The 53,686-nt window shown below is 40.0% G+C and overlaps 2 protein-coding genes across 4 annotated transcripts; both read right to left on the reverse strand.

Moving 5' to 3' along the window:
* Positions 1-959: 959 nt before the first annotated feature.
* On the reverse strand, positions 960-6,349 carry USE1 (unconventional SNARE in the ER 1; the record flags this gene model as incomplete). 3 transcript variants are annotated; one of them, XM_082495214.1, is made up of 8 exons in its annotated part: positions 960-3,044; positions 3,277-3,439; positions 3,684-3,714; positions 4,451-4,469; positions 4,702-4,854; positions 5,362-5,440; positions 5,848-5,897; positions 6,248-6,349. In XM_082495214.1, the coding sequence occupies 8 exons, from the start codon at positions 6,347-6,349 to the stop codon at positions 2,862-2,864; spliced, it is 780 nt and encodes a 259-aa protein (XP_082351340.1). In that variant the 3' UTR covers positions 960-2,861. The 3 variants fall into 3 exon arrangements, with proteins under 3 accessions (XP_082351340.1, XP_082351341.1, XP_082351342.1); XM_082495215.1 differs by lacking the exons at positions 3,684-3,714; positions 4,451-4,469 and having other exon boundaries at positions 3,277-3,486; XM_082495216.1 differs by lacking the exons at positions 3,684-3,714; positions 4,451-4,469 and having other exon boundaries at positions 4,658-4,854.
* A 933-nt stretch (positions 6,350-7,282) lies between these two features.
* Positions 7,283-42,711, reverse strand: MYO9B (myosin IXB; the record flags this gene model as incomplete). Its single annotated transcript, XM_082495208.1, has 39 exons — positions 7,283-8,161; positions 8,312-8,439; positions 8,739-8,878; positions 9,907-10,030; positions 11,037-11,168; positions 11,959-12,064; positions 12,690-12,818; positions 13,149-13,341; positions 13,794-13,864; positions 14,048-14,159; positions 14,689-14,730; positions 15,191-15,367; positions 15,879-15,977; positions 16,467-16,657; positions 16,790-16,947; positions 17,617-17,747; positions 18,130-18,196; positions 18,746-19,705; positions 20,083-20,249; positions 20,358-20,507; positions 21,028-21,150; positions 21,688-21,798; positions 22,000-22,080; positions 22,538-22,660; positions 23,202-23,241; positions 24,335-24,445; positions 26,016-26,091; positions 26,653-26,848; positions 27,115-27,256; positions 27,857-27,978; positions 29,958-30,092; positions 30,378-30,494; positions 30,723-30,812; positions 31,291-31,420; positions 31,643-31,743; positions 31,880-31,979; positions 32,106-32,168; positions 33,866-33,960; positions 41,875-42,711. 39 exons carry the CDS (start codon positions 42,709-42,711, stop codon positions 7,722-7,724), a joined length of 6,510 nt encoding a protein of 2,169 aa, XP_082351334.1. The 3' UTR covers positions 7,283-7,721.
* Positions 42,712-53,686: the final 10,975 nt, after the last annotated feature.

Below are 53,686 nucleotides of genomic sequence, written 5' to 3' on the forward strand. Positions count from 1 at the left end.
GGAAATGGTGTATTCACCGGCCTGACATGACCCAAGTCTCTGAAAGATTATTTTTTATTTTATTTTTTACTTGCTGTCTGAAAGTAGGTAGTCTGCCAAGAAGCCAACCAAGGCCCAGCCCTGTGCCTGATAAACATCTCTCCATCTGGATTTCCCAAGCTTTTGGGAAAGTTAAGCAATTCTCACTTCACAATGTTTGCAATTCTCACAGAAAGCTATTTCTATATATAACATTACTCTGCAGAGAGAAGCACATCTGAGCCCCACACTGTGAAATGGAGCCGAGGGCTGAAGTAGCAGATCGTACAACCACCGCCACCCATACGCTAGTCAAAAATAAAAACTGCCACTCCATCCATAAAACATCACAAAGCCTTGAGTGACTGTTTATTCTAAACACTACTGGCACCCATCTTCAAAGTGTTTTTGAATGACTATAATTACTAAATGAACTCAAGAAAAACCAAAGACTGCAACTACCAATTGACAAAACAGCCATTGCGTGCAGGGAGATTGCCGGCCACTGAGGCAATTAATCCGCTTGGTTTGCCAGGGCAGAAGGTAACATTCTTCCACCGGGTCAGAGGTAACCAGAAGCTCAGTGCAGCGCTGGAGGCACTGTGCTCAACGGTCATGCGAGATATCACAAAAGGTGTTAGTAGTTACAGGATTCAATCTCAGTTCTGGCAGTTCATCCTTCAAAATAACAAACACCCATGAAATGTCAACGGTCAAAAGTTAAGCAGCATGTGTTTCTGAACTGACTTCCTAGCAGGCTGCTTTGTAAAGGAATTGCTGTTTTCTTGGGGGTGAGCTATCACTAGTAGTTCCCTTTCAGGTCTTTCCAATTGAACTTCTAATTTGTAAAACTGCCAAAAAGTTATAGCCAACACATGGCTGATGGCAAAATTCAGCTTTAAACTTGTCTGCAATGATGCACCAAGTCTTTTGCAAGCTGGAAAAAAAAATTTATTTCAAGTAACAAAGGGGAAAATGCCATAGCCGATGAAGCATTAATGCTGTATCATTCCAATATCTCACACACAAAAACCATTCCAGCACTATATTCAACCTCTACTCTAAAAGGAGAGCTCAGCACTGAAATGCCTGCAGGGAAAGCAGTAAACAATTAGAATTAAAAAATAATTAGTTGACACAGCATTTACTAATGAAGCACAATGAAATGTCAAACATTATAGTTGAAGAAAAACTTCTGGGAAAAGTAGAAATGTCCATAAATGGATTGCTACAACTATACATTTCTATATAGTCCAAGGTAACAAGTTTGCTCGAACAGAATGAGCATATCACACAGATGAGCAGCTAGAAGAAAAAGCTGTACTTCATAGTATAATCACTCATTTCATAATCCGTAAGTGAATGGCATACTAAACGGTAAACATCCTGTTAAGTGAACAAAAATACTTTATGTAAAAAATGTTAACTGTCTTCATTAACACAGCTGTTTTCATAAAGAACAATTCTGAACCAGAGCCTGCTACTTTGGGATGCGTTCAAAGCAGCAGTCGGATTTTCATAAGAACTCAATTGTTGTGACAAACAGCTCTTCCCCCCACCTTCCTCTGGCTTGGAGATGGCCAGACAGGCCTAAAACACCCCATCTAGTGGTTCAAAACAGCAATAGAAATGGCAAAAGAACACGTGGGGGTCATCTGCTGCTCCTCACTCCCTCAACGGGAAACAGTATACACCTAAACACCAACGCTTTCCAGAGTAAGGCTCCAGAAACGACAGCACAGATGCAGAATGGTTTACTTTTAGCTTATCACGAGCACTTAACAATGGCTCTTACGTTGTCACAACAAACCTTGCTTTACTGCAGCTTCTAATTTTTTCTAGCAGTAGCTGTGTTTTAAAAATATTCACTCCAGTTATTTCAGCACTGCATTATTGTAGTGACCTCTTAGGGACACCAGCTTGACACAAACGCTCTTGACCAGAATAAATTGTCTCAAAAGGTAAAGGCTGATTTTTTTATTATTATTATTTCTGTCTTGAAGACACCAGCTTCCTTCACCCTTATTTTACAGTGAAAAAATATTTGTATAGGTGAGGTCTATATCGTATGGAGAGTACTGTGTGTACAGTTCTGCGGTGCCGGGGTCACAGTGTTTTCTTGGTGCAACAGCATCAACATAACAGACAATGAGTAAGTGAGAACATTTGTGCATACAAAAGGGGAAGCAAACATTGCAACAACAAGCAACTTCAGCTCTTCTACAGTAAGTCTAAACTGCAGAAAATTGCTAAGTCCAAAGTCCCAAATACCCCTCTGGGAAAAAGGTAAGCTTGAGAATAGTTTTACCTGTCGATACTCTCTGAATCTGAGCCAGGCAAGCAATTCAATGGCAGCATTCTCTTCCTACACCCTACAGCTGTGTATGTACATAACTGTAATCAAATATCCTGTTGGCAGCAAGGTCCTACGTCAGTACAGTAAAACTGTAAAGACAGGAAAAATTGTAAGACTTCGACTGTTACTTATATTTGTATTGAATAAACGCCTTTTAGGACTCGGAACACTTGCCACAGCCACATTAAAAACAGGACTGTATCTATCCACTAAGGAACCTGTTAGCAGCTCAGCATAAATTGCCATCTTTATCCTGGTTCTCCGCTCAATAGACAACAATATTCATCAACTAAAACAATTATCCAAGTGTAGAAAGCGTTCTTCATGAAACCCTTCACTGGACCCACTGATTGCACAGGAAAGAGATGCAAGGGTAGGCCTTGGACAGCCTCTTTAAGGACATGATAGGTGGCAAAGAAGTCAATTGCTGCCAGTTATCATACCAGCTGAGCTTTCCAACTGTACTCAGGCAGTTAAAAAAAAATAATTATTTTAGTTTGGGGAAAATTCTGATAAAGAGAATCATGCTGATGAATATAAAACAAACTACAATTAACATTATCCATAATAACCAGTTGACCGATTTCTTTGCATGTTGTTCAAGGCGGTCAGATTCATCCTTGAGCTTCTCAAAGTTCTGGTCTGCCATCCTGAGAGAATGCGATAGCGTCTGGGGAGCAAAGAGAACAATCGGTTTCAAACTCAGATTTCAAAGTTCTGACCACCATTTCTTCCAACAGATAAAAGGTTCAATTGCACTACAGAAGCAGACAGGTACTGCTTCCAAGTCTCCCCATTCTCATGTCACCTCGAATCAAGTTATAGGTATAGTATTTAACATATTAGCACTTTATCCTTCTGGGTTGAAAAACCTGAGAGTTTAGCACTTTAACATGCACTACCTGGTTATCTTGTTTTATCACATTCTGCGCAGCCAGAGTGTTGTTTTTGAGACTGCGAGCCAAACTCAGCATTTCTTCAGCTAACTTCTCCTGCATATCCTGATGGTGCTGTAACACAGCATCCAGCTCCACTGCTGACTGCTTCTCATCAGATGCAAGGCCTCTGCAAGAGGATAAGGGAGGGGAAAAAAAAAAGGCATTTTTACTTCCCTGTGGGTTGATCTCCCAAGGTCTCCCCAGACTCTGCAAATCTGACAAGACAAGAACAGCTAAATCAGCTGAAGTCATTATATTTAGGTTTCAACCAGCAGGGACTTCACCCAAATGGAAGTACATCCATGATTTAAAGGTCATTGGGAAAGCAGTTCCCAAAACACTCAGCAGCAGAATGAGAAATTTTGACTTACTTCCGCTTCCTTATGTTTAACTCCTCAGAATCTGGAAAAAGAGTTAAATTCGTGTTTTAGCATATTATAAATTCCCAGTCAATCATAGGCTGAACAAACAAATTTTCTGTTAGGGATTTTCAGATGTCCAAATCCTACTTGGCCCTCTACCCCAATGAATATAGATTTCAAATGCCTACCTGCTTTCCACAGGGAAAAAGACAACACATACATCAAATGTATGGTGGAAAGAAAAAACAGATGAATCATATCCCCGAGGGCACAGTTTAAGCCCGTGTGTCTTGGTGTTCTCTTTCAGGACACGTTAGATTGGCCTAGCTCCAGCCACTGTAACAGTAGCTATGGAAACCGCAAATTAATTCTTACCAGTTCCCTACGTGAATAACATGTCTGTATATTTAAGAGGAACTGAACAACGCCCACTCTAAGCGCCTGTAATCACATGATTTACTCAGAGCAGAAGAGAACAGGAGCAACAATAAAGGTAAATTGTCTTTGCTAATTCTGTAATTGGAATGCCTGTTTCTGTATGAATTCTAGAAAAATAGGTTCCTGCAAGTCCCTGCTACCATACTGGTAACAACACCTAGGCTTTCAACAGTTAGGGGGTTTGGTTTTGTTTGTTTTTAAAACCTGCTATCTTGAGAAGAAGTGAGCCACTACATGAAAAGTACACTTTGGCCAATCTCTAATACCTGACCTTCCTCTTTCTCTCCCTGCAAGACTCAGATTAACTGAAGTTGGAGAAAATAATAGATTAAGCTTACCATCCATGGCCAAGCGGTCCTGGGAGGCAGAAAGAGAAACAAAATGGAAGATTACAAAGGGTCAGCGATAAAAGACAGTCCTCCAGGCCTCAGACAGTGCCTGTGCCCAATATTTAGAATATCCAAACCATAAAAAGGTGACTCCCCACCCAGCCTGGGACACATCTGAGGCACAGCCACCAAAGGCAGCTGAATGCAACAAGAGACGATCTATAAAGTAGCAGTAAAGAAGCAGCAGCACCAAAACATACTGTACCAAGCAGCTCACTCCTCATCTTGCCTGTGCAACGAGCCTTTGTCTGCAGATGAACTGTTTTAGTAGCTGGGGTTCTCTCTTTGGTTGTAGTGGGGGTACGCCCAGGGGCCAAGAACTGATTTGCCAGAGCCTTTTCAGTTGATGAAGACTGTAAGAAGAAGCAATGGAAAGTCACGAATATCGCATTCTGCAGTGTGAGGCCACCTTGGGGCGTGACCAACAAGAACGCAGGGAGCACTTCCAGAGCTGCTTCCCACCAAATGGCAAAGTCAGCTGAAGAGCAGCGCTGACTGCACCCACACTAATTGTGGTGCAGCTTATTGGCATTTCACAGCTCTCCAGATGGACGTGGTGCTGACCAAAAGAGGCCTTAGGCCTACGGGACAGTACCTGACCCTGTATCTCATGTCAAAGAAGCGAGAAGGATGTAGGCAAGATATACTTTGCTTTTGAAAAGGAAGAAAGCAGTTTCAGATCTTATAAAAATACCCCCTTTTACAAAATCCAAAAAATCCAATATGTTTATTAATGTTTTTACAAGGATTGCTGCCAAAGTGTTAATTTTGAGACTTAAGATAAAGGAAAACATAAGAACCAGGCAATGATATAAGCAGAGAACGCTTAAGTCTTTTCAAGCTGAACTAGTAGATCTTACCAGTTTTTCAGCTTCTAAAAGTCCCTTTAGGAAGTCCACTTTGCGAGAGTATTCATTCAGCAGTTCTGGGGCAGGCTTGCTATTGGAATTGAAAAATAATACAATGAAAACCAGAAGGTATCAGCGTTTTCTATTATAAACCAACACCTGGTTCTTCAAAGAAGCATGTTTTAACAGAATAGGGCTCAGGCTAGAAACACACTTGCAAATCTCCTTTTCCAGGGCATGGCGGGTGCTGTCGGCTCAGGGCACGGGCACTGCCCAGGCCAAGGCTGATGGACAGGCAGATGTACTTGAGCACACCACAGCATTGCACAGCTCCTCGCGGGGCTGCTCTGCGGGCACAGTTTCTCCATCACCAAAAGGTATTTTCACAGAGAAGCGTATGTGCTACCGTGTTGTTTGTGGATTACGTCCATCTTACAGGCAAGCAACTAACGACACCCAAGTGACACCCACCCAGCCCAGGGTCTCAGTGCCACTCACCCAGACTGCTTCTTCAGCTCTCGGAGCATGTCCTCAAGAGCAGCCACATACTAAGGAGAAAAAAAATTTTAAGTGACAGCTTTAAGAAGAAATATTCTGTCTAGCAGAGGCTGCTGCAGGGCTGAGAGCGAGGCTGGAGTTTTAACACTCCACAGCACTCACTGCCCCAGTTTATTTCGAGGAGCCAAAGCGCGCTGCTGCGGGAAGAGAAGTGTTCAAGGCCAGGCTGGACGGGGCTTGGAGCAACCTGGGCTGGTGGGAGGTGTCCCTACCCACGGAGGGGGGGTTTGAACTAGATGATCTTTAAGGTCCCTTCCAAGGCAAACCGTTCTATGAATCTATGACAGGGGCAGGAGTCTCCCGCGCCGCGCCGTCCCCGGAGGTCTGGACCGCGCCTCACCTTCTCCAGCCGCCACTCCTCGGGGTCCCGCCGCTCCGCCGCCAGCGCCTCGCACCGGCTCAAGAGCCGCATCAGGTTCAGCTCCAGCCGCGTCGCCGCCATGGCGGACTGTCACCACCGGAAGCTGCCTCAGGGCCACTTCCGGGCGGGTGCCGGAGTGGGGCGGCGCGTAGGGCGGGGCCTTTTACAGGGCGGCGCGTAGGGCGGGGCCTTTTACAGGGCGGGGCCTTTTACAGGGCGGGGCCTTTTACAGGGCGGGGCCTTTTACAGGGCGGGGCCTTTTACAGGGCGGGGCCTTTTACAGGGCGGGGCCTTTTACAGGGCGGGGCCTTTTACAGGGCGGCGCCTTTTACAGGGCGGCGCCTTTTACAGGGCGGCGCCTTTTACAGGGCGGCGCCTTTTACAGGGCGGCGCGTAGGGCGGGGCCTTTTACAGGGCGGCGCGTAGGGCGGGGCCTTTTACAGGGCGGCGCGTAGGGCGGGGCCTTTTACAGGGCGGCGCGTAGGGCGGGGCCTTTTACAGGGCGGCGCCGTTTTATTTAAAAACACCCCAAAACCAAAGCAGAAACCGTACACAGACGTCCAACACAGGTGGCTTCTGCAGCCACAGCCCCGAAGGCAGCGACGGAGAGCACCGGAGGCGTGCTCTTCTTTCCCTTCAAGGCGGAGCAGGGCCTGCAGCGCTGGGAGTTCAGCCCGGTTTTGGGCAGGGCTGGGGCAAAGCCTGCTGCTCCACAACACTTTAGGTAGGATGGCACCGGGCCCTCAGGGGTTTCACCTCACAGCTGTGGAGCCGGGGGAGGATGAGGCAGCTCCACATAGCACAAGCATCCACCACTATGGCTCCGTTTGCTCCAAGAGCACCAAAATGCTCCGAGGTGACACTGCGGCCTTGGCGTTAGCGCTTCCTCTGGGGAGCTTTTACCAGTGCTTTATGAAGTACTGACAAAGGTACGCGATTCCCATTAAAGACTTCCTTCGGAAGACGTTGTTCATTAGACTGGCAGACATTGATAAACTAACACATGTATTTTTAAAAAGTGCAATGTATTAATAAACATTTTTATATGTTTTGGTCTCAGTTAAGGCTATTACAACATTAACAGTTCTGTAAACCACACAGAAAGTTGTCATAAAAACATAAACAAAATAAGGCAACACACATTGTTGTTGTTGGTCCGGTTAGAGTCCATTGTAAGGCAAATGGAAAAAGGCATGGCAGGGGACTTATTTTCCCTGGACATTCAACCCATGTACATTACTCAACGCAAGTTGAGTTTACTTTCTTTGCAGGGTTTTAAATTAAAGTGAAGAATACTTGCTTTAAACAACCTTGCTTAACCCTTACAGTACTGTACATTTCCTGGCTGCCCTCCCAGCAGCCACTTAAAAAAACATGAAAAAGTTCACAGCCTTCAAAGGGTTAAAGCCAAAGCTGCAGTCAACTTCAAGGAAGTCCAGAGAGCTGAAGTATTTCACTTCTCTATAAAGGGAATGTGAGAGTAAGGGTCCGAAAACCTCCGTTTTACTTTTGCTGTGGGTCCGTATTCATCCAAGAGTTCCTGAGCGTGGGCCATTGCAGAGCCCTGTGCAATGTATACAGAGTGGATTTTATCCGTTCGTCTTGCTGGCTGCTCCCTTCGTCTCATCATTATCTGAGACTCTTTGTTAGCCGAAATCCTGCCCTGGGGTTCTGTACATTTGAAAATCCCAGGAGGAAGTTTTATATTTGCTGTTGGCATCACTGGAGTTCGACGGGGCACTTTAATCTTGGACAGTGTTAAAGATGATCTGTGTCTTGAAGCCAGGGATGCAGAGGAAGAATTTGAAGAGCTTTGCAAAAGGGAAGGCACTTTGCAAATGTCTTTGGCAGGCATACTGGAGCTCTGAGCATGGCAGTGTAGTCCAATAATTGCTTTAAAGAAACAAGATACTTAGATACTGAAAGCATGCATAAAAATGGAACTTGGTACAAGCAACTGTGACCAGATAACATCTGGTCACCTGGCTGTATGCAGTGAAAGATGTAGAATAAAAAAAAAACACACACTACCTTAATACTGACCTTCGGTATCCATCCGTCCTGTTCTATCTTCAAGCAGGCTCTCTGTGCTCGCTGAGGTCTCGGAGTCTACGTTTTCCTCATCAGAGCCTCGCTGATCAAGCTCCGGTAACCGGTAAGTTATATCTTCCCTACGTCAAAACCGAGATTTTAGCACTCCAGAAAGACAGTATCTCTGACATGAGCAACTTTATGCAGCATGTATTTCAGAGGTCAACCTTCCTGCATGTAGTTATTAAATACTAATTCTCATGGCATTGTCTCTCATCTAGTCCTTTGCCTTTTCTTTTTCACCCGCATAAAGGCCTACAGAACAGGATTAGCTAGATCATTTTGGACAAGAAGTATACTGCTTTACTTTCAGTACCACCTCCAACTGCAAAGGACATGACCTACAGAGAGATAAAGGGTCTTCAAAGCTGTGACTTACTTTTCTTCTTTTATTGACTGTATGCGATCAATGAGAATCTCCTTTTCCCGGTTATCGGCTTCAGAAACTTCCTCTTCTTCATGCAGTGAGTCCAGTTCTGAGTTGCCACTGTCATTTCCTTTGACCTGTGAGCTTTTACTCTGCAGGAAAAATTTACATGTAAAACTACTCAGTTATAAGAAGCTACACACAAGTCTTTACTGTCTACTAAGTTGTAAGGTGGAAGACAAATGAGTAGGCCAAACAAAGAGCTGATGGAATTGATGAAGAGCTGTTAGTTATCTGTACAAGTGTTTCAAAGAGTAATGGAATTTTTTCTATTCACCTGACTTCTTGGGTTTTGTTACCTTTTTCGAAGCATAGTAATTTAATTTGCTAGCCTCAGCTTAGCTTTAGTAGTCACTTATAAGTAATATTATTACATCCAATACAAGTTATATTTGGAATGTTTATAAAATACCAGAGTCAAGACAGAATAGGTCAGCAGCCCTGCATGCAGTCCAGGGAAAAAGTTGCACCAATACATGCAGTCTCAATGGTTCAAAGAGTATTTAAAACCAAGTTACAATACATGTAGTAAGTATTTTAGTCATGCAATAGTGCCATAAGAAAAAAACAACATGCACTCTTAACAGAGGCAGTGTACATACCCGCATCCCCTCATAAGGGGAAGAAAACCCAAGTTTTACAGGCCAGAGCTAGAGAGAGATGAAGACTAAATTCACTATACGTGGCTTCTGATCAGACAGAGTTTGGTTTGTTTTAATCAGTACAATAAAAACAAAAGAAAAAGTGTATTTGCCCTAATAGAAGGCAACATATTTTTGTCCACCATCCACCGCTGGAGTGAAGGAACTCCTTTGCCATGTAAGAGACTCAGCAAGCTCAGTTCTACTGATTGAATTATATGGGAATAGATTTTGACCACTACAAGAGCAGACCCCCACTCTGCGCCCTTCGTTTATCAGACAGACTCCAGTGCAGCTGTATATTTAACTCCTACTACAGCTTTGGGCAAGTCCAAATCCCTTTTCTTCTTATCTTGCAATTGATCTTTGACTTACTGAATGGGATGGATAGGATAAATAACTAGCACATCCCTTCCCAAGAAAGTGCTGGGATGCTTTCTGCTGGATGGTGCTGTTCTGTGGTTTATTTCAACACTTACCGTATTCTGCCGAAGCAATGAGAGTCGTCGAAAAGCGATGCTCTCAGCTGCTTCCAGCTGATTTATTTCATCCATTTTTATCTTGTACTTCCTTATCTGTTCCTTTATGAGCATCTCTACACACCTGGACAAAAGGGCAAGAGTTTATAGAGCAGCCTCACACTATAAAAGCTCTGGGGACAACCATGGTGGGATGAAATGCCTCTCCCAGCTTGGAGATGTTTGCCACACACACACACGTGGATGGCATGCGATCAAAGTGTCTCAGTGCATGCTTTACAGCAGGCAGCACTACATGGTAACAGGGTGAAGAGTCCAACATGGCAAGCAAAACAGGACAGACTGTTACAGGTAACGGCACATGTTCTTCCTGGGATAACCTGAGCCTCCCACGCTGACTGTACACAACAGTGGTAAGCAAACAGACATTACCATGGCTGCTAACTGCTTCTGCTGCTTCTACCTGTCTTCCCTGTGCTGGCACAGGCTGGTAGATACAGAATGAGCCTGCAACTGCCCTTTTCCACCTCTGTGGCCCCATGGGCGAGTACGAAGTTACAAAAAGCTGTCAGTTTTCAAACTCTGCTTTCATTGGAGGCAGATGGGAGGCCAGCCATGCAGTGAGGATGGCGAGGGGCATTCAGAGAGCCAGAGCTGCTGGAGGGCGAGGAGAACAAAGAGGATCAAGGACAGAACCTTCTTCAATTCAAGCAACAACGTAGAAGAAATTATCAGGGGTTTACAGGTATGCAGGAGACGGTTTAATCCTATATCCTACTGTTTATTATAGCTTGTATCTCAGCAAAATACATATGATTACCGTACAATACCCCCCAAAATATATACGATTAGTGTACAACTTCCCCCTCCCCAAAATATTATCTTGATGTAAAATACAAGCCTGATATTTAAGACTTAAAAGTCATCCTACTTTATGCTTTGTAAACTTGAGGCAGGTGGAACGAGTCAGAGAAGGGCATAAATTGGCAGCAATAGCAGAACCATAATTTAGCAACTCAACCTTCAGATTCTCAGCTTGATATGAATAAGGCTGTAACAAGTGCAGGCAGCAGTACTGGCCTTCCATCATATTTCAAAGTCCTACTTTGCAGCAGACTGCTAAAACTTACATGGTTGTTTTTGAAACATCCTTCATGCTGGTTAAAGGGTCAGAGGTATCAGGACAACGCAAGAGGCATGGAGCAAAAACAATGGCCAAGGCATTGGGTGACATACGGTTGACATCTTCTATCAAAGCCACTCTGAAATGCAATGGTCAGGAGAAAATAAAAAAAAAAAAACAAAAACAAAACCATAAGTGAACCTTGCTAGAATACAAGCAATCTGATCAAACTTGCCAGAGTTCCCAAATAATGTAAGGAGGCCTCTAGGGTACTAAGCACGTACAGCAGTTCAAAGAAGTTTTAAAATTATTTCACACCTACTAAGTGGACAAAGTTTCATGCATCAGAAAAAGGAACAGGGAGCCACCCAGGTTAGGCTAGTTTGGTAGCCTCTCAAAGTACGTCTGGTGATTCAGTACCTCCTCTTTAAAAATGCCTTTCCCCTATGTTCAGGGGACAGCTTGGAAGATTCCCAAGTTCCTTGGATAAGAGCAGCCCCTTTATTGGCACCACTTATGCTAGTCTTGGGAGCAGGGATATGTGCGAGCATTTATAATCCTTACACTGCCCCTACCAAATACACTAACATCCTCAGTTCACCATGAACCCATCTGTAGAAATCCTGGTGTTAGGATGACTCACCAAGTCTTTCAGATCTACCTCGTCTTCAAAGCTGCTCTTACCTGATTTGATACAAATACCCCAGATGGTAGAAGTAAGCACATGTCTGTTTTTAAGCAGAACTATCAACTTCCATTCTTCCATTTCTAAACCAGCAGCACAATCCCTACACTGACACTCAAGGGGTTTAAGATTTTAGAAAGCTTCCAAGAGGGACTCAAAAAAAAGTCATGTGGGATTTCTCTCCAAATCATAGAATCACAGGGTTGGAAGGGAGATCATCAAATGAAATAATTAAACTCATTACTTGACCAGATGGAAGATGAGTCGTTCCAAGGTATTATGATTGGCTTGTGGCAGCTGTTCAAGAACACTGTAAATGGCACAGAGTTGCTCCTGTTTTTCCGGTAGTTCTGCACAAGGGGAAAAAGCACAAGATCATAATTGCTGTGCAACACTAGCGGGAAGCCGCCAACCACTTTCTGACATTGTCTCAAACTGTCTGCAACAGATAGCGAATTAATTCTTAGAAGTCATGCTGTCATTTCATTTACCGATTGCTTTAACTGCATGTTAAAGTACCACTCATGGCACTGCAATTTTCCTGCTTTTTCAGATGATGCTGCTGTTCGCAATCATCAAGTGACACATCAAGATCTCCAACTATATTTAGGGTGCCTTAATCCCACTGAAGTAAAATGAATCTTAAGATTTGCAGTATCTGGGTATCTAGATCTGGTTCAGAACATCAAGGAGAAAAAACCCTGTATGAAAGGAAACCTATGCTCACTGTTTTTAGAAAGAGCAGTTGTATAGTGACATTATGCTCCAAAAAAAAAAATAATCCTGAATCAAGGAATCAAGGTCAAATAAGCTTGTATTCCCTGAAAAGTGTTTTATGTGACACATCTAAAATCATTGCTGTAAGCATACTGGAAGGAAGCTGTTTAGAGAGCATGGAGCATCTTGGCGTTTCTTTTCCCAAGGACATAATGCATTAAAGAAAAAACATTCCTTCAGAACATTTCTAAAACGCACCTACAGCTCGGAGAAAATCATTGTACTGCGCAGATGTCATTAGTGGATCTGGTAATTCCCGTAGCCATTGCTTAAGAATGCCCGTAATAGTGTGAATAGGGTAATTCTCCAGTTTCACTGAGTTTGGATCTGAAAATAAATGTTTTATTTAGAGCAGTTAATTCCTTTGATGTACACAATGAGGCCCCAAAGAAATAAGATTAGAAACACTCCAATGTCCTGTTCACAGAATCCAAGTGGCAATTCAGAAGAAAAAAAAAAAAAAGAAAAAATCTGCTAATAGTCCCTTGTATGTACTAAGCGGCTTTTTCCAGCCAACAAAAATAATACAGCCTGCATGGCCACCAAAAAGCAGGGTTTAAAACACTAAGAAGTGCCAGATACTTTCAGACAGAAGAGAATCGCAGGGAAAACTGATATCATGCAAGGAAGTCAAAAGGGCCAACAACATTGCCTGACCTGCTTGCAGCAACTGTTTCAGCTCCTTCATACGATTTGCTGATCCCGATTTCCTGTAAATGCCTTCCGTGTAGAGGCCGTGCATCTCCACATACTCCAGCAACTTCTCCATGACAATGGGGACTGAATTTCTCTCACTGGTCAGGGAACTCACACACACTCCAAAATGACGTGGTTCTGCATCCTGTTCGTTCTGGAATTGATACAGGTCAAGCACTGTGAATACCTGTTCCCAAGCTAGAAAAGTCTGTTGTTTCATGCTACGATTAGCTTATGCTTCCAGAAACAAAAGCAGACTATTTTATTGTAGCTTGCTACAAGCCTTTGATCATAAGGCAGATTTCCTGCTGCAGCAAGAAAGAAACTTCATGGTACACATTGAAGGACTTCTTTAACAGTTTGTCTAACACAGCATACATAAAGGAAGAGTTCCCAAATTAACCCAAGTACCACCTTTTAGAATAATGTTCTGTTTCTGCAACTGCAGACTGACTATATGCAGACAGAGAAGGGAACTTAACTGCTTAAGCAATTTTTATTCAGTGCCTAGCTGTTCACTGTTCATTTGCTGAGGTAAAAAAGGCAGCATTTTGCATGCGTCACTTATGGTATCACAGTACCGCATCCCAGACCTACAGTTCTTACCTTTTTTCCACAGGATGTACAGCTGCTCTGGATTTTCGACATGCATTTCTTGTGACAAGTCAACTTGCAAACTAGAGAAAGGAGCAATTGTTACAAGAATTCCAAATCACATTAAAACACTAAGTATCTTGTCTTATTCACTTACTGTATAACCTGCATGGACTGCTCACTAAGTCCCATCTGTACCAGCCAAAGTTACAAGCAACCTGCACATATGGTAAACTGAGCGGCAATACCGAGGTGTTCTCACTCACCACTGCAGAGACAGGCCTTTTCCATGGGCCAGATGTAGGACGAGCAGTGTTCACACGACTGCCGTATGCTCACTTGGTAGTTTGTGAATACATGGCCGTTGTGTTCTTCAATCTGGTGGGAGACAGGAAGAAACTCATGGACTTTTTTGCCTTTCTTATTATTAATTTTAATAAAACTACCTACCCCGTCTTAGATTTTCCACTTTTATTTTACAATTACAGCTGATGGCTTTAACCTTGAAACCAAATGTCACCCTAACTTAAAGCAGTTGGGTTTGCTGGGTCATTTCCTAATTGACTTGCCACCTTAGTTAATCAGTGAAATACATTAGCTATAGTTTGTTATTAATATTTAGTGGCTGTTTTCCTTTAAATGGTCCCGTTATTGAGAAAGCCATTAGATTCTAAAAGATGGTATGGAACAAGCAGGAAAATGCTAGAGTACCAGCTATCACTGCATAAGCAAGATCCTTGATTTATGGAAACCGGTTTTATATTGTGTCACATCTTCATAAAAGCAGCAAGTGATTTAGCACGCAAAATAAAACAGATCTTCAGTACAAAAGCAAGCTCTTTTGAGAGTGTTTTTCTGTGTGTTCTGTGAGTGCAGCTTACATTATTGCAAAAAGAAAAGTACTTACTGAACGATCTTGTTTTCGTTTCTTCTTCTGGGCTTTGGTTTGCTGCAGTGGAGTACAGAACTGGCATTAGTCTTTGCAATTCAGACATTCCATTCCCTTTTTTTCCTATTCAGTTTCCCAGACTCTACTTCACCTCCAGACATTTTGAGACACTATACTGCAGCTTCAGCTTGGTATGAGAGTTGTCTGAGCTCATGCTGTCAACTTCCTAAAAATCAACTGAGCAGCCCGCTGCCAGATGACAAAGCAATTCTGTCTCTAAAACCGTCAGAGAACTCCTAAGTTTTCACCAAAGAAAATGCACAAACACTTAAAGATTCTGAAAGTATTAACAGTAAGTTAAATAATGAGCAATTCCAAAAAGGCGTATCAGCATTCAGAATGTTTCCCAAATAATGATGAATGCTATGGAAAAGGTTGCTGAGGTAACACGGGTTCCTTATCCTAGGAGAGAAACATTGTTTAATCATCCCATAAGCCAGTAACAGAGTAAGCTTTATACCTTGGGCTGCTCAGATTCCTCTTTTTTTGTATACCCTCTGATGAATTCATCCAGAAGGGATTGGAATAGATTCAAAACCAGCTTGACTTCTTTCTCTTCCCTTTTTTTGGCCAGATTTGTAACTAGAAGCTGGTAATTTTCCACCAGATCTTTGTAGCCAACGTGGATTTGTCCATTCTAGAGAAGGAACAAATATTATTCAGAAGACAGGCTTTTTGGATACAGTTGATACAGTTTCTGATTTTTATGTGTTTAAGTTCAGAGGTGAGAAAGTACACTCCTGATTGAAGTAAAAGATAGCAGCCAGTGACAGAAACAAGTTAGCACACTTCCCTTCCAAGGGCACTTGGCAGAGATAGGGCAGCATTGTAAGACTATTGGAAAAGCAGTTGGCACCTCTCTTCGGTGTTTAAACACAGAAACATGAAGAGGCAGAAGACAGCAAAATCCATCCGCTTCTAAAAATAAGTTACAGCTGAGTGAATGAGAAAAGGGAAGCAAAGCAGTCTGCTCAAGATTACAGCAGAACTGTAAAATGTCCTTTTTCAAGGCTAACACTCAGCTTTGAATTCTACATTAAAAACTTGTGAATCGTTTTGCTAAAGAGCTGTAGGTGAAGCATTTAAACCGCACATTCAGTTAATTTATTACCTACCAATTTTTTCTTTTATTGAGACTTACTACTTACAGGAGCAGAGTACATGGTCTTGATGTTTCCTCTAAACTTCTCCGTGGCTTCAAAAAACAAACATTCAACACCAGACTTCTGGGAGCGTAAGTCATTGATCTAGAAGGCAAATACACCTGCATCAAATTTCATTAAAACAAGAACATCCAACCAGTGTTCAGCTTCAGGTGCTGGGCTTAGTCATCTATGACCATTCCAATTATTTAAAACATTTCTTAATGCACTGTGATGATACAAAAATAGGGGTCCTGTAGGAAGGCTCTAAAGAACTCTTTCTATTACCTTAAAACTCATGCTTTCCTTTTTTTTTTTTTTTTTTTTTTAAATAAAACTTTTGCTGCTCAGTTATTTGGAAGCAAATGAAGAACTAACATGAATGCCACCAGGATTTAACATAATAATGCATTTAGAGACTTAAAGGAAGGAGTAGGTAAGGTCTTAATACAGACCTAATTCAGTCAAGCTATCAAATCAATTCCCCTTTGCTTTAAATCATAATATAAATTTGCACCTAGAAAAGTAGCCTTTAAAATTCCACACAAACAGTGAAGATAGACCTGAATTTTATCATAGTTGAGTGTCTTTTACCTTATTTAGGAGGAACTCATCAAGATGTTTCAGTTCATTGGCATTTGCAATTTCACGGACCATAGATGCTCGCCAATTCTGAGACACACTTGAGATCTTGCTGATCTTTATAGTTCGGTTCTTCTTTGCCTTACTACTCTCTTTCACATGGCGCTCCCCAGCCTGGAGACGACTTGGCTGTCCAGAAGAAGCTAGGAAAGAAATTAATTTGTATATTAAAGTAGGATGACAGAATTCTCCAGTATTTGTTTCCTCAATAGCCATGCAAAACATTACAGAAAAGATGGTATTAGCAAGCTGGGGATTACATCACAGAAACTCACCTTCTGAAACTTTCTGGGTTCCTCCTGTTTCTGGAAAGAGAACACAAGATACAAGGGAGAGGCCTTCTCCTTCATCAATCACATCAGGACTCTCCTTTGGAATTTTCTTGTCTGGCTTTTTCCCCAGAAGTCTACGCAAAGGACTTTTAAAAGCAGACCTGAACATAAAAGCAGATACAAGCTTGTCCCATTAGTAACAGAAGCTGGCTCTACTACAAGAAAAGGCCCTTTTAACAGTACAGCTAACACCTACGATAAGTTTAACCTCTACAGTGCACATTTAGTCTAAGGTCAAACCTGCAGAAAAACTGAGCAGCAGAAAAGAAGGGTCTGAAAGCACATCTGGACATTCTGGTGTTTACTAAATTAGAGCACTACCTTCAACATACACAGAGACAACACATCACTTATCCAAGACGACATTTCTGGCTCAGGAGGTCCTCAAGCTAAGAAGCTGGGGGAGCAGGCCAAGGAAACAGCATTACATGCTCGTTGGGTTCTTAAGCTTTTCTCTTAGTGTTGTTTCTCAGTCTGGATGACAGTACACTACCCAGACCTTTGATCTGAGCCTGTATGGTGGTACTCAAATTAAAAAGAACCAGTTCAAAAACAAGTGTTATGCAAGAAGGGTCAGCTATCATGCTTACATCAACACAAAGATCAAGTCAACCAGCAACACAGCCACTCATGTAGCTGATATCAACACACTTGTGTCCCCACAATCAGTCTCAAGATGCCCAATTTTCAAGTGGAAAAACTCCACTTTTTTTTTTTTTTTTTTTTTTAAATTTTCTTAAGGGCAGGCTCATCACACAGAGAATACCTACTTGGCATCGATTTGCTGACTTGCTGACTGCATGGAAACGCCTGCATCCGAGGTAGGGAAGAGGTCAGTGGGCTTCTTTTGCACAGGGTATTTCTTGTTGCCTTTTTCTTCTTCTATCGTATCTGGTGATTGCTACAGGAGAATGAATGAGGAGTCAAAAAGCTATGTATCGAGCGAAATAGATTCTTTAAATGCTTTTAAAAAGCAGAATGGTGAAAAAAAGTTTGCTTCATCAAAAGAAAACCATTTACCCAATAGGTATTAGCTTATTAATATAAGATCCACATATATTTAATGCTTGGATCAAGGGTCCATTTATTAAAAGTTAAGTTTCCAAATTGTTGTATAATATTTGCTAATGAAGTCTTTTCACATGATATCAAGCAAAAAAAAAAAAAAAATCAGCCTGAAAGGAACACAGGCATACAGAACACACTATAGCCAATTATTCACAAATCTTAAAAATTTATAAACAAGGATAATTAAGTATAAATATGGACAATAGCATCAGTACCTGATTCATGGCAACAGACTGGGCAAGTGTTGAGAGATCACTTAATGAAGATGAATTCCCCTTCTTTCTGCAATGTTACAAGATTAGTTTCAGATTATATATTTTATAGAAGTCTGTAGCTTCTTAGTATTTACCACCTTTTAAATAACCCACATATCAATTTTACATCTGAGAGTACATCTGGATCAATTCTTGCAACTCACTTTTAAATGCAAAATGTACTGGAGACATAAACAAACATGGGTATGTCAGATTTCCTGCTATATCAGAGGGATGACACTTGCAAACTGCATGTTACTAAAACCTTGTTTTCAATGGACCAAAGACACATGAAAATAAACTCCGGACACTACTTTAGCTGAAGCCCCGACTCTCCATTTTAATTCAGCAAGTCAGGCTTTGTATCTTTTGTTAGCTTCTGAAAACATTCTACCCATACACATTCAACTGCAGGACTAAGGACTGAGAGCCAAGAAAATAAAACTATGAACAGCTGCTGCTTTTTCTCCCATAACATGGCCAAACGTACAGGCTTTCTTGAGTTCTCCATCTAATTTTAAATATTACAGATATCTGTTTTCTGAAAAAGTCAAAATAATTAGGAAGCTGCCCTTACTCAAGCTGATCCTGAGGAGACTTATCCGCTCGTGTTCTTTCATCCAAAGACTGACTCAGCATATCATTCTGACTGGCATCAGACTGTCTCTTTCCTTTCCACTTCTCTCTCTTGTACTTTAGTTTCCCTGGGTCATCCACATATCTCTGGATTGGGGAAGTAGTGGGACTATCCAGATCTTTGGTTGCCTTCTGAGCAAGACGTTTGTTTTTATCTGCCCAGCATTCAGCTGGAGTTCGAAAGCTCCCAGTAGCAGATAGCGTATTATGAAGATTCAGTGCAAGATTTGTCGGCCTTTCGGGGCAGTTAAAGCTTTGGCTGCCTTTTATCTGGTTATTTTGGTTCCCTTGTGTTTTCATTCTACCAACTGCGTTATCATCTACTTTTTCGCCTTCTGATACAGGTGGCTGCTCAGGAATAGAACTGCTTTCTTTTATCTCGCTTGATGGTGGTACATCTGAAAGAGCTTTTTCTTCACTTGAACTTTTCTCTCCCTCGCTGCTTCCTTGAAGGACAGTATCCTGTGCTGAGGATTCCAAAGGCATTGGAACAGTTTCCAGGGCCTCTTCAGAAGAGGTTTGTTCCTCGTGGCACAGTAAAGGTGGTCCTTCAAAGGAAAACAGGACATGCTTATTCTGTAAATCGTTATGTTCCAGCCCCCTCTGCCGGCGAGATTCACGTTTCTCACGGCTGTTTGTCACTTTCTCAGAGCCCTCTGTCACGTTTTTCTGGGGTAATGTGGCTTTTTCAGATGAGCTCAAGTTTTCAGCTTGCTCATTTGGAGTTTGATCTCTGTCCCCAACAGTTTGATTCAGCTCTGACTCATGTTTCACAGGCAACTGATCTGTTGCTGCTTCACCGAGCTCGTCCTTGCTCTCATCATTCTCTCTGGCTCGATCTTCCTGCATTTCTTTCTGCTTTTCTTTAGCTTTCTGCTTTTCCATAGCCATTTTCTGAAATCTGTTAAGAATTTGTAAAATGAAAACAAATATTTAACACACGGTGGTCAAGGAAAGTACTCAACTATTTAAATGCAGCAATGCAGACACAAAATACCAATACACTTACAGTCCCAGTGTGACTGCATGGAGGTCTACTTATTAGGACTGGCACACATCAGTGCAGCTCAGCTGAAAAGTGCTCAAGTACTAAGGGCTTCACCAGTTTCCACACACCACTAGCCATTTGATACCGACTGCAGTATCACATAGTAAACAACTTAAAGATAATTATTACTAAGTCAACAGATCACACAGCAACTGAGCTTGGCAAGTGAAGCCAAGTAGCTAGGTGGTTAAAATGCACGTTTTCATATCATATTGCTCCTCTTCCTTTACCTCTTACGCTGTAGATGCCCTCTGACCATGGCTTGCACGAGACAAATTCTCCTCTTCTGCTGAAGGTAGCATTTTCGCTCCCTGTATCTTCGCCATGCTGACTGAATATAAGTGGCAGCATTATTCCTCTGCAGTGCCATCCTAACACAACGGGAACGCCAGCAAGCCTAAGGAGAAAGATTTCTAAAGTAAGGGAGGGGTACTTGAAGGTGGGGACTATTATTTGAGAGGGTTTGTTTGGCTGTTAGGAAAAGATCGGCAATTCTCAAAGATACCTGTAAAACAATGGCTGCCTGCCGCGTTCTGACAAAGCGTCTCCTTTCTAAAACCATCCTGAGCCAGCTCTGAAGGAGAATGATTTTCCTGATCACTTCTTTGTGTAGTGTATCCTGTAGTATCTGCCGTTCAGCCTCTTTCATAAAAACCTGCTCAGTTAAAGAAAAGTTCATCAATAAACAGTTAACAGGAGCCTTTCAGCCCCCACTGGAGGTATCCCCACAAGCTAAAATATGAGCATGGTAATACTTATTGCTGAACCAAACCTTATTAGCTGACAACGACTGGTATGCCTAAAAAGTAAAAGTCCTTTCGTTTTACCAAACCTCAGTGTTGGGATTCTAAAACATACAACTGTACTTACAGCCTTCAAAACATAGAACCCTTCTAAAATCAAAACATTGACCTGTTTGATAAATGCCAATGGCAACCATTTCCCAAAAGTATTATCCATACAATACAGCATTTTACTGTATTGCAAGAAGAGAGGTTGGCATCAAAAACGATGAGGCAACTACTAACTACTAAAGTCTGTGTCAACATTTACAAGAGTTAAAATAGCTAATTTAAATACAAAACGCAGAGAAGAGCAACACCTGTAAATGAACGGCACTAAATTTTGCAGCGTACATCAGTACTTCTTATTGGCTTATGAAAAGTTTCACAGACCTTAGTCATCCCTATTTGATAGTAGTTTTCATTCAGTTTTAGTTTATTCAAGTAAACACAAATGTTTTCCTTAGAGGCTTTGGCATTTTTGGGCAGTAACACCTGAAACTGGTCTATGAATTCCTGTGAAAAGCAGAGACAGTAAGAGAACAAAGTTAGAAGGCAATTCACAAGTGTAGAGTTTTACCTAGATTTCTAAAATTAAGCTAAGACATCTGAGCTATAGGGGTTTGACAGTACTTATTTCTCATTCCAAATTGAGCTATTTTTTCCTACTCTGTAAAATGCAGGCTTCATTCAGCCCCCAATTAACAGTAAATATCACCTATATGTAATCTATAAAGCTACACGCACAGAGTATTTTATAGAAAACTAATTCACATATGGAGACAGTAATGTGCAGCACTGATTGCTTATACAGCACTCCGAACGCTTTCCCTTCATGCAACGAGTAGGACAACTTACTGGTAGATAACTCGCACAGTAGTTTAGACTACAACTCGTTACCATGCAGGCTCTGTCAAAAATACAATGAATTTTTACAGTTCGTCCCAAGTGGTCATGAGCTTCATATGAAGAGAGACACAAGAGAGACTGAGGCAATACTTGTTTTTCCAAAAAGAGCAGATATTTCTGAAAGCACAATCCACTTCTGCATACCTGGAATGTATATTTGGCACTGTAACCAGATCTTCTGATTCGCACAGTTTCTAGCATGCCAGTGTATCTTAACTGTTGAAGCACCAAGCTTTCATCAAAAAGCATCTCTTTCTGAAAAAGATCAGCAGTCAACAGCTAGTAAATGCCTGAAGACTCCTATTTCTGTCCAGTAGAAAAAGCACATTCTGTTTTCACACCCTAGTCACCTTTCACCTTCGAACAGAATGACAGTGAACAAGTCAGAAGAGATATATTACAGGGCCAGAAGACTTAGATCCTCAGCAGTCAGATCAGCTCTTAAGGCCGTCTTACCTTCTCAGCATTGGAGCGGATGCAACGGATGAAGAATGGCTCAGCTTTACCCAGTGTCTCCAGTAACTTATTAAGAGAAGTCTGAAATGAAACATTCAGAACATTTTTTTCTTCAGATATCAGTTGAGTTGCATTTGACAGCAGTACAGCTTCTTTCTCAGAAATATGGTTCTTTCAGGTCTGACGGCTATACAAATCCTATTTCATCCAATACAGAGGGTCTCCTGCACTGCACAGCAGATCCCTGTATTTGTTTTCACCTTTGCTCAAGTGGGCTTTGCAGATGCTGTTACAATACCGCTACATCTGCATATAAGGATGAGGCTGATTGTACAGAGAACTAACACATTTCATAGCACGAGAATAGTCTCTAAATGTGGTCCAACTTTAATCAAGTAATAAACCCTACTTCAAACAAATTTCAAGAATAAAAACCATTTTGTTTTTCAAGCAAGATCAGGCTACAGCAGACCAGGAAGGACTGTTCCCATGAGGTCAGGCTACACCCAGACGCTGTACCACCGCATCAGTCACCTACCTGGAACTGTGCACTTATGCTAGGCGGTTTCTTCTTTTTGTGTAAGTGCAAGAGGGATTTTGTAGTTCGGTCATGCAGAGTCATGCTTACTATGAGCTTCAGAGATTTGGAATCCAGCAAATTCTAGAAGAAAGTTTTCATAATCAGCAAAATGCAGGTCTCTTAACTGAAGGGGAAATATTTCTGTCTGCATCAAGATGAACAAGAATGAAACCAACAACCTAGAGCTCCACATTCAGTGACATGTTAGACTTCATGACTATTTCTATTTCGGACCAAAGCATTTTCTTAAGAGTGAAACTCTTCTATTGCTCCATCCCAAGAGCGTACGGTAAACAAGGTGAATTACATAATCACTCTGTTCGCCTTCAATGATTTGATCAGAAATGGCTTTATGTATTTATGGCATTTCTAGTCTAATTAAACAGATGCCAATGAACAATTGTTTCCTGTTCAGCAATTCTTATAAAGGTGAACGTTTACCTATCCTTTAGATTGTAAAAAAAGGAAGTTTTAGAGGATAAACAATACAACTTCCCTACACTATGAAACAGTATTTTCTGAAGTGAGTTCTGTCAATCAAAATGAATGTTTACAGTGGAAAAACAAATAAACAAACAAAAAAAGACATCAAGAGAAGTCTAAATTTACTGAATAACTTTACCTTGGGAATGATCTGCTTTTGTTTGATACCTCTACTCTTCCTGTTAAAATATTAAAGATCATTTAAGAAAAAAAATACACATGATTTTTGGTTATTTCAGCAAGCCATAAGTTGGTGCAATTTACGAGGCAAGATAAAGGATAGAAGAAAATTAGCACAATAGCATCAGGGTGTGTTCATGCACATCTCTTACAAGTGATCAATGCAAGAAATGCAAACTGCTTCGCAACAAGATTTATTTTTTTTTTTAAAGTTAACTCTGTAGGTATTGAAAGCTTTCAAAAGTGAAACATTTTCTCTACAGTTAAAGCTATTAAGATCTGCACTGTTGCATAGAGTACTTTTGTGCAAGTTATTCTACTTAGCTAACTGTACAGTCATTGAACTCTTGTCATAATACTATGGCACTATCAAAAGTACTTGATTCAGAAGTTATTGCTGCTTGCAACAGAACTCCTGTGAAAGTACTTAACTGCTCACAGAAGGACAACATATGCCCCAGCACTCCACTTACGAACTCTGATATGTCTGAGATCATCCCCAGAGCCCCCTGGGGCCCTACACAAGCCTCAGGCATAGCTCTCATCCACACACAGACAGTGAACTAGAAGCAGAAGCTCTCAGAAACAAGGCCGTAGCTCACATCCTCCTAATTCTACACGTTAACTCCATGATGTAAGGCATGTTCCAACTCCATGCCATCCAGTTTACAGTTATTTATTATACAATGGACCACAGATTGATTTCCTTACACATGCATAGCTGTGCACATGTAAAGAGTCTTAACCCAGGAATTGGGTTCACAGGGCATTGGCATCCTGAATTTCAGGAAACCACTAGCTGTAACTTGTGAGAGATTTCATTGCTGAAAGTTTTGCAACAACAAGCTTGTACTCCTTGGGTTTTAAGGCAAGTTTACATGAAAAGTAGGTTTAACTTTCAGCTAATGCAACGAAGCAACAAAGCATTCTCTACAGCCTTTATATTTTGTAGAAGGAATCCTTTTATTCTTAATTGTCTTGTTTAGTTTTTTGCAGAAGACAAATGAGGGACAAGTATATTTTTTACGGACTAGAATAACTGCTTGGTTATTGTTGCACTTTCAAAGCAATACCTAGAGCACCAGAACTCACATGAAGTGGGAGCGGTGTTGAAGTCGACTGAGTGACCGAAGCAGCTTACAGGGATCATCACCCTGCCATGGAAGTCCTTTTATACTTGCGATGATTTGTTCATACATGTCTCTAAAATGATTCACAGCAAAACAAAGATGGCAAACAAAGATATACAGCCATGAGAGAGGCGGGGGAAAAAGAAGAGTTAAAAACCCAAGAGATCCCATCACCAGTGTGCTCCAAACAGTAGCAGGTCAATCCCAGACTACTTTTTCGTAAGCATGAATGATTCTGATGTCAAGTCAGCCCTTTCTACTCTGTCAGGGCCCTAAAATTTAATTACCAGGGTCTCATACTAAATTGACACTCTAATTCTATCTTTAATGTTAATTCTTGAGCCATCAATTCAGAAAACACAGTGAAATTTAGAAAAATGTACTTAATATGTAAGGAACCTTTTTGTTAAGCTAAGTAGCCTTTTCAGAAAGATATAAGCTTCTTCATAATCAAGCAGTAAGTATTTTTTATATAGATTTGACTACTAAAATGAAGCTGCTTAAGCAGACTTACATCAGAAGAGTAAGTTAAAAACTAGCTATTACAGGAATACTCGATGAATTTCCATTTTAAACTTATTCACATGTCTAGCTTTTCAAAGTAAGCCTGGGATAGTCCCTAATTTGTGGCAGATCCCGTTATTTTAAGCATGCACCATGCTTGTGAAGTGTCGTGTCTTGGCACAGAACTTACCTTCTTTACTCTCCAGAGAGGCACAAACCAAAAAATAACAGAAGCGTAAGAATCACTTCTGACTGTTAAGATTCTATCACCATTCTGAGCTGATCACTGAGGCAGCAACATTATTACAGAGAGCTGCTTGCTTCCCTTGGTACCTCTGAACTGTTTTGAGTATCAAGATTTTGTTTTAAGATCTCACAAGGAAACAGGGATGTGACACTATCACCAATCCTTTCACCCAAATTGTACCTTTAGTTCTTAGTTGCCACAGGTGACAGAAACTGTCCAGGATGAAGTAATTATGAAGCAGCACAAAGTCACTACTTTGTGTGTACTTCACTTTTACACAGAGCATGCTCAGAAGGTCAGTCTGTCCAGGAATGTGCCTCCCTGGCCTTTAAGTGCAGGCTTATTTCTACTTACTTCTTGTTTTCATAAAAAGAAATGATGTCTTCAAAAGCATTTATATCGAAATCCTCAGAACAATCAAATGAGAAATCAAGTATTGAGCAGCTGCAAAAGGAACATGCATAAATCCTAAATACTCCATAGAAAGGCAAATACGCCTATACAGAACAACGTGTGGAGGCAGTTCTGTAGGACTTGCCCTGCCTCCTAATCATGTCAGGAGGCTGCAAAAAACATCAGTGCTCCTACAGGTCCTTCAGTGACACAGACTGGCTGCAGAGGAACACACAATGCTACAAGCAACATAGACAGAGAACAGCCAGTTACGGGTAAATGGAACCGCGGCTGTGTCACTAACACTTGGTAGTGCTGGGTCTTACATAAGATAAACTAGGGAATTGTTTTGAGAGTATTAAAAAGGCCAAGCAAAACAAGACAGAAGAAATAAAACTTGTTATCCTTGTGGAAAGATCTAGTTGACATTCGATATATGAAAATGCGACTCCGCAATTCGGCTCTTTTCCCTCATACGGGTTAAGTACATGTTTCTCACCGATAAACTTTTTCTACTGGTGTATTTGATCTCTGGAGTTCTCCAAGGGGAACTCTGGGTCCTTGACGTACCACTCCTGTTACGAAATAATCAATAGGTTGAATTTTGACAAAGATATGAGCATAACAGACAAAAACACCCCCACCAACTGTAATAAGTAAACTATCGCCTGGAGGTTTTGTCTGGCTATAAAGCGAGGCCACTTTGTTTCTCAAACTCCCTACAACTAGAAAGTAAATTGCAGCTGTTCAGAAAAGCTTATCAAAATTAGTTTTTAATCCTGAATACTCATTTGAAACTTCAGGGAGGTCTAAGATGATCAAACCCAGTAATAAGATGAGCATGCATACTAGAACTAGTAGTATCTTCCCCAACTTCTACGAATGGAACTTCAAATTTGGCACAGCCTGCTGGAAAGGTGCGCTTATTGGAAGAGGAAGTGCAAATGATCTTAGATAAAACAGTGACAATCTCTTTAGAGTGTGAAAGTTAAGCCATTTTCACAAGTCAGTTTTGTCCTTAGTACGAAACCAAGATCACAGCTGGATGACGAGGTTTTGCCATAAACTGTTTCTGTCAACAAGCACAAACTGATAGTACAGCATTCAAAAGTGTTTCCATTTTTTTCATACCATACCTGCAGTCTTCTGAGCTCTCTGGCGTCCAGCTTCTGCAAAGACAGCCATTGCTCGAATAGCTGCCCGCAGAACTGCCCAGCGGAACACAGCTACTGGGTCCATTCCTATCAGCTCCCGAACATAAGCACTGTCACTGCTTCGTAGTAAAGCAACGATATCAGGTCTCATGTAATCCATATTTTTCTCTCTGAAATCCTGCAAAACAGGAACATTGAACCACAAGCTCTCAGGAAAGCTGTGTTTTGACCGAAGATATTAATCACTATTCAGAATAATTCATGACTAAATAATTCTCACTATAGTCCAGGCCACCACAAAAAAAAAAAAAAATCTAAAGTATATCTGAGGATACATCTGATCCAGCCCATTCCCAGCAAATTTTCTACACCCTGGTGAAAAGCTATAAGAAAGGTAAGGATTTTTTTGTTTTGTTTTTTGTGGTCATCAGATCTATCACCTACTTTTATCTGGTATTTAACTTTGCCAGCAAAGTGTCGAATAATAAAAGCAGGCTCCATCACCGGGGTTCCAACAAAAAACTTGTTCTCCTCATGCTGCTGTTTGAATTTCGCAAGTAGAGTTTGGTTGGTAGCATGGGGAAAGCTAGGAATACAAAACAAGAGGTCAGTTATTTTTCTCCAAATACAGGTACGTTTATTGAGGTGCAAGGTGACAGACTGAAGAACACCTATTGATCCTTGTGGAACATATTTTATTGTCCAAGCTAACTACACTTTGAGATTTACACACCTGCTTTGAGTATTGGAGGTGGGCTAAATTTCTGGATGAAAACCAGAGCTCCACACATCGCTGAATATTCTGATGTTTTAAGTATATGTCAATGCTTCCTCCCACTTCAGCAGTCAAGTTTAATTAGCACCACATTAACAATTTATCACGTTTGCTACTTAATGTTCCAAAGACTTACATACATGCATTTTACTTTAATTATAATTCCATGGTAAAACACAAAAGTGAAAATTTCTAAGTCTGCTTAAGCCAAAGTTCAATTTTAGCATCAATCGATATCACGAGCATATCGGAGTCATTAGAAGCAAACTAGAATGTAGACTGTAGTCATAAGACGACCCTTTGCTTCCAACAACATTCCTCGCCTTTCAAAAGTGCTGTTTCTCTGCTCCCTTCCACAGTCCTTCCCTCCTCCCTGCCACACATTTTTTTCAGAACACGTTTGTTGCTTACTTGCTTTCTTCATCCAGAAGATAGAAGAGGCCAGTGGGCTTCTTGCTGATTAAGTGAATGCAGGCCACATTATCAGTATAGTCAATATTGTGCCAAGTGATCCCTTCACTCTTATATTCCTCCTGTGTAGCTCAAGAAAATTCCCTCATCAGTACAGTGCCCTGACCTTCAATGTCCTGTGGTCTAAGTGCTTAAAAGACATCCTTGAACAGCTATGGCAAGTTGAGTTTGTTAGTTCAGGCAGCAGAAACAAAAAAAAGGAAAATTTATAAATAAGAACAGAACAGCAGGCATATTGGGTCAGATCAAAGGTCCACCTAGGCAAGTCACTCAACAGCAGATGCTTGAGGTAAAACTATTTAAAAACCAAAACAGCGAAAAGAATGTTTTGCCGTGCCTTCCCAGCAATCAGCAGTCTATGAACTTGGAGTTAGATATTACATCTACATCACTACATTAAAACCCTAAGAAGACATTTATTGGAGGAATTTAAGTCTATTTTCCTCTTCCATAGTGCTTGTATTATGAGAAATAACAAATATTTAATATCAAGTTCCAGAATTTCCAAATTGCGCTGTCAAACGAAAGAAGAGAAGTTTCAAAATAGGCAGTTAGGCCCTACACAACATCAACACCAGAACTTCCCTAAGGAAGCAATGTATATTGCTTAGGTTCAGAAAATTTGGAGCTCTCTGACAAGAGAATACAAAGCTCTTCTGCTGAAATGACAAGGCATCAAATGCTTGACAGGAAAAGCTTCCCATTAAGATATTGTACTGAAATATCAGTTTTTCTTAATGCTGTAAATGCCCACAGAAGCAACCCTAATGATAAGGCACTAATGTAAAAAAAGACATCACACAGAAAGTTAACTAAAGCTTTATGTTTAACAACAGACAAAGAGTACATCTCACTGTTCTATATGACGATGACAAGAAATGGATTATTTTTAAGTAGGTAGAATTCAGTCTGCCTAACGACAGACTGCTCAGTGTGCATGCCACATTACAGAACTGAAATGCCATTTTCCACAGACAAAAAAGCCTTTCTTTAAAAAGATATAGAGATCCCCCCTAAGGGCTCTCATGCTGCAAGAGATACAGGAAATGGGTCATTCAAGGATTAAGCTTATTTGGAAAAATGGCATTAGAAAAAAAGAAGACAATGTAACTATTTACTCTAGTTAGCCTGGATAGCCAGTTCTGTCATAAGTTACAAAACAGGGACCTCAACATTATGTTTACATATGAAGTTTGTATGTTTGGTAATTTTCTTCTCTTTAAAATGCTTGTTTAAAGTTATCTACGTGTTCTTGACAAAATACCACATACTACAGAACGACTTCTTTCTTTCAGCAATGACCTGAGAATAAGGCTTCAGCAGAAACCAGAAAAAATCCAAGTCTAGAGCAAAATACCCCCCAAACCTCAGTCTAGAAACAAGATCTGTTAGCTCTTGCAGCACTCAGTGCTCTGTAGGATGATACCATCTGCAAACAAGTCAATCAACATATGCCAGTAATATCAGGATTTCAGAACTACTGCCAACATCAACATATAGTTGTATCCCCTAAATGCAGTCAGGTGGAAGAAACAACAAGAGACTGGTTATTAATTATTTACAAACTGACAAAAATAAAAGAAACTGTTCCCCAACCATTAAAACAAAACAAAAACCTGAAACTAACACCTCACCTACCATTAAAAAAACCCCAAACAAACAAAAAAAAACCCTGAAACAAACACCTCACCTACAGACTTTCAATCTCCAAGTTTACAGTTTCATCTGACTTCTCTCGGACTGCCTGAACATCTTTTTAGTTTCTTGCAGTCAAACAGAAACTTAATACTAGCCCTCGGAAGAAAGGCCCCGCTATCATTAGTATATAAATATAAATACAGCAAAGCTACAACCTTCAAACAGTAACAAGCAATAATGAAACAAGAAATTAAAAAACAAGGCTTTTGGAAATAAATTTAAGCAATTATAAGAGTTATGCCGTGGGGTTTTGCAGAATAGTGGCTAAGTTTGCATAATATATAGGCACTTGATAAAAAAAAAGTTTTTTCAGCAACTTGTTTCAGCAACTCTAGTTTCTTACCTGTTCCAATTTGAAAATATGCTGATTGAAATAATACTGAAGCTGCTCATTAGCATAATTTATACAGAACTGTTCAAAACTGTTGGTTTCAAAGTCTTCAAATCCGAAAATATCAAGTACACCAATGGACAAACACTAAAAGAAGATGTGGAAATCTAGTTAAGCAATCTGTCATACAGTGCCTTAACCCCCAACAGCTCACCGTTACAAAGAGTGCTGTAGCATATGCTAATAGATTTTAAATATTCAACAGTTATGTCTACTGTGAAAACAGAGACAATTAAATATTACCAAGAAATTTACCATGGACTTAGAAGAATCAAAACTTATCTCAGACATCTGAACATGTCATCTATAGCATTGTCTGTTAGCTCTAAATACACAACTGTCTACAGAGACTTGTTTTTGTGAGAAACTTACTGTAACAGATTCCTCCATGTCCTTCTTATTAAGGAGAGCATGATTGATTCGCAGAACAATCCAATCAAACAGAGCACTGTATAAGGACTTTGCCATTGAATCACGAGCTGTTATTGCCTGCAGAAGAAACTTTGTTTAAAAAAAGCATTTCTATTTCAGACCAGTGTCACTCAAATGTTACAATCTTACCAGAGACAAATAAAACCAAAATTTTCCTTTAATACTTACTTCTAACTTTCCAAACATCCCTCACTAAATGTGAAAGGGTACCACATTAGGTTTTTGTTATCTAAAAAAGCATGTTGCAGTTATTTTAAATCATTCTATTAGTGTTCTTTTACTCACCTCATTGAGACTATATGGCAAAATAAGTTTATCATTAGCAGTCACAGTTTTTCTTTTTGTTAGCACTTCTACTAGAATTTCTCGTTTAACCTTCAAAACAAGCAAGAACAAGAGTTACTGTCACCCTCATACTCCCCAATCAGTAATCTGATAGCAACAGTGGACATTACAACTGCCTTGGAGAAGCCCAAGCTTTCTGATAACAACTACATTTATCATTCATCAACAGCTTTACAACTTCTTCAACTTCTTTAAATTATTCTCAGCTTAGATTAATTCAGATGGTTCCCTATGGTGGCAAAGAACGCGTCTCCACTGAATTCCTTCTCAGCTCTATGATTACTGAGTAAACAAATTCTAATTCCATGCTATGGGCTATATTCCACCACTAATCCCAATAATTTCACCAATTTTATCCATTTCCCCTCTGCTAAGATAAATGTTGTGGAAGTACTGTAAACCAGATCTAGATATAGCAAACTGAGCAACAAGATATTCACATAAACTGCTGAGGTAGAGCATGACAAAAAGATCTATCGAACATTAGAGCTAAAGAGAAATACTCTACTTTCAAAAGCTGGGAAAGAATGTCCAAGACTTCAGGAGGTCCTACTTCCAACCCTTCATCACGACCTGTAGCTTTCTTCTTATATGTAACGTTGCCCAAATAAAGAATAGCAGAAAGTATTGAAAAAATCCTAAGGAAGAAAAATTGAATTTTATAAGAATTTGTCTTATAAGGTCATTATAACAGGTTAGCAACTTAATTCTACTTCAAGAATTTGTCTGTAAGTCCTCAAAATACTCAGCTGTCCTGACTTCCTACCAGACTAAATGTGATCCCAACACATATACAGTTTATTGCAATTCATGACCATTAACTAGCTCTCAGTAACAAAAGCTATAAGGATTCTACTTACTGTTTTTTTGTTGCTGAAAGGAAGCCAACCATCTCCATGGCTTGTTTTAATCTTTCAAAGTCATGTCGGAGATCTTCCCCATCTTCAATTTTCAAGTTATGCTGTGAAGAGAGATCCATAATTAGAGGCAAAGAACGAAGCCCAAACATCACAAGAACACAAGTATACTCTTTCAATTTTAACACAAGAGACAGACAACATTTATCAATGCATTTGTAAATCCCTGTCACAGATTACCTGATTGAGGTAGAAATAATCGTCGGGTTGCTTGAGGTGAAATTCTTTACGCTCTTCCTCATTGACTCCAAGTAGCAAATAATAAAAGACATGGTAGTTCCTAAAAAGTCAATACATTTCTCTTTCATGAAAATATAATGATTTTTCTTTTATTCTGTATACTTTAAATGTTCTTAAACTCTTGCACTGATTATGCTTGTGTTAGTAAACTGTACTAAACTCTTACCTTTCATCTTTTTCTTGAGAAACCAGACGAGATTTTTCAAGCAGGTATTTTTCAACAACAGCCCTGAAGAGTCACAAAAAATGAAAACAGCATGAGGGCAAAAGAAAAGACCTCACAAAACATCAGACAGCAACTGTCAAGAGAGTTCAAATAATTAAATCTGCACTAGAATATACTAGAGAATAGCTTAGTCACTATCTCAAATCTAAACAAACAAACAAAAAAATTAGCATGTGTTATATTGCAATTGGAACAAAGACAAATACCCCAGAAAGACCTATCTTTAGTGCCTGGTTTTAGTAGACATAACTGGGAAAAGGCAGACGAAGCTAGAAAAGTGTTGATGAAAAACTGTAAGCAGAAACAAGATGAGCAGACTGCTAACAATCTGTTATCTACTCCGAGATTAATAGTTATCCGACAAGGAATGCAAAGACTACAAGACCCCCAAAATACACTGGATAACTCTCTGATTCTCAATCAAAATTTGCTAGATTTTTATGACAGTATATACATCAGCCTAAAATGGAAGCCAGCCAGCAAACCCCTGACAGGCTGACAAAGTAATCTCCTAAATAATAATCTAAACTCCTTGACATGGGATACAATGAATGAGGCCAAAGTTTGAGCAGCTTCTCCTCATGCTGAGACAAAACAAATGTATTTAAGTTGTACCAATCTCCTGAGCTAGTGCAACTTCATCTGAAAAGATGCCGATTGTTTTCAGAATAACACTCAAAGCAAATGTGGTACAGAGTTCCCAGCCATGTATGTTATTGCCATTTTGTAAACTGCAAACACAAAGGAGATCCAAAGGAAAGACACCGGAGCACCGAAGTCAGTAATAGTTAGTGACACTCCAGAGCACAGCGAGCTTCAGCTTCAGGCAGAATTCTATACCAAAATTATGTGTTATGGCATTGCACCTAAACTAGCACAGGTACATCTTGCCAACATGTGTGACACACTGCTGCAAATTTTGCAGCAGTAAGTGTTAAAAATTTAAGATGCTTTTTACAAAGCAAGATCTGAAAGAAATGATCTTATGGTATGACGTTAGACAAGTAACTACGCACGTATTGGCACACAAACTACTAATTTTTTACCAAAATTCTTCACTTGAAGTGAAAGTGCCCACTGCTAAAGAGGAGGGAAGCATCATCTTTGAATAATAATATTGAGGGACTACAGTAATATGACATTATAGCATCTACTACAGGGTTAAAAATATAAAGACAATTCTAAGAGTCATCTGTGACTATCATATATTTTAAAATAAGTGTAGGTATAGAATATTTCATGTTTGTCCTTCAGATAGAACACAATTTCAAATAAGTCAAATGAAATCGTAATTTTATAGTTTTCTTTCTCTAACTGCTGTTTAAACAATTTCTTTAAAATGGCTTCCTCAAATCTATTTCATTTCACTCTAATTCCTCTTAAAAATTCAGATCTGATGTCTTTAACCACAAAATGGAGAGGACAATGGGTGTTATGGAAAAAGCTTTCATTTAACATGAAGGTAAAGATGCAGCAGCATGTCGAATTCTTTACCTGATATGGCTGCACAGGAAGATAAGAAAATTACGCATCGCTTGCTTATTCCAGAAAGCTCAGTTAGAGAGTCTTGAAAACTCCACATCGGCAAGCTATTCTCACGAGAAAAGCCTCAATAAGGCAGCATCTTATACATAACAGATGCTTCACCAACTCCTAAAAGCACAGAGATCAACCCCAGAAGAATCACATACTGGACTTACCCTCGGACAATACCATTCTCTAAATAGTTGACTTGAATAAATTTTCCAAAACGACTGGAGTTATTGTTATGTGCCGTTTTGGCATTTCCAAATGCCTGCAATAAAGCAAAATGAGTTAATTTTGAATTAAATGAAATATGTGATCACACAGCTTTTCAAGCTCTTCCGTTCATTATTCAGCCTCCTGTTAGCTTGCAGTATAAACTCAAAATACTACAGAAATGGCAGCATACAGATACCAAAAAGGCAGCTTAGGAAGCCTCCACTATTCCTTACAGATCTATACACATTTATTATTTGCCCCATGCAATAATATTTGAGGGACTGAGGGAAGGGGATAATACACTTAGATATTTCTAAGAGTACAGGAAAGGTAATCATGAGTAGAGAGCACAAGTCAGCCTCAATCTCTAACAATTATGACCTTAGAGAGGATATTCAGGAGGAAGACGACTGCACAATTACCATGAAATTGCCTCTTCTATAGAAGAGCCACAAACTATGTTTTATTCCCTAATGTATTGCTCCCACTCAAAAATGTTACAATAAACACAATTTTTCTTTAAGTGGGAACAGAACATTAAGATATCGTTTATAAAGTCAGCCTACAAATTTTCAGAGTTGTGTATTCAGAAAATGGGAAAAAGACAAACAGAAAAACTTTGGTTTACAGAACCACATCCTACTCATTGGCCAGCTAACTCCGCTACGCAACATTGGGAAATGTAGCTTTATTAGGAGATGTTAGGAAAGGGGAAAAACCAGGTATGGCACAAATTCTAATTGTGCATCTTTAATACTTCTGCCTGTACCATGAACTCTGATAGTTGCTAGTACACACACTACACAAAATATCCTCCGTGTGAGCCACACTTATGAACTATAAAGATAACATATTACACCTGAAAGTCCAGTAGAATTAGTTATTGGGAATTTCCTCAACTTTATCAACTCTTAACTATGTGTTCTTAAGAGAAACTTCTCATCCTTCTGACATGTAGGAGAAGAAATAAGGATAAGAAACCCTGTGTAAAATGCAGTTGTTTGGAAAAATACACTGCTTGGTGTAGACTATCACCAGCAATTCCTGCAGCAGATATTTCCTCTTAAAGCTCCAAGCAATTAAGGCCTCCATTAGGAAATCCGCCTCCCTTAATATAGAACATTTGTAGAATGATTTCACAAAAATGCCCCCTTCTTCCTCCACACACACACATCCGGAGAATGATGGACATGTGAATACCGCACACAACATAGAACTAAACTGTTTACACATTAAACCGCCCAATTATGGTGTATATCCTAAGGGAGTACTGTTTTCATGACAGTCACATTGTTTGTATATTGAAACTCCATCCTTTTTTTTTTTTTTTTTTGTTATTGGTTTTTTTCAAACTACCTTAAAGGTTGCAGCTGCACTGCAGTATGACACCTCGACCAGTTTTCAAAATAGGTTTTCAAAGCTCTCTTATAAGTAGATTTCTACTGCCAGCTGCCTAGTGTTCAGAGAATCCAAGACACTTGTTATAAACTGGCAGAATGTCCATAATTCTTCAGACAATTGTTATTTCCGACCTAAAGGAATATGCTAAAGGACCTCTTCCTGTGCAGGGTGAAAGCCCACAGGCTGATCCTGCTGTAGCTTCAGAAAAGTCAACAGGTTTTGAGCGAGAGAGTATTAGTGTCCAGCAGTGCCCATAGACGACCGAGGATGAGTTCAGCCTTCCAGAGAGCATGCTATGCGTGTTATAATGCAAACAGCATCCCACTCAGATTTTTCAAAGCAAGCATTGACCAGAGTCACCAGTATCTTTCTGTAGCTACTATCCAACAAATTATCTCATAGATTATTTTTTTAGAGCCCATTTTGCATACAGAGCATATTAGTGTATAAAATTAGTGCATAATATAATAATATACATTAGTGTATAAAATCCCAGTCAACTCCTTACAGTTATCAAACACCACCAGACCAAAGGTCCGGTAACATCAGCACAGCAAACTGTCTGCTTTGTTAAATCAGAAGCCTTTTTCTCTCCCACCGACAGCGGCTCAGCTGTGGCTCTCTGAAGAACACCATCCAGTTTCCCATTTAATGCATTCAGAAATGTGTTGTAGTGAATTTTGCCATGCTGCGGAATAGTGAACTTCCAAAATTGATTCTGCAAGAACTTCTTTTTGGAAAGTTCTCTAACTTAGGCCACCAGTTAATTACCATTTACTAGTTAAAGAAACCAAACCATAATACAGCTAATTCTACCACATTATTTTTTAATAAATATTTTGGCATTAGAGAGTTAAGAAATCCCATAACCCAGCTTCCTGAAAAACTTTTTTTAGTGATTACTCATATAAGCAATGAATACAGTTTAAAACTAAAGGCTCTTATGATCTAATGTGTCTGGTATTTAGTCAAAGCATACAGCAAATTCTTAAAAGCTGATCTAATATTATCAGTTTTTCGGAAAGTTTTCATGTACTGAATGGTTTTCTCATAAGAGCCTTTAACATCACAACTTTTTAAAGAACATTCCAAGTCACTTAACATTTTGAGTGGTGAATTTTATTTGTTTTGTAACATTTAACTTTGAACTCTAATCACTGCAACCACATTCTTCTATACACTTTGACGAGTTAACTATATGAGGTGACATTCCTGTCTAAAATCAGAAAGGTACAAAAATTTGAAATGTTAAATATTTGCTATTTAGCAGTTCGATATCTTCAAGCTACTGTAGCTTTTTCCTACAGAAAAAAGGGTTACAGATATAAATTAAGCTCCCTTATTACTTAGCCATTGCTCTGCATGGAAAGCATAATTCAGGGATAATTCTAGCCAGGCACTTTATACATAGCTGAAATTCAACTGAAGTATCTCCCTGGTTTGCCTTTACAAAGAGCAACCTACTCCTTTATTAAATAAGTTCAGAAGGCGTGAGGGGACAAGAGATTATTTCAGCTAAAGAGAAATAATCATTTACATAACCAAACCCATTTTCCCTTGTAAGTCCATGAGGAGATAGATAAAAATGGAAAACTAAAACTAAACCTATCCAATGCAGAACACTAGCAATATAAAAAGAGGGTGAGTCAAAAATAGCAGACCAAGGCCAGCAGGAATCAGAGCTGGGATAGCCTATTCTGGGAGTCAGGAAGTCATCCAACTCATCCTCTTACCTTGGAATGCAAGAGACAAACTGGAGTCCGCTACTCAAAATTCTTACAATGGTGACAGCTCTAAACGTACTCAGAAAAAAGCCAAATTCTCCTTTTATTTGCTGTAAAAAGAGAACCCCAAACCACACACATGCTCCTATCATCTCCCTCAGGAACACAACTAAAAATCTCAATTCTTTCACAAAATTTGCCAAAATCTGAAAAAGCTATCAAGAGTTTCTATGTAAACCGCTCTAATCCATGGCAGAACCACCACTGCACAGACCAATCTTTTAATGTGCCAAATGACATCGAAGACTCAAATTACACACCGTAGAAGAGGAAATGACGGCTTCAGAGTTGAACTCATAGCAGTCTTCATAAACATGCAGCAAAATATCCACTCATTAACACAGAAGTTGCAGTGTTCAGGGTGATTTTGCAACTCTGCATGCTCTATGATGTCTAAGCAATCCATATGATAAGACTCTATAAAGGACAAGGCGATTTTTCCCCCAAGAGATATATGCAGCAAGGAGAAGTATGCAATAACACATTTCTACCAAAAAAAAAAAAGCTAGTAACATCCAACCCAATGGAAAAAGGAAGTTGCATTCCTCCTCTGATTATGATTCCCAAAACAAACACATGCAGATAATAGCCTCAAAACAACTACTTTCCCTTAAATAGAACTGACTACACCCACTAAATATATATGCAGACTTTTATGGCAAATACAAATGAAAACCAGAGTTGAAGCACCACTCAGCTTAAGTCCATCTTACACCAAAACCACAAGCACAATGGCACTGTAATAAAGAAAACAGATGACGGCAAATTGCTTTACTCTGTTTTCCATAGAATGGTAAAGCATAGAAGTTTACTTTCTATAATGAAATTTAACAAGCTTTTTAATATGCTGAGTTCTAGCAAATCTCACCCCTCCACCCACCTGATTGTGCTGTCAATATTAATTAATTCATATTTACAGCTGCCTTATTTAGAAGACTACTTAATGAATGCTTCCTGTCAGACTTTCCATTTTATTTGGGCCTTCATTCTTTTCAAAGAATGATTCAGTGCCGTTAAGAAATCTTCAAGAACATATCCAAGTAGAAATAAGCAATGCTTTTCAAAATAATACATGAAAAAGTTATGACAACCCCAGTATTTCCATCTGTTCCGCCTCTCCTTTGCTTCCATTTCAGAGGGAAATGAACTTGCAGCATACTAAGAAAATAGTATCCTGGGTTTATCGCAGAAGTTGAGTTACACTATAACAATGGACAGCAAGCCAACAGGAGCTTTGCTGCCAGAAGAGGAAGCTCTGATTCCCTCTCACTATGGCCCTCACCACGTGGTCCCATCCCCTCGGTCAATTTTCTGCTATTTTACTAAATTAATTGTCTTGAAGAATGTGATAAGTTAACTCTAGGTCTCCAAAATAAGTTCAGAGTCTTAGATCGCACACTGTGCATTTTATATCTGAAACATGTTTTAAGAGATTTTTCCCTAATAAAAGGAAAATACGAGTGTCTTGGAAACTTTGCAACTGCGTATGGAAAAGTTCAATTCTCTTGTTCAAGACTTTATAAAATAAACAAAGGTTTGATTCACTATTCCCAATTTGACCCAAATAATAGTTCCCAAATGTAAATTCCTTCTTAGGACTTCAACTGTATGTAAACTGAACTTAACAGTCAATACAAGAAGGCAAACCTCCAAGTCAGGGAACTATACTTTAATCACTAAATTTAGAAGAGGATGAAAAAGTCCGGAGTATCTTAAAACAGAGCCTATCTTTATCTTCCTACCACTTTTAAAGAAACTGCTCTTCACTACAGAAGATCTATGTTAGCCTACAATTAAAAAAAAAAAAAAAAAGAAGCCCGAGAGCAATTCCTATACAGCTAAGACAACTGTATCTCTCACGAACTGTTAAAAAACAGCAGAAAACACAGCTTTAGGCTGTGCTGAAGCATCATTGTCCCACAGAAGCAGCCAGCCCTTCAGATTCTTTTTCTCTAGAAAGCTGCAAGCAGTGCAAGTTACATCTACTTATTAGATCCCCAAGAAGGAATCTTATAAACAGCTCAGACTCTGGTACCAAGAGAGAGCAAGAAGCATCTGAGGATCAGAAACTAACCCATGACCGGCTTTCCTTTCACTAGTGCATGCGACAACAACTGTGCTAGTACCATATTTAATATTTAACTTTTACACTGTCTCAGTATCACTTATTCCATTTTTCAGATGTTTGAGAAGGTACAGCTCTACCTCCATTCTTCAAAGTCCAGAAATTGTGAACAAGGAGCTAAAATGTTAACGACAGCTTATCTTCAAATTACATACACACTTGAACAGAGATTAGTTTGCGAACACAGAAACAGGATTTGGTAAGAAATATGTTTCTATGTTCACTAAATATGCAATGATAAAATTGCAAATCCATCTCCATAACACGCTAACAGTGCTCACCTCTCTGTGCTAGAAATGTATAACTCCTTGAGCAAAAGGTCAACCTATAAACAGTGGCAAGAAAATAAAAGGTCACTAAAAAGGGGAAGTTCTGAGCCAAAATGGAACCAACTTCTATACCATAAAGTCAGGGAAACAGACTTCAGTCAAGAGTACATTTTCATCTTTCACAGGGACTCAAAATTAAACAGAACATTATCAAATAGTTTAGGCACACTATAAAACTGTTCATGCAAAAAAAATCCCCTGAAACATTCATTTAATAAAAATTCCCTTTTACCACTTCAGTTCCCTTAAGTAAAAACCCAAATGAGTCACAGCAGTTGGATTTAGAAGTGACCAACTAACAGAAGAGTTTGTCGTCAGTTTAACTTCCACAAAGCAAAGTAAGCTTTCAGTGTATTCCTCTTCCAGACCAAGATTTCACTTGAGGGTTTTTTGTGTTTTCTTTGTTTTTTAAATTACACTTAGTGAGTGGAACTGCATATTGGGAAACATGGAAGCTTCACTATCCACTGAATCCACTCTGCAGTATCCAAAGTAGGATAGTTTGATTTTACCTCTCTATGTTCTAAACCCACCATAGCATCACTTTTTAATATGCACTAAACTTATGTGAACAGAGAAGTCTATTTCCACTACCTTAAATAGAGTTGTACCAAAATCACAGGTACCCCAGTGTTTCAAAAAGGTTTCCTTCTCTATGACTTCAAGTCAATGAATAATACTGTTAATACAAAAACGAATATTCAATTTTGAAAGACGTTTTCGAATTCAAATGCTTCTACATTTTTTCATATCTAGTTGTCATAAGCACCTTTATCTTTTGCAATATTTGGGAGGACAAGTTTACACTGAATCAATTTGTGACTGATAAATGCCCTCAAAGAAGTAGCACGAGAAGTTTCTCTGAGAATTTTAGAAGAGAGCCCCACATTTTACACAATATGTACTCCAACAGCCATGTTAGAATCCATTTGGCAAGTTTGGAAGCTAAGCTTTCAATTGGTCACCATATTTCTACCTAGCAAAACTATTTTCTCATGAAATCCATTACTAGATGCTCAGTGGAAGTCTGAAGAAGTTGCAGTATTTATGACAACCAATCTTACTGTAGAAAACCACAAATGTCTCTTCATGAACTCTCCTGGACATACACAACATCTGCCTGTGACTCCAAAGTTATTAATTTTAATTTTGAATCTAGGGATATGTGCATTTCTCATTCAGTGGACGAACTGCAACACAAGATTTTACATCTTTACCTGGTTTGACACAGCTGTATTGTATCCGGTAGACCAGGATCTGAAACAGTTAATTTTATCAAAGGCAGAAAGATCAGCTGATCAAACAGTGCTTTCCACAGTGACCCCTTCCTGTTTTCTGTTTAGAACTGCAAACTTCAACTCCAGCAACCAACAAACCTCAAACAATTTTACTTCTTCTTTCAAGCAGCAGAAAGCAAGACAAAAGAGAACTTGCATATATTCCTCATTCTTTACAGAAAAGCTTTCAAATCACATTTATAAATGAAACATATTTTAAAGTTTAACTTCATTGCTTTTTCACATTCTACCTAGCAGTGTAAAAAAAAAAAGCTTAAATTTCTTTTTTCATTGAAGTGTTGTTACATTTGAGAATATTTAAACCTAAAAATTACAATGGCTGTGATCAAGCTCCGTACTGTTGAAGATTTTATATGGGTGACCATTACATCCATCCAAGCTTTCAGAGTTTTTCCTTTCCGATAAGAGAGTAAAAGAGAGAGGATGCCATTACCTAATGCAAGACCAGCTGTACCCCTTATGCGTTTAGTTTTGCTTTCTGTTAGAAATGCTGTAATGGCATGTTAAAAGCCATATCCGACTCACACTTTCTCCCCAACTAACAATGTTGCTCTCTTAAAAAAAAAAAAAAAAAAGAAAAGAAAAAAAACTAACAGCTGTAGAAAGGAAATAACTCCCTCAAAAAGTGAGTTCGTAAAAATGCTGCAGGATGTGCTTACACACAAAGGCATGATTACACTAACCAGTTAATACTTCAGTGGAACAATCTTTTTATGAAAATATTTACTTACAATTTGATTCAAATGCCATCAAAACTTTAAGATGGTAACCTCTGTCCCAGAATATTAGTGTTTAGTGGTGGAAAGTTAAGTCAGATATAAATTAAAAGCAACAGGAAGTCAACTGAACGGAAGGATGAATTAAGGAAAATCAATTAGAAGCAGTCAAGCAACACAGTCAAATACCAGTGCAGCCCAGTGATATTTAAAGCCTAAGCCAAGTAGGTGACTCAAAAGTAGTATTCAACAGCAGTTATTTGAAGTTTTCAAGAAACAATTTTCACAGAAGGTAATTTTAGCATAAATTTACCTCCAGAACTGGTCCAGCTCCTAGAATAGTTCTCTCCACACCACTTGCGTACCCTTTCTGGCTCAGTGCCGTGAGGCAGTGAATTAAGAAGTTTGTGCTTTGAGTTTTCCCAGACCCGCTTTCACCTGATATAACTATGCACTGATTAACATGTTTTTTAAGCATTGTGTGATAAGCCACATCAGCAATGGCAAAAATATGAGGCTCCAGCTTCCCGAGCTGATGATTCTCATACATCTTGACATATTTAGGATTATAAATGGGCAGGAACTTGAAGGGGTTAATTGCAATCAGAATACTTCCAGCATAAGTATAAATTTTGTGTTTTAGAAAGCGGCATTTGAGGTTCTCTAGGAGTGTTGTCTCCGTTAAGTTGGGGAGATTGCACAAGTCATCAAAGTCCTCCTGATGCCATGGAAGAAAACCCCTTTCAACCAATCGCCGAGCATCTGTCTCCTTGGAAAGCAATTGCATCTGGACATATTTTATGGTCCCATCAGTGTTCCTTTCTTGTAAAAGAAAGTAGTACCCATCCTTTTGCGGATGCTCATCCTGAGCACGACGAGGCCAAAGTAAAACCCTATGAACAGGAGAATCATTTATGTCAAGTACCCATTCTTCACCACCCGATTCTTTCACTTCCACGAGCACATAATGTTTTGAGACATCCAAGTTTAAGATATTAATCACATCCTTGATGACATCTGAAGATGTGCTGTCCTTGGTTGCTGTCACTTTGCAGTAGGGAGCACTTTCTGTTGAGAGTTGGGGGTAAATATGAAGATCATAGGCTGCCTTTGCCTGGCAAACTGCACCGTCAGCATCTTTTAAACTCATTCTGCCCCCAAATGGGCTTCAGTCTTCCACCTCTGTTTAATATGCAGTGCCCATCGTCTGAAAAACAAAACAAAACAAAAAAAAAAAAAGAAAAAAAGTCAGATGTTAAATGTGTACAAGAGGGATTAGGGCAAGGTATCAAGGTATTCTAGTGGAAGGTGTCCCTGCCCATTGCAGGGGGCTTGGAACTAAATGATCCTTAAGGATCCTTCCAACTATAACCATTCTATGGTTCTATATGATATGATCATTTTCTGGCAGACGAGAATAAAGTTATTAAATAGTAAAATCATTAATTAAAGAACAAATGCACTATTTATGCACATCAGTAATATTATTTCAGTCTGCTTAGCCTATCCCATGGGAGTGGATAGCTGCCACAATATCTATCCTCTTTTCACTTTTCCTTCTATTCCCATGCCATCCCTTCCTCCCTGTTACAGCAGCACAAGCATTCATACAGCTACAACGCAAACTGAACTGGTGTAAGTGTCCAAATTAAAACTTCCTTGTTTCCTGGTTAGTTTTAACCCAGATAATTTCCCTTACCTGGTTCACTGTATGGCTACACAAACATTTATTCATCCTCCCACACAAACCCTTAGTTAAAGCTGCACAAGCAGCTTAAGGTAGAAACAGGGCTTGATCACTTCTTAAAATCAGCAGCGACAGTTTAGAGCAGCCATGAACTACGGCAGAAGGCACAGTGCACAGCTGCAAGGAGGAAGATGGTTCTGACACTGCAATCCACACATTTTTTTTCCATTTCCCCCAACTGACCTCTTTTCATGAAAGGTGCAAGACAGGTACAGTATTTACACCCACTCAACTTTAAAGAACAGTGCCTATAACTGACCAGTGCAAATACTGCTATCAACTCCTTCTAACCCTGCTTACCGTAGTGATTTCTCGAACATGCATGATTTACCCAGACAAGAGGCTGCTAACTTCAGTTGAGTGAACCACATCCTCACTACAGAAAGGTTTGAACGTGCTTTTTATCTTCCATTTTATACAACAAAGTAAGATTAGTCTTATTGCAACCACTTTTCAGTTCAACTAACAAGATCCCAAATAACCCACTTCATTCACCAGCCTTTATAACCAACCTATCACACCAACTCTTTCCTCACTGGGCTTCAGGAACCTCATGCAGGAATCTCCAAAAATCATTCATTCTGATTGCTTTTTCTTCCTTTCATCCCTGATGCAGGCCAGCAATCTAACTCCAAGCTAACATCAACCTCACGGAAGTCAATCTCCTCCTTACTGCCAAGTTCAAAGCCTCCAGACTTAGTCACATTCTGTGCCTTTGCCAGAGATTTTTCTCTCAACTGCAATTTCGTACACTCAGACCACCAGGACTAAGTCTGCTTACATTGCTTTAGTTCAGCAGTTTCTTAGCTTATCAATGGGTAGTAAAAGGAGAAGCACAATGAAGTACCCCCTTTGTTTTAATAGTCAATAAAACTTCATACACAAAATATCAGTTCAATTTTTGTTTCAAGAACAAAGTGTTCCAGTTATACACTTACGTGCTGTATATATATATATATTAAAAAAAAAAAAAAGGCAGAGAAATGCCAATGAAGTTGCTTTTTGCCACTAAACAACTGCACAGGAACTTGCATAAGGCCACAGAGACCAATCATTTCAAATTAAAATATGTGGAGTTAGAAGCATTTAGCTGCGACTTCCACTACAAGTAATGAATCACTTCACAGAACCAAATGACATAGTTCTGCCTCATGAACAGCCTCAGAGTAGAGAGCTGTGTTTTAAGGGAACTCTGAATTGTAAGCTTACAGAAGACATTGTTGTGCAAGCTGGATCATTTTTAGTGGCTACTCATCAAAAGGAAGGCTGGGCAAGCCACAGACAGCAAGACAAACCACAGCACGTCTCTGGTCAAGCTCTGTGATCCCTACAAGAATGTGAAATTTCATTCTTCATTCATTAAGGAAAGCTTATTCCAAGAATTTGATCATACAGAAGGATGGACCAGTGGCTCAAAGTCCCCTCTCCGTTTCCTGTAGTTATCACTGACCAGTGGCTAATAAGTCTGAAGTACCTATGAAACAGTTATGCAAGTGTATAGCATTATTACCTATATAGAAGCTCGGACACCTTAATATGTAGTAGAATCTACAGTAGACTGCTGCTCACGGGGAAGATGAATCTGGAGCATATACAGAAAAAAAGAACACCACTGACCATTTTCCTCTCAAGTTTGTCAGCCGGTTCAAGGGAGACAGTCTTGTGCAGACTTCCTCCCCCCCCACCGCAATTAGTTTCAGACACACAGTCTGGTATGATAGAGGAAGTCCCCTCAGTAAGCTTTTTCACCAAGACTGCACCCTAAGAAACGTGGCACCAACATGTTGGCCACACAGAAAAGCTGAACCTAGGTGCTGACCTCTGACTTTACTTATATACATTTCCTAACCTCATGTCAGCTACCAAGATATATCTGGTACGTTGCTCAAGCCTCCCATATCACACTTTCCAAAGAGGAAACCGGAACACAGATGGCCTCTTTGCTACCAGAGAGAAACCCAGGCTAATCATAGTAAGCAGCAATGCGATAGCTGGTAGCGTCTGCTCAGGTGTGTAGACTAAAAAACTAGAAAGAGAAAGACCTCTGACCCTGAAGACGACAGATTTCTGACAAAGCAACTTGCAGACATGAACCTTAATGTATTTATGCTACATACAGATTATTCTAAATTATGCAGTCATCATACCACTTGACAGAAGTTCAAGCAGGCATCCATCACCCTATAGGAATGACTCGAAAGATAATCTACAGTAGAAAGAACCTGCTGAAACATGATTTCAATGCACAGTTACATCAGCAGTAAACAGAAAGACAGTGTAACACTGCCCTGTTTTAACCAGATATGAAATCCAGACACTACTTGCTTGCTTTCAACAGCACTGAGCTTTAAGACCGCTCTTTCACGCAACAACTTAAAACAGATATGCTCCTTTGAATCATTTAATACTGATTATGAGGTTTTAAGAAGAAAAAAAATTAAATTCTTAAAGTCACTTAAGGAAGAGTAGCACCCAATCACTGTTAATTCTCTTTAACCAATTCTGCTTTTGTTACCTACAGTTTATTTACCCAAAAATGCACTACATGAGTCCCAGAAGAAATAACATGATGCTTAAATTCTTCTATCCGAGAATCGGAATAAGAATATCTAGTCATTACAAAGAAAGGTTTGAGGAAAACCTGCTGGTCTCCAATTACCCAAAATTTTCTTAGAAAGGATACCAAATTTATTTTACAATATGGCTCTAAAAGAGACAGACTTTGGTATACCTCTGACTTCATACTAAACAATATTTCAAGCAACACATTAGAATGTAAAAGAGCACTGAACAGATTACAAATTGGCTATCTAACGATTCCCAGTATTCAACTAACGGCAGTGTATCATCAAGCAACTGGAGAATCAGATTCTAGTGAAGTTGGATTCCTGGCATCACAGTAAATATTTTCATGATGGTTCTAAAAGAAAGAAGTTACTGATAAATAATGTATCATAAGAGATTGAGAAGGCAGTAAGTAATCAAAAAGCTAGATCAGTTATATAGTTCAGTAGTACAGGAGCAAGAAAACATATGCTAAACAAATTTCAGCTCAGTTTAGAGATAGATATAACTTCAAATTTATCCAAGAAACATTCCATGCCAGAAGGATGGAATGGGACCTATCCTGAAATAGGCTTGAAAACCAGAGCAGGTATCATTTAAACATGGTATTCTAATATAACACCACAAGTACGACAGTGATTGTAATTCCCAGATACACATCAAATGAATATTTAGTTAGGCAGCCATATCACCCTTGTACTCAGAAGGTACATGACCAATACTGCATCTAGAATATATCTAAAATTCAATTAAGCAGCTGAGATAAGAACAGCAATGACAACAATAAAACATCTGTTAAAAAATACCCCCTTACAGCAAACCACTCCAGAAGCTTTATCTATGAGAAAAGCACGGAGGAGACTGATATCGGTTTAAGTCCTTGCATGGGGAACTAGAGTTTGGTAAAAACCACCAGTCTGGAGGACAAAGCTATAACAATAGGCAGTGGCTGGAATTCAAAGCTAGACAAGCTCAGGCTAACATAAGACACAAATGTCTTAGGCTACCCTACACTGCAAAAACTTAACTGACACTAATGATGAGGCCTGATTGCTAAAGCTCTTTTTAGAAAACCAGCCAGTCCCCAGTTACAGATGTGTCTGAACTAGAAAAGTGAATTAAGTACCACTCTCTCATTTATGTCAAGTGGTCTGAATAGACGATTACAATTCCTTCTAAATTTATGATCTCTAATTACGTAGAAAATTTTTAAGCAATTGAAATACTTATTCAATGTAATTTGGCTCATCAAGGAAACAAGCCTGAATTCAGGTGCAGAGAATACTGGAAGAAAAAGAAGAAATACAAGAGTAGAAGGTAATAATGAAACCGTATTGGTCAGCATGCAAAACAGCAAACTCAGGAAAACAGCAGCCTAACCACCACTGTTGAGTTCTTTCTGTAGATGGAAACTCTGCAAAGTTACCCCATTTTTTTCAATACCCTTTCTTATAAGAAGCCCCTTCCCAATGCACGGGGAAAAAAAAAAAGCTGTGTGTTAGAGAATTTAATAAGTGGAAGGCAGAAGCTGGCACTAGGTGCACATCAACTAATTTTAGACTTCACATTCAGACTCCTTTCTGTTTTCCTTAAAAGGTTTTACTTTTCACAAACCTTTTCTAGCACAAGTATACATCTTCACAGCACTTTAAATTTACTATGACCAGTCATCAGCATCTACAAAACATAGCAAAGCATTATTTTTCACCATACTCCTGTTCTACAGATGCAAACACAGAGTTAGGCAAGCTGGGCAAGACAAAAAAGTTAGACATACAAAGCTTCTGCTTCTAACCTTTTATTCAAAACATTAGACTGTATTAATTCTGTGGGCGTGAGTGGGGCAACAGCTGCATGGGACTAGTGTGTTAGAGGTTACAGTGATACACGAGTTGCACCCTTGTGACAGGGGTTTCATTGTGCCAGTATAACATACACGATTTAATGGTACTTATTTCAAGTAAGATTGGAGAGAAGTAAATCTGAAATAGTGCTAGACAAATTCAAATATAAGGTACCAGTTACAGGCCACCTCTACTCAATTATTCTAGAAGGATAATTCCAACAGGTCTAGGAAAATAGAAGCAAGTCTAACCAATCTAAAATCTCTTTTCACGATTTTCTTACTTTCCCCTACCCCATTCTTTGCAGGTTTTACTGACAGTGCATTTGTTAACAGCACTAATATAACAAGTTTATAAGGCAATAGTCTAATGCCATATTTATTTTTATATCACCTATCAATTAGTACTTTCATTTGCTTATAAAAAAAAAAAAAACACAACGAAATCTCACCAGGCTTACCAAACAATAACCTAAGTGAACGTAACATAGTATTTAGTCCATCACTGGAGGATTATACTCACCACTTAAATCACCGAGTCATGCAACATTTCAGGTAACTACTTCAATACTTTGCAGAAGTGCAGTAGGCTACATAAATTATCATCAATCTGTAATTTTACCTTTTGCTCAGGCAACGTTAATAGAAAACAAAAAAATCCAATTCTATATGGTAATTTTGATGGTGTTTTCTAAGTGTTTTCAAGTCTCCATTAAGCCAATTAATTTTTAAATATGCATTAAAGCCAACACTGTCTACTTAATAATGTAGTAAAATTCTAGAAGAGAACTTTGCCCCAATCAGTGCAGGGTATCCATTTAGTTTAAATAAGGCCATAATTTGAAGTCACATATTTAGTCAATGAATCATAGCAAAGCTAAAAAGGGAAAGCTACCATTACAGCAAAACTGTTGAGGATGAACTTTATAATATTCCAGTTCTTCGCATTTTCATGTAATTTCCAGTGCTGCATTCCTGAAACTAAAAGATTCAAGCTTCTCCCACTGTTCATCAAGTAATTTTCAACACAAAAGTAGAAACATATCACAAGTGCTTTATCTTTAATATTCCTGAGTACAAGAATCGCCAATGACCATCCCAAAAGAGATCCCTCTGTCTGATCAAATCAAAAACATTTAGCGATTTCAAAGATATTCAGCTATTACTTATCCTGGATTTCCAAAGCAAGGAATTTCCAGCAAAATTGGCTACAGAGACACCCTAAAGTTTCCACAATTAACTGTGCATTACAGCCAAGGCAAAGGCCTCAACCCTTGTCTTACCTCACCTAACAGTTGTTGTTAGTTGGACATAGTTAATTTTATTTTTTTCCAGTATTCCAGACATTTGTAGATTACCTGAAAATTGCTTCACATTCTACTAACACTTCAATATTTTTCTCGGTCATAAAAAATTCTGCTGGACTAAAGGTCTTTAGATCCTTAGTTTTCTTTAACTAAAAGCTCTTGGCTTTTCCTACTCCAAAAGGAGTAGTTCTGAATCGAGCATGCAAATTTACAACACGTTTGTTGCTACTCTTTGTAATCAACCCTGCCAGAGAAGTTACTGCCACAGACTGCCGAACAAAGGAGAAGCTGGACTGCAATGCAAGTAATGCAATGTAATACAGGAAAGTCAAAGAAATTACCTTCATTACAGGCAGTTCCTTCTCAGTTACCTTCTTTTTACTCCCTGTGGCCCATGAGACCCTGATCCCAATCTACGCCCTCAAACCACCCAAGATGCAGACCTCTGCTTCCTCTTAATGACTCAGATGCACAATTTAACATCAAGGCAAGGATACCTTATCAGGCTTACAGTGACATTAAAGGTCTATAGCATGTTATTACCTTACAAAAAGTGTGACGTCACAGTTACAGATGTACACCTGAGTATGATTCAGAGGAAATGAAAATGTGGCCCTGTTGAGAAAACAAGGCAAAACCCGAGTGTCGGTGGCAAAGAGCATAAGCCAAAAGAGCTGTGGAGACTACTCTACCACCTTTTGTAGTTTTCTTAATTTTACCCTTTGTAAAAATCTCATTGGTCTAACATTGCATTTACACTAATAAGAAACTTTCTTAAGAAACTCTAGGTTGAACTTTTGTGTGAATTAATTAAAAAAGGGGGTTCAGCAGCAGAACACAGATATGTAAAAAATATCGTTTAAAACACTCTTATTGTTAAACATTTCTGGTCTTTAAAAGAGCATATTTTTCTATGATCAGCATTGAGTTTCATTTGGTAATCAGATACAAACTACGCAATAAAGCCTAGATAAAAGCAACTCTACAAGCCACACTTAAGACACTTGATACATCAAGAAAACATGATATACCAGAGACAAAACCCACTCCTAGCCCTTTCAAAAGGCATATAATTGATTAAAACAGACCCTATTGAAAAAATCCTTATGAGCGTCTTGGGCTGTACTTCTCCTTGGTATTAGAATAAGTCAGTCTTGTTTCTTAGAAGTGTGATTAATAAACATCTTCAGCTTTCAAATTCACAAAAAAAAGTACTGAACCACAGACTTTCTGCGGAATCGTATTTTTTCACTCTTTTCCTTGGCTGTTGAGATAGTTAACTGTTGCATCTTTCAGGAATTTTTCCTTTTTAAATGCCTAAGATACGCAAATTACGGTATTTGACCATCTAGCTAAGGAAAGACCATATTTAGCCTAAGCAATATTGAACTACATGCATATGAGTCAAACAGTTATTCATACACAGGATTATTCAAGAGGCTTAATGTTTGAATCATTATTTGTCAGAAAACTCAGTCTGTACAAAGCATTACTTTCTGGGTGAACTTCATTTAAATTTTTCATCAGCTGCATTTACTCTTCCTAAATTATTTAGTTCTATAAGTGTTTTGGGATCCACAGAAAAACACAAACCTGGGTCCTCCCACTCTGATTAGACTACCCATTTGCACAGGCAGCTGCCCTGTCACTGCACAAACTATAACATTCAACTACTGAAAAAGCTTTTTGTTGAGACAAACGTTCAAGCATGGTGACAAAAAAACCCACCTAAACAGTCCTACAAAAACATTTCTGTCACATTACTGCAGTAACTCCTGAGTTTTATGCTAATAAGTAAACACTAATGATTAAGAAAATGCTCTTTGATGCATCATCCTGAAAAGCAGAGATGATGTTACTGGACTTTTAACGTAGAGCAGGTAATGAATCTCATTACTTGTTCAGAGACAAAAATAATCAAGATTACCTCTTTTCTAAAAAGAGCCCCAATGAATCTTGAAGCTACTATAAATCATACATATGTTAGAGGTTCCCCACATTACTTACCCTACATTAGATGGATTTGCTCCTGACAAGGTTCCGAGTTAAAGACACCAAAGGCTTACCAAAACTTGAGGGGTGTGACACCAACAAATTAAACCGGAATGCAGGCTTACCTCACACTGTTACTTTAGGGCAAGTACTTCAGTTATGTTTTCCAGCAAACAGCTAGGTAGACAAACTGATACCAATTCACCTCTAAGAGTAAAGTGGGAGGATGCTGATGACATCTTTGAAAGGCTAATTGCATTTGCCAGAAGACCGAGATCATCTCCAGCCCTTTGCTATGCTGCCACCCATTTCCAGAAGGTGAAATCAAAGAATACTGAACTCATTTGCATCCAAAGTACTTCTCACTTTTCACAAACAGGACTTGCAAACAAAGCTGGGTAATAATTTTGCCAAAATATTCACAGAGTAATAGAAAATAAAGCTGAAAATGATATTGGGAAGTCATCTTACATCAGTATCACACATACCTATATCAACTGTATGGTCACAATAGTCATGACTCAGGGCAGTACTTTGTTACTTTTAGCCTACAAACACGTAACAAAAACATTTTCCCAGATTGCAAAAGTTTTACTTTCCAGAGATTGCAAAACCAAACTCACCAAAAAGACACAGCATTACCAAGATACAAACAGCTGGAAGCATGTATCAACTAGGCAACGCTGGTCACCATGATAGAGCACGACCCCAACACAGCAGCAGCACTGATATTGTCAAGAGCTGCCCAAGAATAAAACAAAGAAACAAATGAACCCGGAGAGCTTTAACGGATTTTTTTTTTTTTTGAAAGATGCCGAGATAGTTGTATGAAAGGTTACAGGCTGTTCAAACCGAGAGCGAGAGACATCATGTGAAAAAGCAGAACGCTACGGGGTTGTAAGATCAGTAAGCAGGAGATGGAAGTTAACGCCGTGCCCTGATGAAGATCTTCCCCCGGCACGTCGCCGGGGAGACGGGAGGTGCAGGCGGGCGGCCAGGCATGTGCCTTCCCTTAGGGCACGTCCAGCTCTTCGGGCGCATCAGATGCGAAGCGAGTCAGCAGCAACACATCGTCTGCCCCGTCCCTTCCGAGCCCAGCCGGCCGCCCCGAAGCCGGGCACACCGCCGCTCCCGCCTGCTCCCCCTTCCTCCCGAGGGGCGACCCCGAGGAACGGCCCCTGGGCTCCTGAGGGAAGCGGCGGAGCCCCAGGGTTCCCGCTCGCCAGACATTTTCCCCTCAGAACCCGTCCGCCCGCTCGCGGGGCTCGGTGGTTTACGTGAGAGCCGGTCCCTCTGAGGCGCCACCACCACCACAGAATTCGGTCGCCCATAGAAGGGGGAAGGAGAGGGGAAGGGGGAAGGAAGGAAGGAAGGAAGAAGAGAGAGAGAGAGCGGGCGCCCATCGGGGGCGCAGAGCCGCGCCTTGCCGCCGTTTACCTCAGCCGGTGGGTGAAGCGCTGGCGACCAGCACCGCCGCCCGCCACAGGCCCAGCCGAGGCGCCGCTCGCCACTTCCGGGTAGGGGGAGGCAGGGCGGCGCCCATTCAGCGCCGCGCGCCCACTGCGCATGCGCTCTCCCCACCGCTCTCCCCAGTCCCTTCGCCCGCGGCGGGGCGTCAGGCGCGAAGCGGCGCCGCGGGGTTATGGCGGGCAGCGCTTGGCCTGGCCCGGCTGCCTCGCCCTCGCCTGCGGCTCCCAGCGCAGCTCGGGAGCGGGTGCTTACCGGGAGCCAGGTGCTTTCTGAGGCAGGGCTCGGCGGCGAGTTAGCGGGAGTGGGTGGATTCCTCTCAAACCCCAAGAACGCCGGGGGGAGCGTCGTCTCCCTGAGCTGTGAGGGTGTTGTGGCCGCACACCGCCTCCGTCCGGCGGTGTGTGAGGGCCTCGGGGCAGGAGGTGGCGCGTAGCGTGGCCTTTGTGAGGTTCACCGGCTTGTCCTGGTTTGAGCGACACAGGATTAAATTCTCTTTCAGTCATTTTGCGTTTCAGGAAGGTCTCTTCTAACGCTCGGGAAAACTGCACTTTTAGAAGACTCTAGTAGCTGAATTTGTGAAAATATTTGCTTTCTAGCCAGCTATGGTGTGCGGATTTCAAGATCTCGGTGTTTTTGAGCTCGCCAGGTGTGGGGATACGGAGGAGCAAGGCCTGGGTGCTGCGCACAAGCTGCCCAACAGGGTTATTCCATAGCATGAATGGCACATTTGATATAAATTAGAAAGTTTGCAGCGGAGTTCTCTCTCTCCCAGAGATGGCTGCCATCCTGAGGGCTCCTTGCCCCGATGCCAGAGCCCTGAGCCCTTTCCTCCCTCCCGAAGCTGCAGCACTTGCAGGGTCCCACATTTACTGTCACTGCTGGGAGTGCACAGCTTCCACTGGTAATATGGGCTGAGTGTAATCCTCGCGTATTTTATGTTGATACTGGGATCGATATTGGTTCTTTAGTATTGTTAATTATCTGGTGTTATTCTATTAAATCTCCCCATGGAGGGGGGGGTGGAACTAGATGATCTTTAAGTTCCCTTCCAACCTAAACCATTCTATGATTCTACAATATTTCAACCCTCCGGTTTTCTTGTTTGGTTTGGTTTTTTTTTTGTTTTTTTGTTGTTTTTTTTTTTTTCCCCGATTCCCCTTCCCGGGCGCGGAGGGGTCGTCCGGTGAGAGAATAATTGTCC

Source organism: Vanellus vanellus, assembly GCF_965231255.1.
Source record: "Vanellus vanellus genome assembly, chromosome: 25".
Taxonomy (NCBI): Eukaryota; Metazoa; Chordata; class Aves; order Charadriiformes; family Charadriidae; genus Vanellus; species Vanellus vanellus.